At 42.0% G+C, this 51,594-nt stretch overlaps 2 protein-coding genes across 8 annotated transcripts; one reads left to right on the top strand and one right to left on the bottom strand.

Moving 5' to 3' along the window:
• The first annotated feature begins 275 nt into the window (after positions 1-275).
• Positions 276-36,108, top strand: CNOT3 (CCR4-NOT transcription complex subunit 3). Of its 7 annotated transcripts, none has more exons than XM_075280186.1 (21): positions 276-564; positions 8,699-8,761; positions 14,461-14,491; positions 14,603-14,669; positions 14,923-14,997; positions 15,308-15,375; positions 19,887-19,961; positions 20,147-20,236; positions 21,234-21,362; positions 21,906-22,001; positions 22,226-22,448; positions 24,378-24,511; positions 24,607-24,666; positions 25,868-26,198; positions 28,950-29,055; positions 29,569-29,749; positions 30,078-30,177; positions 30,717-30,915; positions 31,110-31,242; positions 31,929-32,054; positions 35,674-36,108. In XM_075280186.1, exons 5-21 carry the CDS (start codon positions 14,973-14,975, stop codon positions 35,770-35,772), a joined length of 2,175 nt encoding a protein of 724 aa, XP_075136287.1. In that variant the 5' UTR covers positions 276-564; positions 8,699-8,761; positions 14,461-14,491; positions 14,603-14,669; positions 14,923-14,972; the 3' UTR covers positions 35,773-36,108. The 7 variants fall into 7 exon arrangements, with proteins under 7 accessions (XP_075136287.1, XP_075136293.1, XP_075136292.1 ...); XM_075280192.1 differs by having other exon boundaries at positions 25,919-26,198; XM_075280191.1 differs by having other exon boundaries at positions 22,229-22,448.
• A 3,562-nt stretch (positions 36,109-39,670) lies between these two features.
• On the bottom strand, positions 39,671-47,091 carry LENG1 (leukocyte receptor cluster member 1). The gene is made up of 4 exons (XM_075278570.1): positions 46,812-47,091; positions 45,280-45,462; positions 44,922-45,187; positions 39,671-40,463 (listed from the first exon to the last, which is right to left on the bottom strand). Exons 1-4 carry the CDS (start codon positions 46,941-46,943, stop codon positions 40,247-40,249), a joined length of 798 nt encoding a protein of 265 aa, XP_075134671.1. The 5' UTR covers positions 46,944-47,091; the 3' UTR covers positions 39,671-40,246.
• Between the last annotated feature and the right edge of the window lie 4,503 nt (positions 47,092-51,594).

A 51,594-nucleotide genomic window follows, 5' to 3' on the forward strand; every position in this document is an offset into this window, starting at 1 on the left:
TAGCCAATCACTGTGCCCCTACTAAAGCACGCCCTCCAGCCATTACTTTATAAGCCTTGCTGTGATTGACAACCGATTGTCCAATAGAATACTAGTCACCGCCTCCTTCGCTCGCCGTCTCCTCCAATAGAAGCCAGGAACAGGGCGGGCAATCGTGAGTGACAATACACTCGTTTAATGAAAGTTCTGAATTTCAATGACTGACACTCGACTTGTCCAATAGCATCTCAAAACACGTGTGGAGGGGGCGTGCCTTGGTTCCACCGCGGAGCAGAGTGAAAGACAGGGAAAGAGAGCAAACGAGCGAGAGAAGGGGGGAGGCCGAGCCCGTCGCCGCCATTTTGGGTCCCACCGAGCTGTGGACGGAGAGCGAAAGAGGCAATAAATAAGCTCACAAAGCCTATGCAACGAAAATAAGCCGAGTTCTAGCCACGCCTTCGGGAGACGAGCTCCTTGTTTTTACAATAGCTTTGGTACAAAACCAGTAACGTTGGAAAAATAGACCCAAAACAACCCTCAAACCGGAAGCGGCTTCCCCCACCTTTCTGCATCCTTCTGGGGGCGGTGAGAGCTTCTCCTTCTGCACTTTGTGTATCCCTCTTCAGGTGGCCTGCTCGGGCCCCTGCCTGTCTTTCCTGTGAGTGTCTGTGTAGGCTGGCGGCGGGGGGCTGCACACTGCATAGGCCTAAGCTGGATTTGAGGGAGGTGGGGGGACAAGGTGCTACAATGTGCCAGTACTGCACAGGTAATTGTAGCAGTATGGCCATCGGCATGTCTGTGGTGACCACACTGAGATGTATTGTCTGGCCTTAAGGCTCTCCCTGGTTGCCTTCTGGCCAGATGGAAGTTTCCTCATGTAGGTCAATGCAGATATTCCATTGTAAGCAATGTTGCCATCTACAGGAGAACTTTCCTTGAAAAACTAGCTTTGAGCAAACTTTCTAGTAAGATTTGTGTATTCTGAGGTGTCTGAGATGTTTCGGCCTCTGTAAGGTGCAGGTAAACGTGTGGAGTGCTTGTGTCTCTGTGTATAGCTATTCATGTGTCACTTATGCATTAATGTAATCTATTAATTTCCCATACGGAGCAGATGTATCAGGCAGTATGTAATAACTTATGGCCCTGTAAGGGGGATATCATCACGCGAGGACTGTGGCCAAGAACACATTGTGCATGTTAAGTTACAAATGGTATATTGTATGTACTTCAGACGCTGGCATGGGGGTCAGGCTTAGCCTTGTGTTACAAGTCAGGCCTGGCTCTGGTTACATGGCCAGTGTGTGCTACTGTATTGGTTAGAACCTGGGTGACCAAATGAATATTACTGTATGCTACACTTGCCTGTCCCATGTTGTGGTCATTTTACTGTCCTCATAGGATACAGAATCCTCTGGGCTGACAGTTTTTTTTATTGGGCACTTTGGTGACACCAAGTAGTGTCACTGAAAAAGGTCCCTGCAATAGAAATATTTAAGACACTCAGAAGTTCCAATAACAAATGGCTGACAGACATGTAGATGTCAGTGGTAAAAATAAGATCACTATAGACTGAGGCCTAACCAGTTATTGGGGTGCGTCCTGTCCTACATCTGGAGCAGCATCAATCCATGTTGATGTAAGTGACACTCCAGTGGCCCTCATAATTAAGGGGTTGGATAAACGTAATACTTTTATATAAATCATTTTACACTTCATTGTAGTTGCTGTATCCTTATTAAAGGACATTGTTGATGTAAAGTTGATGCAACAAATGGAAAGTGTTTTCCTTGGGGACCATGTCTTTGTGATCTGGTTTAATAGTCCTAGGGCTGCTGTGCTCATCATTGGTTGTGTATTATCTTTCCCTAAAATCATCTGGTGCTTGTTTACAGTGTTCTTGTGAATCAGCTAGCCATTGTGATGTTAGGGGAACACTTCACATTGTGCTTAGATAGGCCTTGTTTACATGGGAGTGCTTACTAGATCTATTTCTGTATTCTTTAGCCATAAGAAGAACTCAATTACATTAGAATGGAAAAGTGACTTTTTTTTTTTTTACATGTATGTAATTTCTGCCTTATGGTGAACTGGAAGTTGCATTTGATGTCTTGTTGATATGCATTGTTGACCCCATGCAGTGCGACTTTACCTCTTCCAAATCCCAAAATGCATCTCAAGGTCCTCAGGTGTCCTGGGTAGCTTGGTGTGACAAGAACGAACTTTTTTGGGTGAGTTTCTCTTCTGGAATAGATGACTTGTAGCGCTTGTATTCTTGGAACGGTCTAGTACAGCACAGTTTGCCATCGCTACCTGTTGAGATCAGAAAAGGTACTGAAGATGAAAAGCCATGGGTCCACTGGGATGAGGCCATTTTATACCTTTCGAACTCCACCCACAAGGCAGGCTGGTTACCAGGTTAACTCCCCTAGTCCATTATCATTGGCTATATAATTGGTTTGATTAAATTCACCAGTCGGTACCATATATGTCTTCATACAACAATCTGCTATTGGATAAGGCTGAGGCCCTAAATTGCGGAAATGCAGGTTGTTGTTTTTTTGTTTCAGATTTTGATGGGGGGTTTTTTTTGTTTGTTTTTTTTAAAGCCAAAGGCAGAAGTATAAGAACTTCCTATATATTTCATATTTTTTTCCATAGCCATTCTTGGCTTTGGCTCAAAAAACCGTACCAAAATCTGCAAAAAAAAAAAAAAAAAAGACAGAAAGAACTGTAGTTTAGTTTTAGGTTACAGTGGTCCAGAAAAGATGTTTGTATGTTGTAAAATATTATATCCTGAGACCATTGTACGTGATACCCGATACCCAGGTTAGTAAGTTTTGCAAATCAGACCCAAGTGGAGGCTTCCACTTTCAGAAATGACTTTCCCAGTATACCTTCTGTAACAGTAATAGTTTTGAGTTCACAGTTTGCTTTTATTCTGTAGTAGAGATAAGCGAACACTGTTCGGATCAGCCGATCCGAACAGCACGCACCCATAGAAATGAATGGAAGCACCTGTGACGCTGACTTTGCCGGCGGCTGGCCGGCGTCACAGGTGCTTTCATTCATTTCTATGGGAGCGTGCTGTTTGGATCCGCTGATCCGAACAGTGTTCGCTCATCTCTATTCTGTAGGAATCTTCACTGTTTACGCTAGGTTCACACCTGCGTTCGGCACTCCGTTCTGTGGTTTCTGTCTTCTGCATGCAAGAAGACGGTAACCACAGACCGGGTCTGGCAGTGAGCGTTTTATGCTCTCCGCCGCTAAACCGTTTTTTTAAAAATCCGGACACAGAGTACTGCATCTCCGACTCTGTGTCCGGATTAAAGAAACCCGGTTTCATGGCTCACGGCCGGACAGCTTCCTCACCCATTCAAATGAATGGGTGAGAAAGAGTCCTGCAGGTTTCCATCTCCTGCCTCTGTTTTGTGCAGGAAACGGAAACCTGCAGAATGGAGACCGGGGCGCAGATGTGAACGAGCCCTTACAGCTAAAAGATAAGTAACCCTCTCCTGGTCATATGACGGACACATTCCAGTTAGCCGAGCACCTGTATCCATCACATGACCAGAACTAATTCCCCTCCACTTTCAGTAAACTCCTTGTATAGCAGCAAGTAGAGATCTCGAAATGAAAACTGTGCCTTAGGAAAAATTGTATCACTGTTCATTATATGAACAGTAACTTTCTTTTTTTTTTTTCTTTGCTTTTGTTTTTATTTCCCAACTGAAATTTGATGTACGCATGATGCCCGGGTGTGTACATGCATTCTACATCTCATAGGTTAAGGGTAGGTTAACAAATAGAAAATTTCCTTAGGAAATCCCCTTGTCACCCTAAGGAAAAAAAACTTAACAAAAAAACCCTATGGCACTTGCCTTCTCAAGCGATGCTTCCATGGTCCCCTTGCAGTTGCTGTACACCTTTGCTCCTGCATTTGCCTGTTTTAAGATGTGACTGTGGCTGCCAATTGCTTCTTCCATGTGTTAGGCTCTCATCCTGTTTCCCGATAATAAATGGGTAGGACTTCCCAGGTAGTTCTCCACATCAGACAGGTGGTTTATTGAGTAGGACTTCCTAGGTGGTAGTGCTCCACATTGGACAGGTGGTTTATTGGGTACAACTTCCCTGGTAGTGCTCCACATTGGACAGGTGGTTTATTGGGTAGGACTTCCCAGGTAGTTCTCCACATCTGACAGGTAGTTTATTGGGTACAACTTCCCATTTAGTGCTCCACATCGGACAGGTGGTTTATTGGGTAGGACTTCCTAGGTGGTAGTGCTCCACATCGGACAGGTGGTTTATTGGGTAGGACTTCCTAGGTGGTAGTGCTCCACATCGGACAGGTGGTTTATTGGGTAGGACTTCCTAGGTGGTAGTGCTCCACATCGAACAGGTGGTTTATTGGGTAGGACTTCACAGGTAGTGCCAGGTGGTTTATTTTCATGTCTACGTCAGTCATTCTGCTTGTACCCCACTTTGCCCACAAATGCCTGTCTCTACAGAAACTGTTGGAATGGCAGTGGATGGATGAGCTGATGTTACTCACTTCATCTGCCCAGGTGATGTCTTCTGAGGGAGCGGTTAGATAAAACTCTTGGGAGGAGTCAATGTAAACTTTATCAGCCATCAGTACTAGGTTGTATTGCTGATGTTAGTACCAGGAATGTGGCAATTTCATAAAGATCAGTTATCACTATATAAACTGTATGGGTATGGACAAACTGGATTCAGTAGAACTCAATGGACCAAAGCTAGTCCATAAAGCCATTCCAGCAGTCCTTACTCCCTTGTACATATTGTAGCTGCTTGAAGACAAGACTGATCTTACTGCCCAAAGCAACCAGTCAGAATTCAGTTTTATTTCTTAAAAATACTGTGGTAAAATAAGTTACACGGTCATTGTTTACTATAGATAACAAGGCCTCAGTTTTGGTTATTGATACCCAAGTACATTACAATGTGACATATATTAAAAGGGTTATCAAGATTTCCAGAATTGTTGCCCTGCTCATAGGATTAGAGATCAGTTTTAGATCCACAGTGTCTGACTACTAGGATGCCCACAGATCAGTGGTTTCCCTGAACTTTCATTGGCGTCCAAATTGAGCCCTGCAGTTTAAATATGTTTAACCTTGTGCGAAATGACAAGCCGTGCATGTGTAAAAAGTTGCAGCTCCAAGCTTTCCAAAAAAAATATGGCAGAATATTTGAGAAAAATTGCTAATTCATGGAGTTGGCGTAATGCACGTTGTTATTGATGTTTGATTAGTCCTTGCCCTGATAGTTAGAACGTAGAGGTAATACCAGAAACTAACTTGTCATTGGCTATCCATCTGGTCAATGGTCTACTGAGTGATATGCCACCAGTTTGTGTCCTTTGTGTGTACATATACATATATGTATGGCGTTGTGGTTATTGCAATTCTGTTTCTTCTTACATACTTCTATTAATATGTCTTGTCTTTATCAGCTACTATCTTTTTTAGATTTTTGTTTTTCAATAGCTTTTGTATTAGCCCATACCCATTCTATTTCACGAGATTTCTACCTTTTCCAGTAGTCTTTATGATGAACACTGGCCACAGTAGAGATGAACGTGTTCATGGAAAACATTTTATTACACGGCTTTGTTCTCGCACACAGTGTGTTTTGTGCTTAGCCGTTGAAAAACTGATGGCAAAATTGACAGTTTAGATTGCTGTTTTTCTGTCAACATTCAGTGGTATGATTGAGAAAAAAATGGGGGGAAGAGTAAATAAAGAAAAAAATAAATACAATCAGTAATGAAGGTGGATATATAATGGCATCTTCCAAGGCACTACAGTGTAAATCATTTTGCTTTACATGTTTTAGCTGCAATATGGGTTTGAGATTTCTCCAAGTCTCATACACTTTGATGCTACTGTACATGGCAGCGAGACCACAGCCTTACAGAGTGCTCTTCTCCATGCACTGCCATCTTGGTGTCCTAAACAAACAGTGGATCCAGATAGAATTCAGTGTAAGAAACACACCGGGCCTTCTAGTTTACAGATTGTAGAGTTATACAGTATTGTGAGTTACTTCATAGGTTTAACACTTTTTAACCAACACAACTCCTAACAGGAAGAAAAGCATTGTTTTTTGTCTTTTTAGGGATACCAAAATGGAGCTGTATTAGAGCTGTACATTCTTTACCTTTGGAAAATAATGGCAGATCACCTGCAACTTTCTAGATCATCTGTCTCCTATCCGTCAAGGGTAGATGGAAGGACAATGGATGTGGGTGCATTTACACTTTCTGAATTTTCCCTATTGTTTTGGAAGCCAAGACAATGGATTAAAAATGAGTAGCACCTGTTATTTAGGAGACTATACATCGATATTGTCCTTGACTCCTGTTTGCACAATGAAAGATCGCTTTGCCACCCTGTGACTGCTCATGCAGGTATCGATGGTTGCATGGTGACCCTAATGTTGTTGCAGACAGATTGAGCAAACAGAATGAGCAGTGATCAATTTGACCCAATTTACTTGCATTGGCGCAGGTTGGCACTGCAATCTTTGGTTGTGAAACAGGTATTTTGGCTGAACTCTCCATGTAGCTCCAACCTTAAAACCTTCACTCCAGGTTCTGCTAAAGAGGACCTTTCGCCATTTGGGGCACGTGGTTTTATATACCGCTAGAAAGCCAGCAGTGCGCTGAATTCCTGAGCAATGGCTACTGATGCACCTTGTGGAGCTATGCTCCTTCGTATACTACTATATCCTGATTCCCATTCACGTGCTTGGACTGGTTAGGGTTCCATGTTTATTTCATTGAAGGAAAGAAGCAGCCAGCAGACACATCTGACAGCATCTCATCTCCCAGGGGAACAAAGGATCAGGGGACAGTCTGATGGCTGGCACACACCTAGATTAGATCATGTATGATCACAAACAATTCCACCAATATTAGCAGTCTGGACAGCTTTTATCTAGCGTCTTCTCCCCTGTACAGGAATACCTTGACATTTTAGCTGAATGATGGTTGGGGGATCAGCATGAATGACTGTTAGCTATACAGGATAGAGTGTTTTGCAGTAATACTTTTATCTAATGTCATTTTGATATAATTTCATGGTGCATGGAGAACCTAAACCCTTTAACAATGCAATACTTTGTTGTAAATAATGAGTGCTATGGGTACAAGATGGCTCCACAGTAACCATATACTATATGTTCTACTGTTCTGAATGTTCCATTCCTTGCTGAGCTTCATTTTGGATACTTACAATATTTTGTGACAACTGGACTTCACCTCACTGTTCGGCCATTCTCGAGCTGTGGGTTCTTGTCATACTGTGAGATGTCACAATGTAGAGGCCAGGTTCAGTGAATGTTTGTCCAATTTGATAGTGTTCACATAAACGTGAATTGTAGAAATCATCTTTCTGCCATAAATTGCCTCTTTTGAGAGATTATTGTATGTATTCAGTACGTGTAGTAATGTTTGTTCCTTTGTGATTTAAGCTCTTACACAAAGGAGAACACTTTTAGGCCAAGGCCACACATAACAAAAAGTTGCCAAAAACTGCTGCGAAGAAACCACATTGAAACCGTGTGTATTCCGTCATTGCGTGTTTTCGCAGCCTTTGACGTTTTCGTTTCGCCCCATTGAAATTAATAGGAATAAAATTACGTTTTTTCAAAGTTGTAATTGACATGCTTTGTTTTCCAGCAGTGCACACCGCTGCATATTGTTTTCTCTACAATGTGTGGATGAGGTTAAATGACACCTTATTCTTTTTCTGGGCCTATAAAATGCGGTATATTTCCCGTTCTACATCTTCAAGGATAAAATTGCTGCATTTTTTCTCGTGTGTATAACCTTAACCAATGTTAGTTAATTTACCCAGGTTTGGAAAGCCATACTCTTGAGACTGGTGTCCTTTAGGCTAAGGCTTCACATAGCGGGCTGTAGCAAAAAAAAAAAAAGTGCAATGCATTGCATTTTTTTTTTCTGTAGCGCTTTTCACAGAAAGTTCACAGGGACTTCCTTTACAGACTGTGACATGCTGCAGCTAAAAAGGTGCAGTTTACACCACGTGGCATGCCATTTTTTTTCCCGTGAAATCAGTAATAAAAACCTTTGTTATATAAATCTTTTTCTTTTAAATTGCTTTCCAGTTCTTTAAATGCAGCCAGCAAGGTAAGGCTGCATTCACATCTGTACCATAGTCTCTGTTGGAGACTACATAGAATTGTCCGACAAAAATCGGCAGAAGAAGAGATGCTGCACAGAGAACTTTTTCCTCCGCTGGTTTCAGTTTGAAAACGGACACGCTCAGTGTGTAACCGCTGTTTCATTGAACCACCTCTCCATTGTTTGGGTCCACCGACTGACTCGGACAACGGAGAAGCAAAATAGCCTGAACTTAGTGTAAACTGTAAATTCACAGTACATCCAAGCACATGCGCGTATCCTCCATGATAGCTGGTTTTCTTTTAAATGCCTATCTTCATTATTACATTTTGAAAATATTATGCCATTTGCAGCATATTTAGTATAAACTTTGTACGTGGGTGTGTGTATATGTATATAATAAATTGGAAAATGAGGAATAATTACAATGTTACTACTTTTTACTTTTTTTGTAAGTGTACAGATTTACTTGGGTAGACTCTCTTTATACAGTGCTGTCCTGTATATTGCTTTACAAATACAGTGTAATAATCCTGTCCCTTTTTTTTGTAGGTAGGTGGTGTACCAATGCACTTGGGAGAACTGTTGTCCGTGAGCCTAAAATCACAACAAGAGGTGAGTTTGTGGTAACAGTGTCACACTTTATTTGTTTAGTTGTGAAGAGAACTACTGTGCATGTAGTGACAATGTGAGCACCAGTAACCAGTTCATCATCAAGATCCAATTTTCCAAGTTTTTTTTTTTTGTGTGTGTTTTTTTTTTTTTTTTTTTAATGTTAAGCCAAAGCTGTAAGTGCATTTTATTGGAATGGGAAATATAAAGAAAGGAAATTCTCTTCCTGCTGGAATATACCTTAACCCGGAGGCCACACTTTGCCGAAACACAGTGTTTTTGTTGCAGATTTTGCTGTTGCACCATCCCTGGCGCAAAAACAATGCTGCTATATGTACAATAGGCTTTTCCACTACATGTGGCTTCATCCTGAGTGTAAGAACACACACCAAGGGTTTTTTTTTTATGCAGGCTTTGAAGACAAAGTCAGGTGTAGAACACAGAGAGAATGCATATAAAGGACAGATGGTACTTTCCATCTGTTTTTCAACCCAGTTCTGGTTTTGGCTTCAAAAACTGCATTAAAAAAAACTTGCACATGTCAACCTACCCCGTCATGTCAGTCATGATGATGGGTCATTTTAACCTTTGCTCTTATTAACAGAGTGAATTGAAGCCAATTCTCTCTTATGAATGGGGCATTGCAAATTTTAACTGCGGTTTGTCTTTGCCATGGACTTAAAGTACCGGATAACACAGTACTCTTTTGTACAATTCTGAGTGAAATACTAATTTTTATCGAGATGAATACCTCTTACCCTATGCTACAAACCATTTCTCCAGACAGACTGCACCGCACTGGTGTATATAGGGAGGAAAGCACAAACAAGACAGCCGAAGGCCGGGGGCCCCACGGGACGTAAGCGCTGCGGAAAGAACCGCGGCATGAACACACTGCGGTTCTTTCTGCAGCGCTTTCAACAGAAAGTTTGCGGAGTTTTCCTCCGCAGACTTTCTCTTCCCATTATATCTACGGGAAAACCACCGGCGTTTCCCTAGATATAATTGACATGCTGCGATTTGCAAAGCCGCAATGGCTTTGCAAATCGCAGCGTGTCCGCGCTGTGTTTTTTCTGCAAACTGGGCATGGGATGAGATATACATATGAGAAAAATATCAAAACTAAGAGCAGGTTGCAAACCTTGTATAACTGGTCTAAAATACATGGAATAAGTGGACATTACAGACTAAAACTTTAAGCTATAATTCAAGGTGATTGTTTTGCCTTAAAGGGGTTTTTCAGCCAAAAAAAAATCTCTGTGTTAATGCTATTAATGGGTTAAAAGTACACCCATATACTTTTAGTAGTGTTTTGGAAGATTTCTAGGAGTCTGTGGGAGCTCCTGGCATCTTCTGCATTTGTTTACATGATGTTAGCTTCCTACTATGTAACTTCCTGTATACCTTCCACACTACCTCCTTGTCACTGTCCCCCCCCTTTCCTCTCACTCTGTTACACCTCGCCTCCTGTCTCCTTAGCTAAGCTATTCCACCTACTGCTAGGCCTCCCTCCCTGTCTCCCTAGCTAAGCTTTCCTGCCCACTGCTAGCATTTCTCAAGTAACTAAATAAGCAACTCACTGGAGGAACGTCACTGGATTATTAGAAAGTGTCCCTGAGATATGGGTAACTACACTTTTTCACTATTTTTTTTTCTTTTTATAAAAGTAAGTTAGAAGTTTGGGGTGTGGGGTGCGTTTTAGTTTAGGGGTTAATTGACAGTTTATCCCGGACAACCCATTTAAGAAAAAAAAAAACAGGGGCAACAGGTTGGCTCAGTGGTTAGCACTGTAGCCTTGCAGCGCTTAAGTCCTGGGTTCGAATCCCGCCAGGAGCAACATTTGCAAGGAGTTTGTATGTTCTCCCTGTGTTTGCGTGGATTTCCTCCCATTCTACAAAGACATACTTAAAAAAAGAAAAAAAATATGTGCATTGTGATCGCTATATGGGGCTTACAATCTACATTTAAAAAAGAAAGGAAAAAAAAAAACCAAAACAAAACCTCACATTATATGATAGTTTAGATGTTGATCACTTTTATGATGTGCTTCGCATACAGAAAGTGGTCACTTTAAGGGCTAAATTTAATATTCAGCTCATAAACTCAAGCTGGAGAGACCACCAGCTGTTCGGGTTGTGACACATTATGTACCTGGAGACATCTATAGCCATTTTTAGTCCCCAAACTGCCAGTGCTTTCACTTCTTAAGGGGAGCAGCACACGACAGTGTTTCATCCATGAAATATGTCCGTGTTTCAGCCAGATTTACCAGCTTGAACTTCGTGCTGGGAGTGGGACTCTTAACAAAATAGTTCTCTATGGTGGTAGGAGTCCCTGCCTCCCAGTGATATACTGTCCTGTATCAATTAGAGTACAGTCCAGTATGTCGCTGGAAGGCAGAGTCTCCTAGCATCATAGAGAACTATACTGCTAGGAGTCCCGCTCCCAGTACGAAGTTCAAGCCGGTAAATCTGTCTGACACACATACTGTGTTTCCCAAGTGAAATACGGTCATGTGCTGCTCTCCTTTGTGAAATACGAATTCACCTCAGCAGGATTTCATTAATAGCTATGCAGTAACAGCTAAACTTTTTGCCCACTGGCCACTTATGAGATGTGGCTGAAATTAATCAGTGTTTGACTTACTGAGAGATTTTAGCACCAGCGGCCCAGGGACTGAATGCTGCCATAGCTGCATTCTGGTACATCATGTGGTACCATCCTAAATGGCTGGAACAAACAGAGAGCTCCATCAGTGGTTAAAAGGAACTCCAACTTTAATAAATCACATGAAATCCAGACAAGACATGACACAGCAGGACTTGCAGGACCCTGTATGGCTTTGTACTTTACTGTTCAATTGTAGGTTTAATCGCAGGCAGTTGTAGCCACACAGTTGAAGCTTACAGCCTTTGTTTTTCTTGACAAAAAATAGATTCTAAATAGGAAAGTTAGAGGTATTCTAGCTTCATATAAAAAGCCTTATTTATGTGTGATGAAGTTATACTTTGAATTCCTTGCTGTTTTCAAGATCCTTCTTTCTGTCATTCAATATGAAACTTCATTATTTACTTCAGCTGCTTTCCCACAAGCTACACGTTTTACAGACTAGGAAAAAATGGGCATTGCACAACCTAGTATTTTGGTTTTGTTTTTTTGTGGACACAAAGCAGAAGTTTAATCACCAGTAGATCACACTACTTTGATCTGTCTGCGATTCATTTAAATTCGCAGGCAATCCCTGTGTATAACTGCAGGTCAGGAGCTACCTGGAAATTCATAGGAATAGCGGGCAACTGATCTGAAGTGTTTTAATAACATTGATTCAGTGTGGAGGCAGTTGGCATGTTGTGTGCTATCAGTACCTTAGAAAGTTGGGTATTCAAGAGTACTAAGACAGCATACATCATGTCAGCTATCTCCATGCTGGATCAATATTACACCACAGTGTGTTTGGTCACTTCATTGGCTTGCTTTAAGAGTGACTGAGAGTAACCCCCATCATATGGCTACTGCAGGGACCTTAGTTCTAGCGGTCCCTGCATTAGATTAAAAAAAAAAAAAGAAGACACCAGCCCGCCCTACACCACCACCACACTGGCAGATCTAAAGAGCAGCATGATATTACCAGGGTGGGGATACCAATGTTTCTGGCCCTTTCCAGCCGTATAGTTCCAACCTGCAGCCACCCCAATGCCCAGCTGTCACTTTGGATTCTGTCTCGTCTCAAAGGTTCATGCGCCAGAATGATCTAGTGCAACGTCTCGTAGAACTTTGTAAGATCTCTTCATTGTCTATGTGACCGGGGCTAAACCCATTCACTGAGTGACCTACTGTCAATGTAACTGTATCCCGAGCACATTGAAGTGTAGGTGGGGGAAAGCAGGAGATGCCCAGCTACTCATTATGAATTGCAGGGTGGCTCCTGTATTCACAGCAGATACTGTCCAGCAATTCATTTAAATTGATGGCCAGCTCTAAGAAGGAAGGAGGTGATACATGTGCAAAATATTGTACCTGCAAAGCTCCACATCTTTTGCGTATTTGAAAAACGGACAGTGCATGGATGATGTGCTATCCTCCCCTGTCTCTGTTCCCTTTTTCCCCTCTATGCATGTCACAATTTTTAATATTATTAGTATTATTATTATTTCACCTTCCCCGGCATATTTAAAAATAAATGAATGCCCGGACAACCTCTTTAATAATACAGTTGTAGAAGGTTGTATATTTTAGGAAACCATGCATGTTAATTTCTGTTAAAGTAACAGCAAGCAATATCCTTCAAAAGTTAGAGGAATTGATACAAAAGGGATATTAGATAAACAATTTAAACTTATTACATAAGGAATAAACCGTGTAACACAACTTTATAGGTAAAGCCACACATAGCAGCTTTGCTGCGGGTATCACCCGTGCACCAGTTCCACCCACTGGGCCAGTGTTCTACCTTTTGCACTAGATCAAAGAAATTGACACCTTGTGCTCCAATGTTTTTTTAGCAATGTGTGGCTGTGGTTTGTTTGCTGCTGAATTTCCATATTAGAGGTCTTTTCCTGAAAACTTCCACTGCTGCAAATCTACTCAAAAATGGGGTGTGTTTTTTTTCCTGCAGAACATATGAAAGAATCTCCACGAGTCTGTGTCTTTGAATAATTGCAATGCAATGATTGAAATCAGTAGAAAAGTAAACATTGCCATACACATAAGATATTTTGGTGCAGATCTTTGACAGATCCAGCTAAATTTGGTGAAATTTGTCAAGAATCTGATGTTTGTAGCGGTCACAAGCAGGAGACTAATGTTATATCCAATCATCAGTTGACAAACTAAAAGGTCAATTGGAACTGCGTTTTTTTTTCTATTACGATAATTTTATTTTATATTTGCACTACAAGCAAATCCAGCTAACCCCTTGCGACCCCAGAAATGTGAAAAAGAGGCGTAGGATATGGTCAGTCTCTGCTTACTCAGTGTAGTTTTCTATTTTATTATTCATTTATTTTGAAATCGAGAATTCTAAGCTTTTCCTCTACAAAATTTTACTGAGATTCCCCTCTGAAAACTGTAATCTATAAACAAGAGCATGAGCTGTCCTACTTCTCTAAGGGTAAGTTCACCTCTGCGCTCAGGGATTCCGTTCCCCATTCCAATTCAAAAATGCAAGCATGTCTTTTCTCTCTGCATATTTCAAGCAGAGACCACTTTGTAAGCAGATTGGGTTTCCATTTTTCAGGTCCCCAAGCGCAGATGTGAACCTAGAGTTAGATTAGTAGATTTTCTTATTTTACTTTACTCTTAGGTCCGGTTCATATCTGCATTTGGGTCATTCCGTCCCCCTCTCCTGCTGCACTTTTCTCTCTGCGTTTTTGTGCGGAAACCACACGGACCCTATTATAGTCTATGAGGCCCGCAAGTTTCCTAAGGTAACCACTTTTTTTTCAATATGGATTAGATTTCTGTTTGGCGGGTGCCCAAGCGGACTCCCGAACAGAAACCCATGCGCAGATGTGAACCGGGCAGCGTGTAAATATTCGTAGTCTTTGCAAGTTAGTTTTTGGTTTTATTCTGCAAAACATTGAACTAGTTCCCCTAATAGGTTTATCTCTATGACAATAGCATTACCAGTTAACTAGTACTTTGTCAGAAATTTAGTTAACCAGAAATGACCTCAGCTGATAGCTATTTTCTCTTGCTTGCAGCTTCAAGTGTAGGATCCTGCCTGCTAAGTAGGTAGGTATATCTCAGCAGGTGTTTCTACTCCCCAGTCCATGCAAAATGAAGAGTATCCAGTTATTATGAAAGGAAAGCTAAGTAGGATCCTTGTCTCTCTCTTTTTGTTAGGCTATCATCGGGTATCTCTCAGGTCTGTGTGATCAAGTCACTCGGCTTCTGCTGAGCAAGTGGAAAGGTAAAAGCAGAGAAGCCAATGATAAATGTTCACACTTGGACACTTGTCACTGATTTGCAAAATCGATTAAAAAAATTTTTCAAGAGGAAAATTACACCATTGCTGTAAATACCAAAATGAATGTTAGTGTTGCAGCATCTATACCTAAGTTCTCTACATGAACTGCATTGAAAGCTTGCTGGGTTCAGTACCCTTATACATCAATACCTCTATACCAGTAATATGCCTTAAAACAACTATCTTTACTTCACAGCGTCCTACCTTTATAAAGTATGAAGAAAACCCATCTCTAGTGAAGGAAATATGGCGGATAAGAGAAAACTACAGGGTAAGTCACTTGGCTTTACAGCCATCTATTCAAGAATTATATGACAACCATTCATCTGAATAGCTGCTATGTAAGTCTACATTTTTGCTACGCGGAAATATGAATGAGTATAAGTGGCTTTGTTAGCATCAGATCTACAAGGGTTAAAGTCGACTGCACCGAAGGATCAGTTTTGTGGTGTCAGTAACATGTTACATTGAAGATGGGTCATTGAGTACATTTGATATTTTGCTCAGATTTGGCAGCATTTTTTTTGTCTGATTTCACTGTTCTTGCCAGAAAACTTTCTCATATATTACATCACTTTCAGGCGAGATTGATCGGTGTTTGAAAAAGGTGTCAGAAGGGGTGGAGCAGTTTGAAGATATTTGGCAAAAGGTAAAATACTTTAAAAAATCCTGTTCAGCACCTTTGTTTATGAGCTACCCTTAGAATGGGCCATAAATATCTGATTATTGATGGGCTGAGAAGCAGCCTCTGCATGAATTAGTTATTCAGGATCATTTTGATGCCCGTACTGTACACTGCATGGCGCCAAAAGGAGGCAGATGGATAGGATGGACCATAAATATAATTTCCTGGACAATTCCTTTAATTCTTTCCTCGCATTTGCTGTAATAGTATGATGGATGTTGGGTATCAAATATGGCGGCCACCATTGCTATCAGGTCTCTACTGTATTATACAGCAGAGACCCAGCATGAATGCCTGCGATTAGTGCCTACACAGATTGTAGGCATTAAGGTGCCAGGTGCCTAGATCAAAGTTGACAGAGGCACAATTTTCATAGTGACACATGGGCACTGCCATTTTGTGGAGGATCACTGGCGATCTGTTGGCATGACAGCCAGGAGCCTATAGAAGTCTCCCAGGCTTGTCTGTTTTTTATTTGTATGACAGGCTGCTCTATTCAACCTGTCATATAAAATATTCTATTTGCAATACACTTGCATTGTAATGCATTGCATTAGTGATCAATCCCCCTGGGTTTTTTTTGCAGTTTTGGATTTTTGTTATGGGGTTAAATGTAAATAAAAATATTGGAATTTGGAATGCTCTGAATCGTACCTATATAGAATACAGGGGACATGTCATTGTGGCTGCAGAGTAAAGGTCAAACACAAGATCCCATTTACTTGAATGAAAACTAAGTGGCACAGCCATTATGTAGTGTATGGAGCTTCTAGCTGTGTACATTTTATCCCCCCTCCCTTTAAGATTAAATGCATACATTGCATTAGGGAGCTATAGAATATGTTTAGTGTGACTTTTACTATAGACATTCTGTAGTGTAGCAGTACTTTAAATTGTTGTCTCAGGAGATGGGTGGCTATCTACCCTGGGATCCTAAAGGTGTAGAACAGTGGTTCTCAACCTTCCTAATGCCGTGACCCCACAATACAGTTCTTCATGTTACCCATGAAGAGCCGCCACGGCGTGTCCTTCTCCTTCAGACTGCAGGAGCGATGACGTCGATGGCAGAGGTCACTCTCTGTAGTCAGTGTAGGCTGCAGTCGGGCGGCCTAAACTGACAGCTTCCAGCTTTCAAATGTACAACTGAAAGAAGTGATCCACTCACTAACAGGGAATCGGATTCCCCATTAGTGAGCGATCCAGGCGACTGCGCGCATGCCACATGCGGCGGGCTGGATAAATGTCCTCGGCAGGCCGCAGTTTGAGGACCCCTGGGCTAAAGCCATCAGAAATATGTATTTTCTGATGGCTTTAGGCGACCCCTGTATTTTGGTCCCCTCCCCCCTTCCCCCTCTGCCGGGGTCGAGACCCACAGGTTGAGAATCGCTGGTGTAGAAGATCTAATGGTGTTTTATCAATAAATGCAACTATTTCCTCTGCAATCCAGTAGATGATTAGACTGCCACAAGCACAATAATCTTTCTACTTTCTGACTGTGGTGCTTGTTTCTAGGCAACAGCCCAAGCCTATTAGGGTGCTATGTAACAAAAATGCAGTTGCAAAAATTAATCATTTGGGAGTCTTAAGGGTGTTGCATAATAAATTCCAGTGAATATTTTCCTATGTTTAACTTTAACCTGTTTCAAAATTTGGGAATATATGTATTCCCTCAGCAAGAGCAAGTAGCACGTTGGCTCAGTGGTTGGCACTGATGCTGTACAGCGCTGGAGCCCTGGCCTTGAATTCTGCCAAGGACAACATCTACAAGGAGTTTGTATGTTCAACCCATGTTTGCGTGGGTTTCCACCAGTTACTCTGGTTTCCTCCCACACTCCAAAGACCTACTGATAAGGAGTTTAGATTGTGAGCCCTACTTTGCACAGTGATGACTACATCTCTGCAAAGAGCTGCGGAATATGATGTCGCTATATAAGTAAGCAAAATAAATTAAGTAATTTCATGCATTTAGGAATGGAGAAACTTTTGATGCTGAAAGGGTTTTTCAGGACCTTTTCTCACATGGGCCATGTGATAGATGAACATTAAATCACTGTGAAGACGAAGTGGTAATCACAAAAGAGCGACAACCACTTCAAACAGCTGATCTGACACCTGCTGATGCTGAGGATACTTCATTAATACAGAAGTCCAAAAAACTGCTTTATCTTTTAACGCATACCTCTAGTTATAAACAACGTTTCATAAATGAACAGTGCACATGACTATACGAAATTTTGTAATATATCTTATTTAAAGAATATTTGTTCTCTGGGGGGGGAAGCTGAGCTAGAAAAGACACTCAAATAATTCCTATACTCTGCTATTCTGAGCACTTTTCAAATTGGGTAGAGGTTGTAGATAAGAGACTACAAATATGGTCAATAAATCAATTAACCAACTGGCAAGAGAATCCTAATCCAACCTTTCTTCATAGAGCTCTGTTAGTAATGCTGAATATGGAGACAAACACAACGTAAACAAGCATTCGGATTGAAGATATGAAGAAGGAAACCAGCTTAAGGCCGAGGCCTCACGGACTGGAGACGCTGAGGAAAAAATCGCAGCGTTGTACAGTGCAGGCAAAGTGGATGGGATTCATGTGAATCCCATCCCCACTTTGCGGAAAAGATTGCAGTGCAGACACGCTGCGATTTGCAAAGCCGTTGCGGCTTTGCAAATCGAAGCATGTCAATTATATCTATTGAAACGCCGGCTGCTTTCCCGTAGATCTAATGTTAAGAGAAAGTCCGCAGAGGAAAACTCCATGAAATTTCTCTTAAAAGCGCTGTGGAAAGAACCGCAATGCATTCACGCAGCCTGTTCTTCCTGCAATGCTTTAGTGCTGCTGATGCGGCCCGTGGGGCCTTAGCCTAAAGATGACCTTTCATGGGCCGGGGCACAGTATGCTTTCACAATTTGTACCCCTGGTGAAGAGCTAGCGGTCCCGGTACCGTAGCTCTTCACAGTCCGAAGGGCGTTCCTGATAGTCAGTCAGGAATGTCGTTCTTCACAGCAGCGCCTATAGCGCTGTACTGTGTGAGCGGGGAGGATCCGCGGTCTTACAGTACAGCGCTATAGGCGCTGCTGTGAAGAATGACATTCCTGACTGACTATCAGGAACGCCCTTTGGACTGTGAAGAGCTACGGTACCGGGACCGCTAGCTCTTCACCTGGGCCACAGATCAAGAAAGCTGACAATGTCTGCTTTCCAGCGGTAGATAAAACTGCGGTAGACTAATGAGAAGATATATTACAAAGTGTCGTATATAACCTGTACTATACGTTTATGAGAATTGTTTTATAGTCGGAGATCTGCTTTAAACCCCTAACATTCACACCAAAACTGCAAAATCCCTCCTGAAAATGCAAGTTTTTCTATTACAGATTTTGAACGTATGGCTCTAGCAAATCTTCCTGGCAACTCTGGTGCTTTATACATTTTAATCCTTTAGCGATCTTGTGCATTTTAGCCTTAAGTCAGTAACATTTTCTCTACATTCCCACTTTCATAACGTTTTAAATTTTATTTGTGTAGCTTTACAAAACCTTGTATTTTATGGGTACAACTGGCTTTTTGATCAGTTTTATTACTTTTTATTTTTAGAGGTAAGATGAACAGAAAACTTAAATTCTGACATCTGAATTTTAAGGTTTATGGTGTTTATCCTGAAGAATAAAATATTGTCTACTTTTATTTGCAAAACCGCTTAGGTGGTACAGTCAATATTGACTGCAGCGTTTAAGGGGTAATTGGTAATTATGCTCTCTGAATGTGGGGGGGGGCTGATATTATGAGCGGAATTCCATAGTAACCTCTTCCCTGGAGTCAGATGAAATGTCAGGGACAGAAGAATAAGGAATCCTTCCCTTTTCACTGTACCTGCATGTGTACCCTTGTAAAATGGTTGATGTGGAACTGCAGATAATTGCAGCTTTCGCTTCAACCACTGATATCTTAGGATTTACTGGGGATACAGGTATGGTCTTGTTTTTATTTTTCAGCCAAGATTCTTTCTCTAGATCCCGTTCTGGAATAAGAGATGGTTAAGTGACTGCTACTTTTGCAGATTCCTTGAACATCTCCTCCTTGGGGTAAACTGTTATGTACCGTACTTTGCTCAAACCCAAGAAGGAGACATTCAAGACTGTCAGGGGGTTAAAGGGTTTCTCATCACTATAATAGTTGGAACCTCTTTAACAGTTTAACAATATTTGAAAATCCCATAACTGGAAAAATAGATTTATATATTAGGCTGGGAAAGGTGAAAAGAAAAAAAAGCCATATTCGCCTGTCCCCGGTGTCTCCCAGCTTGGTCCGGTCCTGCTGCTCCGGTGTTTTCTTCCGGCAGATGTCTATACTTGTGATGTCCTGTGTCCTTTCCTTAGGCCGCTGATTGGCCTCAATGGTCACGTGATCATGTGATAAGTTCTTCTTGGAAGATCTGTAATATTACTCTGTGTTTCCTTTCATGCAGCTACACAATGCAGCAAATGCCAATCAGAAAGAAAAATATGAAGCTGACTTGAAGAAGGAAATTAAAAAGCTCCAGGTTGGTTTCGTCTACTTGGTACATTACAGAAATGCTTCACAGACTATTGCGTCGTCTCTTATGAAATTGATCTCTACCCTGTGGTGTGTTAAATCTTCTATTTTGGTAACATTAGATTCTGGTTGTTGCTGGTTACATACTGTACATGTCCTCTCCTAACAAATACTGTTCTGATTCTGTCACAGAGATTGCGGGACCAAATAAAGACATGGGTGGCATCCAATGAGATCAAAGACAAGAGGCAGCTTATTGAAAATCGAAAACTCATAGAAACGGTAAAGAAACAAGTTGTTTTTGTTGTTGTGTTTTTGTTTTTTAAAATTAGTATTGATATTGACACATTAGGAGGGGAGATACTTCAAGTTAATGGAGTCAGAGTTTTAGGCTGGGATGAGGCCACTTATACTGTGTCATGTGAGATACCTAAGTTCAGTTTTGTTTTATCAGGGTCTAAAGACAGTGTTTGCATATTTATCAGGCACATGTACTGTTTTTGTTGTTTAAAAAAAAAAACTACAAACCTCAGGTTTGACTTTTTTGAAACTGTTCTTGAGATAAAAATTGTCACAAGTTTCTTACACCATCCTCACCACTTTCCAAAAAGGGAAATGGTGAAGGATGTGCTGTGGGCGCTGTGTTACAGAGCTTATTACAGTGATAAATAACATATCTTTGTTATGTATGGAGAGAAACAGCTTAAAGTCTTATACAGTTGGTGCACTGGACATGGGCCTTCAGTTCATTTTTATAAGGCCTCATGCACCCGACCACTTGTGGGGGGCTGCAAACAATGAATCAGATAGGTAAAGGCAGGAGAAATACTTACAGTGGAGTACATTTATGAAGACTGGAGTTAATGACACCAGTCTTTATAACCATGTAGTTACCTTCCACTGGGTTCTATTCTATACCTGGCAGGACACATGCGGATCAGCTGTTTAAAATGACAGCAGCACTTTGTGAGTTCTGCTTCATAGGCCATGTGAGGTCATGTTCATTGGTTACATGGCCTGTTTGCAGCTCAGTTTCTTTCAAGTGAATAAGGCAGGGTTGCAGTACAAATACACCCCCATACAGTGTATGACGCTGTGCTTTGTATCAGCTGATCTGCAGAGGTCCTGTTTATAGGGCACCAGGCAATCTACATTGAAGACCTATCCAAATGGGTCACCTTTCTCTATAAGCTCTGAGAACCTGCTTAAACATTGTAGCTTCAAAATTCTTCATTATTTTGAGTAACTTTACTGAGACACGTTTTCTCATTAATTACAGCAAATGGAGAGGTTCAAAGTAGTAGAACGTGAAACAAAGACAAAAGCATATTCTAAGGAAGGTCTTGGTCTTGCTCAGAAGGTTGACCCAGCTCAGAAGGAGAAGGAAGAGGTTGGACAGTGGTTAACGGTAAGATTATAGTGTATAGGGACTTTGGACTCGTGCACGGCCAAACTCCCTCTATGGTTCCATATCACAGAAGCCTAAATATTCTGTGCACCTCATACGGAGTCTTATTATCTATTGTGTTTACTTGTAGAGCACCACCATATTCTGCAGTGCTTTAAAAACATTGTCAGTCACTGACCCATATAGGGCTCACAATTTACATTCCCTATCACTATCTCTTTGGGGGTATGGGAGGAAACCGGAGTACACATAGAAAATACACACAAACACAGGAAGAACATACAAAAATGTTGTCCTTGGCTGCCACCAGGCAATGTATTCAAGATAGCTCTCCAATGCAAACACACTGTGGTATACGTCAGTATACATTAGTATACATTCTGGGCGCATGTGCGCTAAAGGTGAACCTTACATATTACTGGAACTATTCCTCAATTCATGTCAAGTGATAATTTGATGAAAATGTTCTCTAATCTGTCTAATCTAGCATACCAGTCGGTGGCACTACTGTGTGATTCATCTGTTTCTGTGTCCTTTTCATAGAACACAATTGACACCTTAAACATGGGAGTGGATCAGTTTGAAAGTGAGGTGGAATCTTTGTCGGTACAAACGCGGAAGAAGAAAGGAGACAAGGATGTGAGTTCACTTCATAGAATAGAAGCAGCTTTGCACTGAACTGAATAATGCACTCTTCATAGTTCTGCGTATAATCTGCAACAGATTGTGTGCTCTCTGTCATCTCCAAAGACACTAAATCTCAATATCATAAATGATTGTTGAACTAGAGGGAAGGGTATTTACGTCTTTTGTGTGTGCTTTTTTTCCCCCTCTTCTGCGGCACCTTCTGTGCCTGGTGTTAGCAGAAGCAGGACAGGATCGAGGGACTGAAGAAGCACATAGAGAAACATCGGTACCACATACGAATGCTGGAAACTATTCTTCGAATGTTGGATAATGACTCAATCAATGTGGACGCTATCAGGAAGATTAAAGATGATGTAGAATACTATGTGGACTCTTCACAAGATCCAGACTTTGAAGAGAATGAGTTTCTGTACGATGACCTTGATTTAGAAGACATTCGTAAGTGGCTTCAAGAGATAACTATGTGGTTATACACTTGGACTAGACAGTCTAAACCTATCAAACTTCATTAGATACTTTGATAAATGGGGCACAGTTTAACACTGTCTAAAGCTTAGACTTAGACAGATGTGAGTTGTTGTTTTTTTTACCCCCATGGTTCCATATATTGTCATTGATATGATGCATTGCATTATCATCATTTATGAAAAAAATGGTCTGTCAAAAAACACTTCTTTCTAAACACATTGAAATGATTGGGTATGTGTGTTGTCCATGAAAACTGCAGACGCTGTACATCTCAGTAACACTGGGTTGACACCAGCGTTTGATCTCCGTTCTGAGGTTTCCGTCCTCTACGGTCAAATAGACTGGGAATGTATACACATCACAAAAACCTGAGAGTGGAAATGAGGGGGTGGGGGAGGAAGGGGAAAGAGTCAGAGACCATTCAAAATACAGTATGCGTCCCAAGATGACCATATTGCCTGGAACGCCTCAACAGTGTGGTTAAGTGTGGCTGTCAAGTTCTACATGCTACGGACATCTTTAACTCGGGCTACAAGATCAGAACCAGAGGGAGGAGAGGCACTCTTCCATCGGAGAGCGATGAGAGTTTTGGCTGCAGTACAGAGATAAAGAAACAATTTAGACGTGTGCTTACCCAGATGAGCAGGGGGGAGATTGAGGAGATAGATGAGGGGGTCTGTAAGGGACTTGACCTCCAGCCAGAAAGGGTGGATCCCTGGACAGTCCCAAAAAATATGATACAGAGTACCCACTCCTGCCCGGCAATGCCAACACTGGGAAGAGATGTTGGGGTTAAGGGAGTGAAGCAAGGCTGGGGTATGGTACCAATGCATAAGTAGCTTGTATTGGGTCTCACGGAACGTAATACAGGTGTATGATTTAGCTGCACGGGACCAGATAATTTACCATTGGTTCGGGGAGATCTGCCTGTTCAATTCCCCAGACCACTTCTCCATATATTTATGCAATATGGGGCCCTGCCGTCCAGAGGAGGAGAGGATACCATAAATACCAGAGATAAGGCCTGCAGTAGAGGTGCCCGCACAACATAGTTTTTCAAAGACAGTCGGTGGGGACACCTTCAAAGAGCCGAACTGGGTAAAAACAAAATGGACAATCTGCCGGTAATGCAACCATTCAGTGGCGAGTAGAGAGCACCGGTGAGCGTTTTGTGCTCTCCGCGGCAAAACCATTTTTTTTTTAAACCGGACACAAAGTCCTGCATGTCCAACTCTGTGTCCGGTTAAAAAAAAAAAAAAAACTTTTGCGGCGGAGAGCATAAAACGCTCACCGGCGCTTACGGCCAGACACTTTTCAAACCCATTCAAATGAATGGGTTTGAAAAATGACTGCAGGTTTCCGTCTCCTGGCCAGTTTCAGGCAGGAAACCGAAACCTGCAGAACGGAGACCGGGCGCAGATGTGAACGAGCCCTAATTGAAACATGGGAGCCACAAAACCACACACCCAATAATGAAATATAGCTTGAATTTATCAGAGTTTCATTTGCTGAGAAGTGAAAGTGTCACTCGTCCAAATGCAGCTATATCTACACAAGTCATTTCTCAGCTAAATTTGGCAAATCTGATGTCTGTGGTGGTTATACACGCAAGAAAATCCATCCAAATGAGACCTCTTGTCTAAATACATTCTCATTAGTAAACTGGATAACCTGCCTTCATGTGATTGAGTTGCCACAGCTGTTCTGCTTTCTGGCCTTCATTCAGCAAGTCGCATCCTTTTTAAGCCCTGATTATATTACTTGCAACATGAAAGGAAGCTGGCAGGTTTAAGTGCAGTTCACACGTGCTTTCCACAGACAGTACTCCTTTTTCTTTTTTTCTCGATCTATCAGTTTGACATATTCTTACACCTATGGCTTGCATTTTTACTTTTCCAGCACAGGCGCTGGCAGCTACGTCCCCACCAAGCCACAGTCACATGGAGGATGAGATCTTTAACCAATCTAGCAGCACTCCCACCTCCACCACATCAAGCTCTCCTATTCCACCAAGTCCTGCCAATTGTACCACAGTAAGTTCCTTCACCATGAAGTGCCTATCTTCACCTGAACGGTACGCTTTGTTATCACAGTTCTTTTACTTCATAGTTCTAATTGACTGTTGCAGGAAAACTCTGAAGATGACAAGAAAATCCGAGGCAGATCTACAGACAGTGAAGTCAGTCAGGTGAGACAGCACTTGCTTACCATTTCATACTGCACCTTGTTCTAGTTTGTACATGCATCTGTCTTAAGTGCAGTTCACACTTTGTTTTGATGTAACATTAATGGAGAAAATATAGTGGAAAGATTTGTACCTCTACCTATGTTTTGGATTCTAAATTTCTAAATGCTGGTGCAAAGAATTAACTGTGTGAGAGTGACTTAGTTCTTGCCGTCCATTACGCTTCACTCCATAACTACAGAGTGTGAACTGGGCTTCAGTACGTTTGTTTGTTTTTTTTTGTCTTTAAATCCCCTTGGCACAATACTAGAAAGATAAGATAATCCTTTAACAGTCCCACCATGGGGAAATTCAGTGTGTTACAGCATCATGGATAGTACAGTAGTATATAGCAAGAGAGAACACATACAAGCTCATGGCAGATAGAGAAATACTAGGAGTCATTGCAACTAAAAAGAAAGGAAAAACTTCAGGATCATTTAGTTGTTTTTGCGCAGTGATGTTGATAATACAGCCCAACCGCGGTTGGCGGACAGGAGGGGGGGGGGTCACAGCATGTAGATATAACAGGCAGAAATGTTTTTGCAGAGGTGGGGGACATGCAGCTATCACGATAACATGTGGTAGTTCCTTTGTTAGGTGGTGAGATCTCCTGCTCACAGCTGATAGTTCGATATCTTGCGTCAGCACTATTGTTCCTTAACCACAAAAATGCCCCCCACCACCACCAAAAAACATAGTGAGTTTAGAATAAGCACTTTTTTCCTGAGATTGTTTAGTCGCTTACCAGTTTGCATTTCTATGGATGTTTTTAACATTATTTCCAAAAAATACTGTTGTCCAAATTATACTTAAATATTTACAAAGAACATTTTAGAGCTTCCTGTAGCTTGAATCACAGAGCCAGCGCTTGTGTAGTACAGTGTTTATGGTAGAGTATTTGGCTATCTCTGATACATGAGCAGTAGGAGGTTGGAGAGGACTCCTGTTTCCACACACCCTTAGTGCTGTTTTGATTTGTAACAATTACTTCCAGGATCCTTTCCTCTGCTGTAAGGTGTGTTGTGCCGCTAAGTTTATATTCTTTGTGTTTTTTCTTTTGCAGAACTGCATTTCAGTTCATGCAGGGAATGTTGTCCTTCTCCTAGCTTTACAGCGTAAATGTATGTTTCCTTAAAGTGTAGCAGGGTTTTTCCTTTTTTAGTCACCAGCAAAGAACGGTTCTAAAAGTATCCATAACAACCATCATCCGCAGTCCCCTGCAGTGACGCCAAGTTACCAAATAGGAAGCAGTTCCAGCACGTCATCGCTCGGAAATGGACCGGGTACAAACAGCAATGGAGCAGTATCAAACAGCAGCAGTACGAGCAGCAACAGCAGCACCAACAGCAAAAACAACCCGTCCAGTGGACACACGTCTGGTACACCTACACCTTATGCACAGGCCGTGGCTCCTCCTCCATCTAGTACAAATACATCACAACCGAGGCCTCCTAGTGCCCAGCAAAATACAAGCAAGCAAAATGGAGCAACAAGTAAGTGTGGAGGTCAATATTATTCAGCATAGTAAGATAATGTGCCAGCTTGCAATATTGGATAGCTTAGCATCAGGACTCTGGAGTCTTTTTACCGCTTGACTCTTCCTTCCTGCCATGTCCACCATATAAACACAGTCAAAGCTCATCTAATTCACTTAACTTAGATTTTGTATGAGAGTAAATATATAACAAACCATGCATCTAACTATACAGAGTTGGTAACTGTTATGTAATGAATCATTCCAAAGCCCTGACTAGGAGACCTGGATATAAAGCAATTCCTTATCCATTTAAAAATCTTTCCCCCCCCCTCCAACATCATTTGAATGCAGTTCTGTAGAAGCACAAGCATTGTATATCAGCAGGGATTTGTTTTTCTGGTGTTTTTTTGTTTTGTTTTGTTTTTTGTTCGAGTGTGAACATTCAGTTTTCTTACTTAAAGGAAATAATCCTCAAACTTACTCTGTGTAACGAAAACCATAGGTTTGTATAGCTATGAAATTATTCTGCATTACCCTATATTTATGGTGTATAGTATTGCCTAGTAAAGAATGAAAATTGAATGATTGCAGTTTTTGGGTGCATTCACACAGAGTAACGTGCGTGTGAGACTTTGCGTGCCGTAAAAGCTCCCATTGATTTCAATGGGAGCCTAGATCGTATATGCCTCACAAAATAACGCGGCGTATATGATCCAGGCTCCCATTGAAATCAGTGTGAGCTTTTACGGCGCGCAAAGTCTCACACGCCGTATACGTGCCACATTTGGTACTTTTGTTCATGTTACCCTATTACGGTGCAGTCACACGGAGGAAAATGGTGAGGAATTTGGTGTGGAATTTCAGCACTGAAAAACAGCTAGCAGAAAAAGGAACCCATTGAAGTTAATGGGAGGCTTTTTTTTTTTTTTCCCCAGCGCTGAAATTCCACACCAAATTCCTCATCATTTTCCTACATGTGAATGGACCCTTAAATGTTGATGTGGAGGAGCTGTGCTGTGACTTGAAAGTTACCACTCAACAGTTACCATGCCTATCTGATCACAGGCATTCTGCTGTATAAAATAGTGGCTGCTCACTCAGCTCTTTTAGTATAGCCATGTAGTAGTCACAGATGTGCTTAAAGGGGTTGTCTAGGATAACTTGAAATCCCTACACTACTAAACTCCCTCCTACTTTCTAAATAACTTAGATTATGAAAAATGTATAGTTACCCATATTCTGAGTTAAGACAAATTCAGCATGAAACCTGACTCCATTTCAGTGTGAGGCAGATACAGATACTAGCAGAAAAAGCTGATCATTTTTCAGCCAGATTCTGCCTGAAACTCCCAATGAAATGAATTGTGTGGCAGAAGGGCTTTTGTCTAAAACAAACCTATTATGTGTAAAGTGCAGCGCAATTTGCAGGCAGTGTCTTTTATAGAAGGAGGAGCTGAGCATATCGACATATGATTTATTCAGTACAACTTGTTGTATTCATTTACATATTTGCTTTATCTGTACTTGGTACCACCCTCACAACTAGATTACTGATTTAATCAGTGATTGACAACCCTCCGTGTATATGGAGATAGCTGTCAGTCACTGATCCTCCAACTAGATGACTGCGAAGTATAGAAAGAGTAAAGATCTAAATGAATAAAACTATAAGTAAGGCCTTATTCTGCAAAGAAAATATTTGCGTCTGTTCTGTGTCTTTAATCCTTTTTCTCATTTTGGCTCACAAACACTAATGCAAAACCATGATTTGTGAGAACAGCCTTGGGCTAAGGCCACATGTATGGAAACATGATTTAAAAAAAAAAAAAGGTGCAGAAATGGCAATCCCAAAATTGCTTCCATTTTTCTCAGTTTTTATGCTGTGTGTTGTGTTTTTATTTTTTATTTTTATGGTTTCTACTTCATATAAGGGTGAGTTCACACTACGTAAACGGCAGCTTATTCTGAACGTAAAACACGTTCAGAATCAGTGGCGTATAAAGCAGTTCCCATTCATTTCTATGGGAGCCGGCATACGAGCGCTCCCCATAGAAATGAATGGGCTGCTTTTTTTCACTACGAGCACTCCCATTGAAGTGAATGGGATATTCTGGCGTGTACGGCTCGGCATGAGCAGAGCTAGCCGTACACGCCTGTGTAGCCCTACTCTAAAGATATAATTGGATAAGAATTTTGATGTTAAAGAAATATGCACTTTTAACTGCATATTGCTGCAGTTTTGTGATGGGGGGGGGGGTTTGACCACACATTTCTTGGCATTTTTCAGTAAAGCTCACTGCTGAATTCCCATGATGGAAGTTCAGCAGGGTGTCTGACCTGTGTGACCCTAGTTCAAGGGTTAAAGGTTCTTGGGTTAGGCTGACGGCGCATTTAAAACTATAAGAAAACTGTATACAGTTTTTGGTGCACCAGTAATATTAAAAAACAAAAAACCAAACAAACCTTCAAGATTGCAAGCAGTTTTTTTTTTTTTTTTTTTTTTTTCTTTCAATGTATGTGTTAACTTCACTGTGTGCATGCACCCTCCCTTTACTGATTCCTGGTTATGCAGGGCCTGGTGTGATTAGTGGACACACCCTTTAATCACAGGTGGAAATAGTCAGCCTAACAAGCAGAGGTGTCATGGTGTTGCTGGTGCTGCACTGGGCTGCCCTGATTGCTGGAGGAACACTAACCACCTCACTGAAGAAGTGGAAGAGGATGGAATCTTGCCACTGCTAAAGTTTTGTTTCCCGTCTTTCTGCAGGTTATAGCTCTGTAGTAGCAGAAAATTCAGCAGATACTGCACTTAGTAATAGCAGTCAATCACAATCGAGCCAGTCTGTGATTCACAACCCACCAACCAGCACTGCGTGAGTACCAAACTATGCTAAGTCTGCTCTAAGTGCTCTACATGTTCCTATTTAGTGTGGTATATGATGTGTAGCTGTAATGCTTGTGTCTGGGTACTTAGCTGCATGTTGTCTTTGTTTTAATTGACCCAACCACATTGATCTGCTTTTACTGAGGTTTTTTTTTTCTTTCATTTTATTTATTTTATCTAAATATACATTCATTAAACACTGATCCATTGATATCTGAGTATAAAGCATGTCAGTGTTTGTTTTTGATGGACAGAAAAATGGCCCATGTGAATACTCACTGATTGTTTTTTAAAACTTCCATAAAAAAAAAAATGCCTGTCACATGGCTGTTTTTTCACTGTCAAACTGCTTTCTGTAGTCAGGTTAAGCAAAATTAAGGAGTGGGAGGACATGGCGGACTTGGAAGCTAAAGACTCACTGAAATTGATGTGCAACACACTTGGCACATCCTTGATACATCCACTGTCTTGTGCATGACTTGTCTGTTTTTTTCTGTTTCAGGAAAGAGACAAACAGTGTATCACAGCCAGCCAGCAGTAGTAGTACCAGCACTGGGCCCAGCTTACTGTTACCCTTAAATGTAAATCCTCCAAGTTCGCCAACACCCAGCTTCAGTGATCCCAAACCCAGCCAGCCTCTACTAAACGGGCCACCTCAGTTCAGCTCCACCACAGAGATTAAGGCAAGTAGATCTGTCACGTCTGCAGTTTCCTATATAAAATGGTTTGGAAACTGATTTGTAGCCTTAATATGTTGCTCTCTTATGCCATGTTCTAGCTGAAAGTCCACTGGTCTCATGGGCCTTAACGTAAGCAGGAGACTTTATAACTGAATGCCAAAGGAACAGAGCTTACTTGTAGCCAGGGCTAGATTTTCAGTTTTTAGTTAAAGGTGTTATGCCTTCAAAGCGAGTTATAACCATAGAATAGTGGGAGGAGGGACCATTTGTATTTGAAGTGGGAGAGCATTGGAATTGAGTACGGATGCTAATTATTTTTTATTTTTTAAAGGCACCAGAGCCTTTAAGTACACTGAAATCCATGGCAGAACGTGCAGCTATTGGAACTACCTTAGAAGATCCAGTCCCTGCTCTCCACCTGGCTGAACGAGGTAAAGTTTCATCAATGCATAAATGGTTATTTTTATGTTTCAGTAAGGGGCGGAGTCACACCTGCACCTGGTCTCAGCTTTGTGGGTCAGTGTCTGCCCATAAGCGTTTTGTGGTCTCTGCAGCAAAACTTTTTTTTTTAAAAAAAAAATATTTATACAGCCGGTCACACAGTCCCACATGTCCGGTTTAAAAAAAAAAAAAAAAAAAAAAAAAAAACTTTCGCCACGGAGACCACAAAACGCTCACATGCGGGCACTTTGCAAACCCATTCTAGGACAGTAGACAGAAACCTGAAAGCAGAGACCGGGCGCAGATGTGAACCCCGCCCTAAGATATAGTGTCAGGTTTTTGTTTCTCCCAATGAAGTTTCAGGTCACTTTTCTACCATTACATGTCTTGTAAATCTTTCAGCTTATCTGTGCGACATGACATCTCTTTCTGCATATTAAACATTGTAGTTACAGATGGCAAAGTAAGTGCAAGAATAATACTGGAACTTAAAATCTGAATTTCAAGTCTTCTGTTTGTATTTGTGTAGAAATTCTCATCACTACAACCACGACACAACCTCCTGCCACTCAGCCCTCAACTCAGCTCTCAGAAGTGAACATCCCTCTTTCACTGGGTGTGTGTCCTTTGGGTCCTGTTCCCCTTACAACAGATCAGCTTTACCAGCAAGCAATGGAAGATGCAGCATGGCATCATATGCCTCACCCCTCAGACTCGGAGAGGATACGGTGCGTCTTAATATCTCGGTTTATTCCCCATTTGTCTTCTAGACCCCCTTCCTTGCGTACTATGAATATTGGAATTCAGGATTTATGGTGACACTTCTAAAATTAGATGTGTTTAAGTGTAAATAATTTTTTTACATTCAATAGCTCATTTGTATATTCAGGTCTTAGAACTTTGTGTATGCTCATTTTTAAAGGCAATACCTCCCACGGAATCCTTGCCCGACGCCCCAGTATCATCATCAGATGCCCCCACCTCACTCAGACACAGTAGAGTTCTACCAGCGGCTTTCCACAGAGACACTCTTCTTTATCTTTTATTATTTGGAGGTATGCTACAACTGTTCACTTGTTTTCTTTATCAGGCTTTATTAACACAGACTAGTAATAATATAGCTATGCATAATTCTGCTTTCTTTGTATGGATTGTGGATCGATATGGACACTGGTTCTAAGTAGTGGAAATTACTTTAATTTAAGGTGACACTTTGAAGTGGAGTTTCTTCTGTAAATATTAGCGCAGATCTGTGTGTATGGAGACATGTGCTAATGCCATTCATTGGGTGACACTGGAAACGATAGGCTGAAAAATAGAGCTGTGGCAGAATAAGAGTACCCACATGATGTGTAAAGGTGACATTGTCTAAGACTCAATGAAGCAATAACAATAATACATTTTATTTACATATTCTGCAGCACTTTACAAAATGTAAGGCTCAAGTACAGACAAAAAGTTAAATTACAGAGATATAGTCACTTCACACAATGGGACTGAGGGCCCTGCTCACAAGAGCTTACAATCCATGATGTAGAGGGGGCGACACAAAAGGTAGCAGCGGTGACATAGGAGGTAACATTGCTTATACAGTAGGCCACGGCCATTTTTTGTGATGGAGGTTACTAAAAAAAGCTGTATGTCACCAGTCAGTGTCCTTTAATGTGCAGATGGTGCCTGGGCATATAAAAATAATCCAGTTCTGTAGTAATAAATTCTAATCTGAATGTCCATTTTCCAGGGGACTAAAGCACAGTATTTAGCTGCTAAGGCATTGAAAAAGCAGTCATGGAGGTTTCACACCAAATACATGATGTGGTTCCAGAGACACGAGGAGCCGAAGACAATAACAGATGAGTTTGAGCAGGTTTGTGAGGTTTTTTTTTGTTTTGTTTTTTTTTGTATCTATCTACTCCTCATTTCATAAAAGGTTTGACTTGTCATGGTGGAGTTGTCAGAAGTCTTTATTTGTTGGATGTCTGAGTGCTGTAAACCATATCAGTAGCTAAAACAAAAGGGCAAAAGCCCTGTTAAGCACTTTGACCTTTCACCTGTGGACTGTTCTAGGTCAGAGACAGACTGGACAAAATCAGTGCAAATTAGATTGTGCAAAATCACTGGGTGACTTGGCTACAGATCTTCAATCTGCAGTGGTTTTACCTATGGATATCAACCTTTGCAGTGCCCCCTGGTTTTCAAGAATAGAGGAGAAGTATTAGTAGCAGGAAAACCCCTTTAACCCCTTCCCGCCGATGGCATTTTTTTATTTTCGTTTTTGACTCCCCTCCTTCTAAACCCCATAACTTTATTTCTCCGCTCCCAGAGCCATATGAGGTCTTAATTTTTGCGGGACAATTTTTTCTTCATGATGCCACCATTAATTATTCTATATAATGTACTGGGAAGCAGGAAAAAAATTCAGAATGGGGTGGATTTGAAGAAAAAATGCATTTCTGCGACTTTCTTACGGGCTTTGGTTTTACGGCGTTCACTGTGCAGCCAAAATGACATGTCCCCTATATTCTGTGTTTCAGTACGGTTCCAGGGATACCAAATTTATATGGTTTTATTTACATTTTGACCCCTAAAAAAAATTCCAAAACGGTGTTAAAAAATTTTTTTTTCTAAAAGTCGCCATATTCCGACGGCCGTAACTTTTTTATACCTAAGTGTACGGGGATGCATAGGGCGTCTTTTTTTGCGGGGCCGGGTGTACTTTTTAGTTCTACCATTTTCGGGAAATGTTATTGCTTTGATCACTTTTTATTCAAATTTTTATCAGAATCAAAACAGTGAAAAAACGGCGGTTTGGCACTTTTGACTATTTTTCCTGCTACGGCTTTTACCGAACAGGAAAAATATTTTTATAGATTTGTAGAGCGGGCGATTTCGGACGCGGGGATACCTAACATGTATATGTTTCACAGTTTTTAACTACTTTTATATTTGTTCTAGGGAAAGGGGGGTGATTTGAACTTTTTAATACTTTTTATATTTTTTTTATATTTTTTTTTTTTAATTTTTTTGTGCATTTATTAGACCCCCTAGGGGTGTTGAACCCCAGGGGGTCTGATCACTAATGCAATGCATTACAATGCTAATGCATTGCAAAAAATCATCATCTCTTTTGCAGGCTGCATACACCAGCCTGCAAAAGAGAGAATTTGCAGACCGGCTGGGAGCCTTTAACAAGGCTCCCGGCTGTCATGGCAACGTGACGTCGGCCCTGGAGCATTCTCCTGGAGCCGGCGATCCCTGTCAAAATGGCGGCGCCCATGCGCCGCCGGGAAAATGGCGCCTCCGGCGCCTTTGACAGCAGCGCCGGAGGGGTTAATGCCTCCGATTGGTCCGGGGACCGATCGGAGGCATTAGAGCCGGTTGTCTACTGCTTAAAGCAGTAGACACCCGGCGGCTATGACGGCCGCCCGACTCCCGGGCGGTCGCCATAGTTACAGACCCGACAAGCGCAGTACTATTACGGCGCATGTCGGGAAGGGGTTAAGACGAACAACTTTACTGATGTACTTTCACAGTTGAATCCTTTTCTTGTTTAAACTACCATATTCTATGCAGCCTTTTATGGTGTAGCTAAGGTCCCACATTGCGTGAAAACCAAGTGTAGATTGAGCAGAAGGAAGATGTATAGGTGCTTCCTACATATTTCCCATTACTTCTGTAGCCACAACTAGGTTCGGCTCAAATAAATGCAGCCAGGAAAAGGGAACACTTCTGCAATGTGGGACATTTAGCATTAAAGGGATTCTACCACTAAAACACATTTTTTTCTAGTTAACACGTCAGAATAACCTTTAAAAAGGCTATTCGTCTCCTACCTTTGGAAGTGCTCTCCGCCGCGCCGTTCGTTCAAAATACCGGTATGCTAATTAGTTCTCTCTCAGCGATGGGGGCGTCCCCATCGCAGGAGCAGCGATGGGGGCGTCCCCATTGCAGCTCGAAAACCGACCGCAGCGCCGCCTCTATGGTCTTTGGTATCCTCCCCTTCCTTCTTCAGCATCCTGTCGGACACCTGCGCAGTACGCTCTGTTCGGCGAAGATTGACGAACGTACTGCGCATGCGCGAAATTGTGGTGCCCGCACTATGGCTGGGACCGCAATTTCGCGCATGCGCAGTACATTCGGCAATCCTCGCCGAACAGAGCGTACTGCGCAGGCGTCCGACAGGACGCTGAAGAAGGAAGGGGAGGATACCAAAGACCATAGAGGCGGCGCTGCGGTCGGTTTTCGAGCTGCAATGGGGACGCCCCCATCGCTGCGAGAGAACTCATTAGCATACCGGTACAAACCGGTATTTTGAATGAACGGCGCGGCGGAGAGCACTTCCAAAGGTAGGAGACGAATAGCCTTTTTAAAGGCTATTCCGACGTGTTAACTAGAAAAAAATGTGTTTTAGTGGTAGAATCCCTTTAAACTGAGAAGACCACTGCTGTGGGACATTCAACTATTGTATTCAATTTAAAAGTAGTGCGCTACACGCCTAGCTGAGGGTGAGACCCCTGATTTAGACTGTAGTCTTAAATTTTTACAATATATTAGTAATCTTCAGACTACATGATTGTGTAGTTTTCTCACAGACCCGTACATGCATGCACACACAGACTACACATGGCATCCGTGACCTGTATATTTCATTATTGAGCCCAGGCTGCATGTAGGACCTGTTCTGGGTTTTGGCTCACTGCCACCCCCATGGATGTGATTTAATAAGCGGTTCTGTGTATTTGGCATTACTTTGAGAGGGCACTTTAGTATAATTCTGGTGCACATTGTCACATCGTAAGGTTAAGGCCACACAAACTTCTACTGCTGCGGTACACACTGGCCAATAGCAGTGAATGTCACTAACTATACAGTGACAAAAGAATAATGGAAACAAATTGTTTATGGCATGTAAAATGAGTATCCCAACATAGTCCTTCATTATTTGTAATCAAAGTAATTTCTTCAATGGTGGTTTTGATTTGGGGTCAGAATTGTCCAGCCCAACATCCCAAGATTTTAGTTACTCACCATCAGGGTATGTAGTGGTTTTCCCCAAGCATATTCAATTACTAGCACCGTATTACAAAGCACATTACTCTGAGATAGAACAGAGGTAGGATGGTTAAGTAACTTTTGGAGGGGAAAAAAAAAACTTGTAAGTCTTCTGTAAATGAGACATTTGGTGCACTGGGTTGGAGGGTCTTCAGCTCTAGCTGCACAAGTGGTTTGGGTGACGTCTTAGCATTGAGACAAGTCACTCTCACCGCATGTGGTGGGGCAGGCAGGAGATGGTAAGGGTCTGAGTGGTAAAAGCAGTGCTCCAGGGAGCTGAGGGCCTGTCTCTAATGCTCAGACTGTAATGTGGTGGTGACAGCTGAATGTTTGAGGAGGTGATACACTCCTAAATCCTGTAGAGAGGCCATAATGCTATTACTCATGACGAGACTTGAAATGTGTTTTTAAAACGTGTTTTGTCCTTTCTGCAGGGGACATATATTTACTTTGACTATGAAAAATGGGGCCAGAGGAAGAAAGAAGGGTTCACATTTGAGTACCGTTATCTGGAGGATCGTGACCTACAGTGACCTCTCTGCAACACACTCAGCCTTCCAGTGTCACATGGGCAAACCGCGACTGGGGAAAAAGAGGGAGGGGCAGAAGACTACGTCAGTCTCATTCCCAAGAAGAATTGGGAGGAGGGGAAATTCGGACAAACACTTTAATGCATGCAGTTACAAAAAAAACAAAATCTATAACAATTGGATTGTGTGTGGTGGTGGTGGAGAGAGGATGAGAACGTGATCAACACCTGACATCTCACAACACCCTCTGGACTTTACAGAAGAATTCAAGGACAAGAAGCAGAGTAAATTTTTAATGTATTTGGTTAAAATTTAAGAAAAAAAAACAAAATGAACAAAGTGCATAAAAGTCTTTACAAGAGGAAGGAAAAGCTATTCTTCCCCCCCTGGATACTGCTGCAGGTGGGAAGTTCTTGTCTCTACCCAGACGGGTTTCTACTGGCTGCCATTCGTTTTTGTTTTCCTCTTTAAACCAACAAAAACCTTTTTTTGTTTTCTATCATTTTGTCCTTTTTGGCAGATACTGGATCTTTTGTTTTGATAACAAGTGCATCAAAGTTTAAAGTGTTTTATTTTTTATTTTTTTTTCTCTCCCTCCCTTTGCCACTTACCCCACCCCTTCCCATCCTCGATACACGTATCTGTACCGATGGAATTAATGGTATGGAAAGCTGGTTTAAAATATTTTTCGTAACCTATTTTCATTTTGGAAAATATTTATGAATAAATAGTTTTATATGATGTCTTCTCATGCAAGAATATTAATGTGGCTGAAGTTCTTTCTATATTTTATTTGAAGGTTCTGTACAAAAATAAAGGACTGTGCAATGTCTACACAAACTTCACACACATAGTCTAAACCTGATCTGTCACATTTTATGCTGCGGATGTCGTTTCAAATAAGATCTGTCCTACACTATAAACCGGCAATACACTTCAAATAGTTCCATTAAACGCATGGCCCAGATGTGTCAAACTGCAGGCCGTACTCTTATTGAAGGAAAAATACACCTCCGCGTTCTGTCAAATGTGAGAACTCTTATTTTTGTAATCTCACACAAGTCTGAAAGAATATTTTCTTACAGTCTGTATCACAGTGCATATAAGCTTGTATATCTTGAGTCTTTAGTTCAGTTCCACAGAACTTAAAAGGGTATCCCAACCAGAAATAATCACTTCTCCCCTGGAGAACTCTATTAATTGCTAGTACTGCAGATCCTGGTCCCTCATGGTATACAAACTGTAGAAGTCACAGATACCCACTGGGTAGGCAATATATGTTACTGGTGTTAGGACTGGGAAATTATAACCCAAATCAGTTATTTTTAAAGGGATTCTACCATTAAAAACCTTTTTTTTCTGTGAATAACACGTTGGAATAGCCTTTAGAAAGGCTATTCATTTTACCTTTAGGGTGCATTCACACTACGTAACGCCAGCGTGCATCACAGCCGTACACGCCGGTGCTACAGCAGGGCTGCTGAACACTGGCGTTACGTAGTGTGAATGCACCCTTAGATGGGATCTCTGCCGCGCCGTTCCTTAGAAATACCGTTTTTTACCGGTATGTAAATTAGTTCTCTGGCAGTGATGGGGGCGGGCCCCAGCACTGAAAATGTGATGGGGGCGTTCCTACTGCTGCCCGAGAACAGGATCCTGCGTCGCATGTTCTGCTGGATCCTCCCCTTCTTTCTTCGGCGGCGTTACCTCTGTCGGCTCTAGAGCCGACTGCGCATGCGCGGCCATAGTTCCAAGACCGCAATTGTGCGCATGCGCAGTCGGCTCTACTAGTGTCCAACTGGCAGGAGCCAACTGCGTAGGCGTACGACGTAACGCCGAAAAAAGACAAAGAAGGAAGGGGAGGATCCAGCAGAAGATAGAGGCATCGCTGGAGCCGGTTTTCGAGCAGCAGTGGGGACGCCCTCATCACTGCGAGAGAACGAATTAGCATACTGGTAAAAAAACGGTATTTCTAACGAACGGCGCGGCGGAGATCACTTCTAAAGGTAGCAGGACAAATAGCCTTTCTAAAGGCTATTCCGACGTGTTATCTAGAAAAAAAAAAATTTTTAATGATAGAATCCCTTTAATTTTACTTCTATTTTGATTTATTTTGTTTTTTTTTAAAAAAAACTATATGCCACTGAATTTTGTTTTTTGTTAGTCACATATCAGCAATCCTGACTGGATAATGAGCCAGTTCCCAATTAATTCAGCTGGCTGGCCATTTCAGTGACTTTTTAGGGTCCATTCACATGGAGGAAAATGGTGATGAATTTGGTGTGGAATTTCAGCGCTGAAAAAAAACAAGCCTCCCATTGACTTCAATGAGTTTTTGTTTCGCTGGGAGGCTTTTTTTTTTTTTTTCTTTCAGCGCTGAAATTCCACACCAAATTCCTCACAATTTTCCTCCATGTGAATGGACTCTTAGGCTGAGTTCACACAGGGTATTTTGGTCAGGATTTTGAAGCCGTATCCGCCTCAAAATCCTGACCAAAAAGACAGCTCCCATTGAAGTTAACAGGAGCTGGTCAGTTCTTTTTTCCAGGAGCCGTTTGTTCTGGCTCCCAAAAAAAGAACAGACATGCTCATGCTTCAGGCCCATTCATTCAGGCATAATCCGGAGCGGAGTGTGTGACTGGATGTCAGTGCACTGCATTGGCATCCAGCCGCAGCTACCCGTATTTTGGATCAGAACCTGAGGTGATGTCCGCCTCCGGTTCTGGACCAAAAAACCCTCTGTGAACTCTGCCTTAGTTTAATTTTTCAGCCCTAACTGGTACCTTTTGTAAAATTCAATAGTGCACTGTGTGCATGAGGAGAAACACTATATCAGGCCATGTGACTTATTCAGTTTTTGTTTTTTCTTTTTAATAGTTTTTTTTTTTTTTCTTCTGCAGTCTCCATCTCTAATTCTGGGAGTTAGAGGACTTCCTATTAGTTGATGAGTTGCCTCGTACTCCTGTTTTACTCTCGCTCTCTCCTCCCCAGTCTTCTATTTAATTTAATACTATTTTGAGCTTAAATCGGTCTTGATGATGTGAGATGGATTTAAGAGAGATTTGTGAGTGAGTAGGAGAGGTGGTGAAACTTATTATTATTTATTTATATAGCACCATTAATTCCATGGTGCTTTAAATCTGTGGAGCAAACTGGTATTGTTCCCTAAGACACCTATTACAAAGATTATGTTCACGTATACTATTGTATGCAGCTGGATGAAAAGTTAGTGACTGTTGACAGTACCTTGTGTGGTACTGTTATGAGAGCTGGACCTTAGGGTCCATTCATAATTGGACATTAACCCCATGACAAATGAGATTTAATCTGATTGAAGTTATGTAAAGAATAGAGATGAGCGAGTAGTATTCAATTGAGTAGGTATTCGATTGAATACTGCGGTATTCGAAATATTCATACTCTATCGAATACTACTCGCTATTTGCAGTAAAGATTTGATTCAGAACCAGCGTTGATTGACCGAATGCTTTACAGTGTACAGCATTCGGCCAATCAACGCTGGTTCTGCCGGAGGCTCATCTGTGAGGAGGTGGATTCTAAGATCGGACCACAGCAGTCTTCATTGTGGTCCGATATTAGACTCCGCTTCGTCACAGACGAGCCTGCAGCAAAACCAGCGTTGTTTGGCCGAATGTTGTACAATGTATAGCATTCGGCCAATCAATGCTGGTACTGCAGGACAAGTAAGGGCTGGTTCACATTAGCGCTTGCCTCCTGTCCGGAAGGAGTCTGCAGGAGGACCCCCCAACCCCGAACGGAATATCAGCACAACTTAAGAACACGGACCCCATAGCATATAATGGGCTCCGTGTGCTTGCCACGCACTGCCTGCACACGGATCCCGTTATAGTCTATGGGGTCCGTCCGCTTTAACTGCACAGCGCTCCTCCTCAACTGCACTTGGCTCCTCCTAAACACTCTCCTCCTGCTACTCGTGGACTTGGTGACTTTCCTTTAGTCGAATAGTGGTTTCCCCTGAAATGAGCATTTGTTCCCATAGACTGTAATAGGATTCGATCGAGTAGTCAAATATTGAGGTTCTACTCGATACGAATATCGAATCTTGAATATTTCACTATTCGCTCATCTCTAGTAAAGAAACCTTGCCAAAAAATGAAAACACACCTACGAGAAAATATTTAGATCATGAAGACAAAAGGCTGCAGCAATTTAGTTGTGCATGTTCTGACGGGCAAACAGCCTATTTATAATGGATTGTCTTACATTTAGGGGTCAGTATATTTGTATCTATATTTAAAACAACAACAAAAAAAACACAACCTGTTAGCCGCAGCCATTAAGAGACCACCCAGCCGTGAGCTATACAGCTGAGCCTAGAGAAGATTAGTTCCATTCTTCTGATCGGCATATTAGAGTGTGCAATTCATAAGGTAACCACCTGCAACAATGAGGTAAGTCTATGCAGGCTCTAATGACACACAGTGCTGTCTCTGTATTATCGTCCGCTTCTCCATTCTTCTTCTCGGATCTTGGGTTTTCGCGCTAACTGAGGATTAAATTGAGAATTGTATCGTCTCTTTCGGTCGTCAATCTCCTGTTCTTCAGTTGACTGCTCCTTTTTACCAGACAGTAGAGCTTCAGCACGCGCCCTCTCTACAGCTTCTCTCTTTAACCGCTCTTGTCTCAGCTGTTCTATTGAAGGCTTGGCTACCCTATGTGATAGGAAAAAAAAAATTAAATTAGCAGCTGGAACTGCAAGGCTGGGCCTGTGAGCGTTGTCCGTACTCTGTAAGCCCTGGCAGAGAGAAGCAGCCAACACACGGGACAAACATGATTTAAGATAAGTCTGATTAAATTGCATAATATAGAAGTGTAATTGTCATTTTAATTTTTTTTTTAATTGTGTAGGGGGAAAGGTTAATAAAGCTAATATACTTTATTAAGGGAGGTGGGCTATATCAATATTCTATCTGAGTGTAACTAAGGGCTCGTTCACATCTGCGCCGGCTCTCCGTACTTCAGGTTTCCGTTTCCTGCATAAAACAGAGGCAGGAGACGGAAACCTGCAGGAGTCTTTCTCACCTATTCATTTCAATGGGTGAGAAAGCTGTCCGGCCGTGAACGGCGGTGAGCGTTTTAGGCTCTCCGCCGCGAAACCGGGTTTTATAATCCGGACACAGAGTCGGACATGCAGTACTCTGTGTACAGATTAACAAAAACGGTTTTGCGGCGGACAGCCTAAAACGCTCACGGCAGGACCCGGTCTATGGTTTCCGTCTTCTGGCATGCAGAAGACGGAAACCATAGAACGGAGACCCTGAACGCAGGTGTGAACCTAGCGTAAGAAGAGCCCATAGGAATAGAGTGGACTTCACACTTCTGTGGTGCAATAAAATAGTGCTTTTATTGTCAGATCGGGTAGTGGAAATAGTGGAAAAACTAAAGACTCTATTTCACTATTTGTACTACCTGATCTCACAAGCACTCTTATTGCACCACAGAAGTGTGAAGTCCACTCTATTCTTTGCAAGACAGGCTTGGACCCTACTTGAACACTATTGAGCAAACCTGCCACACCTTGTTGTTAAGAGCCCATACACACTACGATAGATAAACTAATACTGTGTTTTTAAAACACATTCTTAAACTACTCTGACCCCGTCTTTCCTGTCTACACTAATTCTTATACAACTTATTAATTGGCTTACTTTCTGGCAACAAAGAAGTGCTAAAATGTTGGCGCACAGTGTCACATGTTAATCCCACCCATTTGTCAAAGTGCAGAAACTACTAGAAAGCATTTAGTAAAACATTTAGTAAATTGTGTGTATGCAAGTTTTTTGGTGCATATTAATCCAGAATTCTGGCATATTTTCATTAACTGCAGTTGCTAAACATACAGAGGCTCTTTCCTGCTTTTGCTATTCCTACTGTGCAGGTTCACTAACAATTTTACCATGAATCTAAAGTTTTATATGAAATAAGGACTTACACTAGGTTCATTAGCATTCGGAATTCCATTCATGTCAAACGGAAATCTAATCCGCTTAAAAAAAAAAGCGGTTACTCATGGACCCCATAGACTATAATGGGGTCTGTCCGCTTTCCGTCAGAAAAATGCGGAGAGAAAAGCCCTGAAATTTTAAAAGGGGCTCTATCAGTAAAATGATGCTGTATGAGCCCCAAGTATGCATGAATAGACTTTAATAAGCTGATGAAGATGAATGAAAAGAGATGATCTGCGGACACTCCTCGAGCCTTAAAACATTCGTAGCTTTATTCCATATAAGTTAAAAAATAGTATACACAAGGTGTCCAAAGGAAAATACACACAGTGCGTTAAAAGAAGACGCTTACGCGTTTCGGGGTTGCCCCCTTAATCATAGCATGTTCACTTTACAAAATCTTCGGACTTATAAATATAGTACACAGGTGTGATGCTTAATTGCCCTGTCACATGACAAAGTGTGATATATCGGAGTACAATAAAGTTATAATATTCAAACCATAGAGCTTTTACAGAGTGTTTATATTAATATAGTTTAATATAAACACTCTGTAAAAGCTCTATGGTTTGAATATTATAACTTTATTGTACTCCGATATATCACACTTTGTCATGTGACAGGGCAATTAAGCATCACACCTGTGTACTATATTTATAAGTCCGAAGATTTTGTAAAGTGAACATGCTATGATTAAGGGGGCAACCCCGAAACGCGTAAGCGTCTTCTTTTAACGCACTGTGTGTATTTTCCTTTGGACACCTTGTGTATACTATTTTTTAACTTATATGGAATAAAGCTACGAATGTTTTAAGGCTCGAGGAGTGTCCGCAGATCATCTCTTTTCATTCATCTTCATCAGCTGATTTCCTCTCCGGTCCGGAGGCAAGATCTTGCACCTCCATAGAAGCCACAGATAGTGGTAAGACGCAGCTCCTTCACTTCATATATTAAGACTTTAATAAGGCCATTCAGGCATTGCTACTGTTATATTAAACAAACCCCCCCCCCCCCCTCCGTTTTAAAGTAAAACTATAAAAACATATATGTAAATGATACCTGAATGTGCACGCTGGGCGGTCGTGCACGATCCGATGTCACCTTCAGTCCCTCCTTCCTCTTTCTTCTTCCAGCAACGTCCTCCTCTTCTGGATCTTCTCCGCCTTCATCTTCTGTTTTTCCGGTGGGTTGTGTTCAAATACAGCGCACGCGCCGCCATTTTTGTTGTAGTTCTAAGTATTCTTAGCATGCGCAGAACGCTCACGAACGTCTTCATATCCGGAAGAAAAGAAGATGAAGGCGGAGAAGAGCCAGAACAGGAGGACGTTGCTGAAAGAGGAAGGAGGGACCGAAAATGACGTCGGATCGTGCACGACCACCCAGCGTGCACGTTCAGGTATCAATTACATATATGTTTTTATAGTTTTATTTTAAAATGGGTAGGGGGTTTAAAATAAGATTAGCAGTGCCTGAATGGCCTTTTTAAAGACTATTCACGCATACGTGGGGCTCATACAGCATCATTTTGCGGATAGAGCCCCTTTAAGTGGGTTCAAAAATGGAAACTCCAAACGTAGAGTAAGCTCTTGTGTGAACTTTCTTGTTAGATTCACTTCTGGGTTTAGCTCTAAAAACTGCATATGTAATTCCAGCCTGAGGGTCCATTCACACGGAGTAAACGTGCGCTCATTTTGGCAAAATACATCAGTAAAAAAAAATGTCATTAAAGTCAATGGGAGTCTAATTTTTACACCTGTATTTTGCCAAAATGAGCGCATGTTTACTCCGTGTGAATGGAGCCTAAGACCTCGTATTCTGGTCAGGATTTATAGACTAAAACCAAGAATGGATCCTAAACAGAAGAGGTGCAGTGCTTTCCATTATACTTTTTTGTTTGCTTGTATTCCACCCTGGTTTCATTATGAACGACAGCAGTTGCATCACTTTCTTACATTGGCATAAGAAAGGCAAAACAAAAAAAGAAAAAGAAGCCCACTACAGCACTGCCATCACAAAACCAAGGCGTTTGTTCACCCAGAGGCTATGGTCTATAGCAGAGGTGCTCACACTTTGTCAGCATGTGAGCTACTTCTTTAAATGACCAAGCCCTAAGATCGACTACCCACTTTTTGTGGGTGAGGTGGGGCGTGTCTGTGGGTGGGTCAGTGCATGTGGGCGTGGCCAGGCGGATCGTGAGAGGTGGCCGCCCAGGCATCCCCGCTGTCTGCTTCTTCACAGCGCAGGCTGAGAGTTATCTCTGGACACTGGCAGGCTGGGGCTGCGGCAGCCCCGCCTGCCGGTGTCAGTAGATGACTCTCAGCCTGCACTGTGAAGCAGCAGCACCCCGGCCCCCTCCATCCCTAAGAGCGGCCTGCAGGGTGCTTGTTCACAGCGCAGGCTGAGAGTCATCTACGGACACTGGCAGGCGGGGCTGCGTGCCTGCCAGTGTCCAGAGATAACTCTCAGCCTGCGCTGTGAAGAAGCAGACAGCGGGGATGCCTGGCTGCATCCCGCGATCGACCCATACGTCCATTGCGATCGACCGGTAGATCGCGATTGACGTATTGGGCAATCCCTGGTCTATAGTAAAGGTAGTGCCACTAACACACAGCTATGATCTCTTATCAGTGCAAGGCGTATCAGAAGCAATCTCACTCCAGAGTAAAGCTGGGAGCAAAGTGTCACCCATCTCTACTTGTAGTCAAGCTGTAGTCCTACCATTTGTGCTGTATGCTGCAATTCTAGATCTTACCAACTCCAGTTCTTAGTAGGCACTGACTCCAGTGCAGTTGGTATTTTCTCTGTAGTTCTCCCCGTGCTGTTATTTCTCAACAGCTAATATTCTGCTTCAGGCTCTGTACTGTCAAGTGGGCGGTGTCAGGCAGGAGCAGGGTGATCCAATAAGATGTGGACAGCGTCAGAGCTCAGACTCACACCCTGTGTCTGCTCCTGTGCCCGTGTCCTGTGGAGCAACGTCTACTAAAATATGCAAAGCGCAAGATGTGTTGAAAGGTCCTCTTTCAACCCCTTAGGGATTTTTTTGTTTGTTTTTTTACCAAAATGTCAAAAATATAATCATTCAGGAGAATCCACCCAAAACCTAAAGAGAACAAATAGCCCCTTAAATGAAGACATTTACAAGGTGCACTGTGGTGTCTCACATACCCCTTCTTATCGATTCCTTTCTCTCTCACTTTTTTGTGCTCTTTCTTGTCAGAGTGTTTTTTTTTCTCCCCTGTTTTCTTATGAAGATATTTTTCCATCTCATTCATGGGGTCCAGCAACCGTTTCAGTTTATCATCCTTTGCTGTGTCCTCTTTTTCCTTTTGGTGACGGACAGGTACTTCTTGGTACCAGGGGCGACTTGTCTGGGCTTCTGCTGCACTCTGGCCCAAGTACGTCAGAATCCCCAAAGCCTTTTCTTGACGTTCCTTCAAAAAAAATAAAAAAAAATAAATAAATAAGAACACATAAATTTACCTCATAGTAAATGATAATAAGCCAAGCAAGCAGAAGAAATTACCTTCTCATTTTGTTTTTCTTCTTCATATTCCTTATTTCCACGTGTGGTACCTTTGCCCTCCTCCACGTCATGAAAAAAATTTATGTGACCAGACTCCTGGTGCACTTCCACTACTGCTGACCTATCGGTGGAGGACTCTGGTAAAGACAGGCGCGCCTTTTTACGTAGAAAATCAGTACGAGCCTGAAATGTGAATTGGATACAGACAAATTATGTGACACACAATCTACATACAAAAATAAATATTCCAAATTTATGTTCATCTTGGTATTCCAACTTGTGATGTATGAGCCTAACGTTCCATGGGTTTACCAGGATGTGATACTGACAACCTAGGATTAGAGATGAGCGAGTAGTATTCGATCAAATACCTCCCCTGCATACATATTGGTGTACTCGGTCGAATACCACAAGGTAAACGCAGTACAAATTCGATGCCCCTCCCACCTTCCCTGGCGCTATTTTTACACCAACATCTATGCAACATCAGCGTTCTGCTTCCTACAACTCCTTTTTAAAACTTGAGCCATCTGCCCCAAACCTGACTACACCCAGTTCTTATGCACCCTCTCTTTCAAGATCTGCACCCCAATAGCACCATTACATTTTCATCTTGTATTGGCCAGATTGGGCAGTCCTGACTATGGAGTATGTGACAGACTGCTTACAAGGAAAAACTAAATTTCCCGGGTTCACATTTGGTCTGTCTGCTTTGTAACTGTCCATTCTTCCTAAGAGAAATCATTCATGCACTGCACTTGATCCATCTGTTATTCCTCATGTACAGGAATAAGTGGGTGCTTCCATTGTGGGGCGAGTTTTCAGTAGAATGCACTGAGAATGACACCCAACTGATTTCCGTTATGCATCGACGTCTATGGGGCTTCCTATCCTTTCCATTCTGATGCCACAGGGGATTATAGATCCAGTCCTATCCTGTTCTGTGTTATTGGAGCAGAATGAATTGGAAACCCCATATATGTGAATACATAACAAAATGCACTGGGATGTCACTCTAAGAGCCAACTGAGTGCATTCTGCTGTAAAGTCGTACGCTTGGTCGTGTGCATAGGTCTCATTAGGGAACATGTATGGTTATGTAGCCCCGATCTAATAAGCAGCTATACGTCAAGTCCAAATTGAGAATGCTTGTCCTGAATGAAGACGGACTACAGGTCATATGCACTGGCAGTAGTGCTCGGACACTCGGGGACTTCATTGGCCTTTTTCTTGTGACAAACACTTTAGCTGACTGCTACGAGTGACTACTTATATAGATATGATGATGATTGTATTGTGGGATTAACCCAATTTCGGATATTTATTTCCATGGCAACCTTCATGTAAAAATACTGCTGGATTACTGTGAAATCATGTTCATAGTTTGCTTCCACAGCCCTACTACAGCTATTAACCCTGAATCCCTCTGGTGTCAGCCACTGATTGCACAGCATAGCTGATGTATATGGCACAGTGGTAACCATTACTGCAGCACTACGATCCAACAACAAAGGATATGACTAGGAAGCTACCTCTTGCTCTGCTAGCTCCGCCCTCTTTCTGCGCTGTCGCTCCTCCTCCGCGGCCTGGGCCTCATCTTTCCGCACCCGCGCAATGTTGTCCTTATTGCGCACATGCCAGCTCTTTTTAGGAAGGATGTTCATCTTCAGGTCACGTGGTTAATAATCTGTAATGGCCGCCGCTTTTTTCTTCCCTCATACACTGACGATCTCCACTTCGCCGCCGTAAACCAAAGCTCCGAGTCCGTACAAATCTTAAGTAGTAAAAGCTTCTTCGGGTTCTTGCTTACACACTCGTTACTTCCTTACCAGCAAGTAAGTGATTGGACAGGGAGCTGTAACGTCATAACAATGCGCCAGGTTTCTATTGGTAGAATGGTAAATCATGTGACCGCAGGGAATCACGTGGTAGAAGTGGGCGTTTCGAATGGTTTGTTCGGCCATGTTTGCTATGGGAATGTCTGCCCTGACTGAGTGAGCTTGCTCGGGGTTAGCTGCATGGTCAGAGCTCGCTGGGATTCAGTGAGGTTCACAAGGCACAAATACCACATCTTATTATCTGTAGTGCCATTGTAATGGATAATATAATAGTAGGGGATGTCCTGCGAGCAGAAAGTCAAATCATCAGCATGGCACAAAGTGAATATTGTGGATATTAGGAGGAGTTTACAGCTGTGAAGAGAACAAACTCTAATGAAGCACTGACAAGTGGTTATATAAGACATTCACCCTCCATGAAGTCTGAGTCACAAGTGCACAGCACTACCCTCACTGCACAGCTGGCTGCACTGCTCACAGTGAGGGGCAGTGAGCTTGCAAATGAAACATTACAGCTGTGGTCAATGACCTGAAAATAAGGCAGATAAATAGGCCAAACTTTAAACAGGATATATCTAAGGAAGTGTTGTAGTAATGCACCCCGTTATTTGACCCATATTGTTTAAAAGAAAAAACAAACTAGATAATCCCTTTAAAGGGATTCTACCATTAAAAACCTTTTTTCTGTGGATAAGATGTCGGAATAGCCTTTAGATAGGCTATTCGTCTCTAACCTTTAGATGTGATCTCCGCTGCGCCGTTCCTTAGAAATACCGTTCTCTCGTAGCGATGGGGGCGGGCCCCAGCGCTGAAAATGCGATGGGGGCGTCCCCACTGCTGCTCGAGAACACGATCCTGCGACGCTTCTATCTTCTGCTGGATCCTCCTCTTCTGAACTCGTCTTTCTTAGGTGCGCAATTACGGCCTCGGAACTATGGCTGCTGGCCGGCATGCGCAGTCGGCTCTACTAGTGTCTCACTGGCAAAGCCAATTGCGCAGGCGTCGGAGGGGATGCCGCTGAAGAAAGACAAGGAAAGAAGGGGAGGATCCAGCAGAAGATAGAGGCGTCGCAGGATCCTGTTCTCGAGCAGCAGTGGGGACGCCCCCATCGCATTTCCAGCGCTGGGGCCCGCCCCCACCGCTGCGAGAGAACTATTTTATATACCGGTAAAAAACGGTATTTCTAAGGAACAGCGCGGCGGAGATCACATCTAAAGGTAAGAGACGAATAGCCTTTCTAAAGGCTATTCCGACGTCTTATCCACAGAAAAAAGGTTTTTAATGGAAGAATCCCTTTTAAGTACACAGCAAGTTTTTGCCTTAAAGTGTAATTTCCATTTTTTTTTGCTATTGATTCTGGAGGTGGTGAAAATTTTTGAAATATACTTTATTATCCTATCTAACTTCCTTTTTATGTTAAAACAGGATGTAACATTCTCCTTAGCAACCCTCTATCTGAGCATCTAGAAAGGAAAGCCGGCAGACATATTCGTTTTGTAAATATGCAGAGCTGAAGTATTTACCGAAGGTGGGATGGTCACTTCAAATGGCTGTATCTCCGGTTTTATACCACCTAGAAAAATGGTTCTGGAATCACAAAGCTAAGATTCTAAGTACTCAATGCAGCATAAAGAGCTGTAGTATTCACCAGAGCTGAATGGTTATTACAAATTTCTGCATCTCCGATTTAATTAGTGATATCTCATGTTCTGGTTCAGTTAGTACTAGCTTACAATGGCTGCTTTTATTTTTTTTTTAAAGAAATTCCAGAACCATATTTGCAGTTGGTATAAAACCGGAGATACAGCGAATTGAAGTGAACATTTCCCCTTTGGCTTCAGCTCTAAATTCAGCATTGTTTATGGGTATATGGGACAGACTTTCTCTGGCAATACTTAGAGCATTGCTAATAGGAACTTCACAGCCTGTTTTGTATTAAAAGAAAGTTTAATAGATTAATAAAGCATATTACAAAAATGTCATAATAGCAAAAAATTATTCCAGTAGTTACACTATTAGTTTAATGTAAGGATGAACTCCACGCAATTGATAGTGTTCAATCAATCACCATTTATTAGTAAAGCCAAGTGAACGTTTTTGGTCTTTCTGACCTTCATCAGACTCTCATATGCAGAAGGTAAGTAGAAGCAAACATGCTTAATAGTCCAAACAACTTGGGTCAGCCAACCAGAGACCAAACCGAGCCAACAAATATATATAAAGTATGATGCAAAAATTGAAGAGATAGCCGTGTACGCGTCTGGGGAATCGCCTATGGCAGTGGCGAGCTTTACCTCTGCCATAGGCGATTCCCCAGACGCGTACACGGCTGTCTCTTCAATTTTTGCATCAATTTTTGCATCTTACTTTATACATATTTGTGGGCTCGGTTTGGTCTCCGGCTGGCTGACCCAAGTTGTTTGGACTAGCATGTTTGCTTCTACTTACCTTCTGCATATAAGAGTCTGATGAAGGTCAGAAAGACCGAAAACGTTCACTTGGCTTTACTAATAAATGGTGATTGATTGAACACTATCAATTGTGTGAAGTTCATCCTTATATTCAGAGACAGGTTGGGACCCTAACTCCACTGCTTGGAATCAGAGCTGTAACTCTCCATACACTATTAGTTTAATGGTTACACTTTAAGGACACCGCTCTATTTTTCACAGCTGACGTGTCACTTTATGTGGTAATAATTCTGGTAACTCTGGTAGATATTTATATCTTTATTTTTGACAAAAATAGGAGATTGTATGAAAATTTTAAAAAATTAGCAATTTTCAAACTTTGAAATGTTCTGCTTTTCAGTCCCATCATCCAGATTAGTTTATAAATATTATTTACCAAATATCTGCTTTCCAAAAAAACATTTTTTAGGGTCTGAAAGGGATTTTAACAGTTTAATATATTTTCAATTACATGTAGATTGGGGAATATTGTTAGTTATTGCATCCCAGTGTACATGTATTACCGGACACTGGGACAAGAGGAGCAGGAACTGACAGTCAATTTAGCAACAGTGGTCAGTGATTGTTGCGATTGGTCATCTAATTCAATCCATGACAGTGGCTGATGCCTGGGTAGGAATGTTTTACCAGTGTCTTGGGGTCTAATCTCTTCACTAGCTGTTGTGAAGTGATCAGAAAACATAATGTACAATAGTCACCCATCAGTACCCTCCTGTACATTGTAATCATCCATCTGTGCCCCATATGTGCAGTGCTCACCAGCATGCTCCTGTGTGGATTGGCTACCTCATGTGCCTGATTGTAATATACTGTGACAGATCTCAAAATCCATCTGCCTTCATGTCATCATCTCTGCCCATTGCACACTTCTTACAGAGTAATATACATTTATTATTATAACACCAGATGAAAAATATCCAAGCAATTTGCCTGAATATTATTACTTTTGATATCAGAATAATAAAGGAAACAGCTGATCCCTGGAGCTCTGAATAATTGGACCCCTATCAATCTAAAATTGAGGTCCTACCCTATGAGCGGGACATCAGTTTTAAAAAGCAAGATAACCCCAGGACATACCTCCCACTTTAATTCTGATGTCTTTCCATACATTGCATTGTATTATATTTGTATGCTGCTGTAGTTTTGACTATTGCAGCGGTTTCTGGAATGGTGGTCTTGAGAGAGGTGGCACAATGTTTATTTTCCCCACAAGTTTCTATCCTGTGGTGGATCCCAAGCATGATTCATACCTCCCAACTTTCACCACACCACATCTCCAACTCCACCCTCATTGTAGCCCCCATATTATAATGTCCCCCTCATTGTGCCCCTCAAAGTATTATACCCCATTCATTGTGGCACCCAAAATATAATGACCCCGACAGTATAAATAATGCCCGTTACTTATGGCACAAACAAAAAAAAAGTAATACTTCACCCCGTTCCCCCAAGCCTCTGCTGCTGGCAGCTTGAGAAAAGCAGTTGCAATACAGTGATGTCACTGTAGTACCATTGCCCCCTCCCAAGCTGCCACAGTAAGAGACAGGGGCTGAATGGTGAAGCAGGGAGATGTTGGTTCCCTGCTTCACCATTGTACTCAACTCTCCCTGCATCCTCCAGATGTAGATAAGGTTGAAGCAGGGACATAACTCCTATTGCTTGGGACAGCACCCAAAATCCAGAATATGTTTGTATATGCATATCCTAGAGATAGACAATGTGGCAAAATGATCTTTAGAGAGTGTTCAATACTGAAAATAGGAGTCACTATTGTGTTGGATATGTAAGGCCGACAGGGTGCCAATTTTATAGTGGAATGTACTCAGATGACATCTGATTGCTTACCTTCCCTTAGTGACTTCAGTGGGAGGGGTTCATTACAGTGTCGCAGAGCAGGATATCACCTGTTCTATAATAATCAGAACAGGACAAAGCATCAGACCCCCAACTGGAAAAGTCTTGGTTTGCACCCTCAGTCATGTACATGAGGCCGTAGCTTTAGT

The sequence above is a fragment of the Leptodactylus fuscus genome, chromosome 6, assembly GCF_031893055.1.
Source record: "Leptodactylus fuscus isolate aLepFus1 chromosome 6, aLepFus1.hap2, whole genome shotgun sequence".
NCBI classification, from domain to species: Eukaryota; Metazoa; Chordata; class Amphibia; order Anura; family Leptodactylidae; genus Leptodactylus; species Leptodactylus fuscus.

Excerpts from the sequence above, each read along its gene's own strand:
- CNOT3 (XM_075280186.1), top strand. The coding sequence starts at position 14,973 with ATGGCGGATAAGAGAAAACTACAGG. Across the intron at positions 14,998-15,307 it reads GGATAAGAGAAAACTACAGG|GCGAGATTGATCGGTGTTTG; the intron begins GTAAGTCACTTG and ends CATCACTTTCAG. Across the intron at positions 30,916-31,109 it reads TCAGACTCGGAGAGGATACG|GCAATACCTCCCACGGAATC; the intron begins GTGCGTCTTAAT and ends TCATTTTTAAAG.
- LENG1 (XM_075278570.1), bottom strand. The coding sequence starts at position 46,943 with ATGAACATCCTTCCTAAAAAGAGCTGGCATGTGCGCAATAAGGACAAC. Across the intron at positions 45,188-45,279 it reads AAGAAAAACAAAATGAGAAG|GAACGTCAAGAAAAGGCTTT; the intron begins GTAATTTCTTCT and ends TTTTTTTTGAAG. Across the intron at positions 40,464-44,921 it reads AAAGGAATCGATAAGAAGGG|GGTAGCCAAGCCTTCAATAG; the intron begins GTATGTGAGACA and ends CCTATCACATAG.